Source organism: Muntiacus reevesi, chromosome 9 (genome assembly GCF_963930625.1).
Source record: "Muntiacus reevesi chromosome 9, mMunRee1.1, whole genome shotgun sequence".
NCBI lineage: Eukaryota > Metazoa > Chordata > Mammalia > Artiodactyla > Cervidae > Muntiacus > Muntiacus reevesi.
Window position 1 is genome coordinate 83,861,388 of NC_089257.1, and position 66,793 is coordinate 83,928,180.

Below are 66,793 nucleotides of genomic sequence, written 5' to 3' on the forward strand. Positions count from 1 at the left end.
CTATAATTCCATTTTGTTTTCAAGATTTTGGATCATTTTTGTTATCATTATTCTAAATTCTTTTTCAGGTAGATTCCCTATCTCCTCCTCTTTTGTTTGACTTGGTGGGCATTTTTCATGTTCCTTTACCTGTTGGGTATTTCTCTGCCTTTTCATCTTGTTTAGATTGCTGTGTCTGGAGTGGCCTTTCTGTATTCTGGAGGTCTGTGGTTCCTTTTTATTGTGGAGGTTTTACCCAGTGGGTGGGGTTGGATGATTGGCTTGTCAAGGCTTCCTGGTTAGGGAAGTTTGCGTCGGTGTTCTGGTGCGTGGAACTAAATTTCTTCCCTCTGGAGTGCAATGGAGTGCCCAGTGATGAGTTTTGAGATGGGTCTATGTGTTAGGTATTACTTTGGGCAGCCTGTATGTTGACGCTCAGGGCTATGTTCCTGCATTGCTGAGTATTTGCGTGGTATGTCTTGCTCTGAAACTTATTGGCTCTTGGGTGGTGGCTGGTTTCAGTGTAGGTATGGAGGCTTTTGGACGGTCTCTTATTACTTAATGTTCCGTGTAGTCAGGAGTTTTCTGGTGTTCTCGGGTTTTGGGCTTAAGTCTCCTGCCTCTGGATTTCAGTTTTATTCTTCCAGTAGTCTCAAGACTTCTCCAACTATACAGCACTGATAATGAAACTTCTAGGTTAATGGTGAAAAGATTCTCCCCCATGAGGGACACCCAGAGAGGTCCACAGAATTACATGAAAAAGAGGAGAGTGAGGAGGGAGATAGAGATGAGCAGGAGGAGGAAAAGGGGGACTCAAGAGGAGAGAGACAGATCTACACAGTTCTCTGTTCCCAAAGTGTTCTCCATAGCCCAGACACCCACAAAGATTCACAGAATTGGATTGGGAAGAGAAGGGAAAGGAGGAAATAGAGGTGTTATGAGGTAGAAAACGGAGAGTCAAAAGTGGGAAAGAGTAATCAACACACTCCTGAATAAAAATGGGAACTAAATATTGGATTCTTAAATGTCCAAAATTTATATCACATACTGAAAAACAAAGATTAAACATCTAGAGTAGAGGTTAGACTCTTAAAAATATAATATTAAAAACAAAACCCCAAAAAGTTTAGAAATATATATGAAGTTCGGTTTAAAAATAGGGCTTCTCTCTCTCTCTTTTTTTTTTTTTTGCAATGTTATAGTGAAATGAAAATGAAAATTAAGGAGTAGTAGAAGAGTAATAGAGGACTTTAAAAGGAAATAAGATAAAAAGAAAAAAAAAAGAAAAAAAAACAAGAGAAAAAAATTTTTTGCCTAATTAAAAAAATCATAAAAATCTATGAAAATGAAAGTTAAGGAATAATGGGGGAGTAATAGGGAATTTTAAAAGAAAATAAAAAAGAAAAAATAAAAAATAAAAGGAGAGAAAAACAATTTTTTTAATTAAAAAAAATGTAAAGATATATCTAGGAATTTCTCTGGAGCTGTTGCGGTCAGTGTGGGTTCGGTTCAGTTTCAGATAGCTCCTCGTTCCAACTTAAACTTTTCGATATCTACAGGCCCCTTCCAGTGTAGTCAGTGTTACCTACAGGGATTTTAATGTTTTGTTTTTTTTTTTTTTTCTGAAAATCAGTCTTTTAATCTATTGTATTTTAATCTGTTGCACCGGTCCCTTCTGAAGCGGTTCCCTTTGTTTATTTGGCTTCTGTTTGCTGGTCTCTTCCGTGCCTAATTTCCGTACTGACACAGGCGGGTGGAGGTGGTCTCTTGTTCAGGTTGCTAGTTCTGTCACGCTGCGGGGAGGGACTGGTGCTGTTTTCCCCGTCTATGCTGCTCAGACTCCAGGCTGCTCTATATGGAGCAGGCCCTGCACTGCGCGCGGTTCCAGCCCTCGGGTGTTCCACAAAAGCGCAGACTCGGCTGTGCCTGCGTTTTGTGCCTTCCCCGCCCGAGCGGCTCAGGCAGCCAGGCGCTTGACGGGCGCTCTCTCCCCTCCGTGGTCGCAGCCCCAGTCCCCGTTGGGTGCGTGCGCCCTGTGTCTCGCCGCGACCCTCCCGGTGGATGTCGACCATCCAGAATCTCAGGAAGTCTTTGATTAGAAACTGGAGGCCTGTTTGCAGTGTGGTAGGGGATGCAGTCCTTGGGGCCGAGCCTGCCCCTTTCCCCTCCCCCTTGCCTCCTGCCTCTGGCGGGGCTGGGCTGGTCCGCAGCCTAGCTCCTCTGAATTTGCTCGGTTCCTTTGTTCTGTGAACGGCCGGCAGTGTGTTCGGGCTGGTTAATTTTCTCTCTCTCTTTTACTGTCCCACAGTTTAAGTTGGTAACTCACAAAAGCTCCCTCCGAGTGCCCTCCAGGCACTCAGGCCTGGTCCTTACCCTAAGCAATGCTGCCCGCTCCTCTCCGTTCCGCCCCCACTTGCTGGTGGCGGATGCGGGCGTCTGGGGTACATTTCTGCTGGGAGTTGCTTTTAGGCACATAATCTGTGGGTTTTATTTACTTTTCCCCTCCCAGATAGGTTGCCCTCCGAGATTTAAAAACTTCCCCCAGACCTGCCAGTGTGAGGGTTTCCTGGTGTTTGGAAACTTCCTCTATTAAGACTCCCTTCCCGGGATGGATCTCCGTCCCTAGCTCTTTTGTCTCTCTTTTTATCTTTTATATTTTGTCCTACCTCCTTTCGAAGACAATGGACTGCTTTTCTGGGCGCCTGATGACCTCAGCTAGCGATCAGAAGTTGCTTTGTGAAGTTTGTTCTGCGTTCAATTGTTCTTTCGATGAATTTGTAGGGGAGAAAATGGTCTCCCCGTCCTATTCCTCCGCCATCTTGGCTCCTCCCCCCTCATTTACTCTTGTTTGACATCATATATTACATATTTTTGTTTTATGTATCCCTTAACTACCTACTGCAGATATAGATGACTTTACTATTTTTTTTTTTCTTTTAACCTTCCCACTAGCTTTGTACATGCTTTATTTCCTACCTTTTCTGTAGGCTAGCCTTTACCAATCAAATTTTTCCTTTCATAATTTTCATTGTTTCTAGTTACAACCTTTTCTTTTTCACTTAGAGAAGCCTTGTTAACATTTTTTATAAAGCTGGTTTGGTGGTACTTAACTCTGAACTTTTGCTTGTCTGTAAAGATTTTGATCTCACCATCAAATCTGAATGAAAGCCTTGCTGGGTAGACTATTCTTGGTTGTAGGTTTCTTCTTTCATTATTTTAAGTACATCATGCCACTCCATTCTTGCCTGCAGGGTTTCTGCTGAAACATCAACAGATAGCCTTATGGGAGTTCCTTTTACTTGTTGCTTTCCCCTTGCTGCTTTAATATTCTTTCTTTATCTTTCATTTTTGACATTTTATTATAATATTTTGCTTGTTCTTATTGTTTTAGTCTTGGTCTTCTTTGGGTTAATCCTGTTTATGACTGCCTGTGCTTCTTGGACCTGTGTGCCTGTTTCCTTTCCTAGTGAAAGGTTGTTGCCAAGCCGGGAAAAGACATCGGAATTCTCGGCCTCTGGAGAAGAGGGATTCAATCTGGGGCCAGTGATGAGGCTTGATCGCTCAGAACTTTTGTGTAATAAAGTTTTATTAAAGTAAGAAAAGGGAAAAAAAATAAAGTAAGAAAAGGGACAGAGAAAGGTTCTGACACAGACATCAGGAGGGGGGCAGAGAGTGCCCCCATGTCCTAGCAAGGGAGTTATATACTTTCTAATTGGTTATTACAATAAATCAAAAGAATGTCTCAAGGTTGTAAAGATCTTACTAGACCCATTTAAATATACCTTTTAAGATAACAGGATTAGTCAGAAGGTTTTCAGGAAGGAGAAACATGTCCTCAAGCAGGATACATTCAGTTCAGTTCAGTTCAGTTCAGTCGCTTGGTTGTGTCTGACTCTTTGCGACCCCATGGACCGCAGCACACCAGGCCTCCCTGTCCATCACCAACTCCCAGAGTCCACCCAAACCCATGTCCATCGAGTCAGTGAGGCCATCCAACCATCTTTTCCTCTGTGGTCCCCTTCTCCTCCAGCCTTCAATCTTTCCCAGCATCAGGGTCTTTTCAGATGAGTCAGTTCTTCGCATCAGGTGGCCAAAGTATTGGAGTTTCAGCTTCAACATCAGTCCTTCCAATGAACACCCAGGGCTGATCTCCTTTAGGATGGACTGGTTGGATCTCCTTGCAGTCCAAGGGACTCTCAAGAGTCTACTCCAACACCACAGTTCAAAAGCATCAATTCTTCAGCTATCTGCTTTCTTCACAGTCCAACTCTCACACCCATACATGACACTGGAAAAACCATAGCTTTGACTAGACGGATCTTTGTTGGCAAAGTAATGTCTCTGCTTTTTAATATGCTGTCTAGGTCGGTCATAACTTATCTTCCAAGGTGCAAGCATATTTTAATTTCATGGTTGCAGTCACCATCTGCAGTGATTTTGGAGCCCCCCAAAATTAAATCTGCCACTGTTTCCACTGTTTTCTCATCTATTTGCCATGCAATGATGGGACCAGATGTCATGATCTTAGTTTTCTGAACTCAGTTGAGTTTTAAGCCAACTTGTTCACTCTCCTCTTTCACTTTCTCCAAGAGGCTGTTTAGTTCTTCTTTGCTTTCTGCCAAGAGGTTGGTGTCATCTGAGGTTACTGACATTCCTCCCAGCAATCTTGATTCTGGCTTGTGCTTAATCCAGCCCATCGTTTCTCATGATGTACTCTGCATATAAGTTAAATAAGCAGGTGACAATATACAGCCTTGACGTACTCCTTTCCTAAGTTGGAACAGGTCTATTTTTCCATGTCCAGTTCTAACTCTTACTTCTTGATCTATATATAGATTTCTCAGGAGGCAGGTCAGGTGGTCTGATATTCCCATCTCTTGAAGAATTTTCCACAGTTTGTTGTGATAGCAACAAAAAAGCAGGATACATTATTGTTATATAATCCTTACTAAGGAATTTAGAAAAAAAAATTTGTCCTTTCCTCCTCCTTGAGAATTCCAGACCCCTATCTCCTCCTTGAGAACCCCAGATCCCTTCCTCCTCCTTGGGGACCCTGGACTTTTTATCATCCTGCCTAGGAATTGACTCTGTCACTAGGTTGGGGAATTTTTCAGCTATTATGTCTTCAAATATGTTATCTGCTACTTTCTCTCTCTTTTCCTTCTGGGACCCCTGTAATGTGAATATAAGTGCACTTGGTATTGTCTCAGAGATTGTCTCAGAGAGATCTCTTAAACTGTCCTCGTTTCTTTTTATTCTTTTTTCTTTTTTTCTGTTTAACATCAGTGATTTCCATTATTCTGTCTTCCAGCTCACTGATTTTTTCCTCTACTGCATCTAATCTACTCTTGATTTCTTTTGTTGTATTTTGCATTTCAGTTTTTGTATTCATCTCTGTTTGGTTCTTCTTTATATTTTCTAACTCTCTGTTAAAAACATCTAACATCTCACTCTGTCCATTCCTTCCTCTCCTGAGTTCTTTGATCATCTTTATGTTCCTCTGTCACCTCATTTTGCCCAATTTGCTCTTTTTATTGCTGTGTATTTGATAGGCTGGTTAAATTTCCCAACCTTGGAGAAGTGCCTTTTGTAGGAGATGTCTTATGCATCCAAGCAGCACACTCTTCTCTGGTCACCAGAACTATATGCTCTAGTGATGCCCCAGAGTGGGGTGCATTGGTCATCTGTTGTGGTGGGCTAACTACACTGAGTGATCTGATGGGGGTGACTGGCCCATGAAGTCACTAGTTAGTGGGGTTGGGTCACTGGGCGGGTGGCGGCAGAGCCCCAGTGGGTTCCCAGGGCTCCTGGCCCACTGCTCAGTAAAACCTGGATAAAGGGCTGGGATTCCTAGACACAGTAGCAGCCTGCTGGTGGGTGAGGCCAATCTCTGCTATGGCTCACTACAGGTTCTGAGGTGTCCCATAGTTGGTGCTGGCCCTTCTGTGAGTGGGGCTGGATCCCAGGGTGGCTGGCTGAAGGGTTTCTTAGAGCTGGTGTTGGTATGCTGGTGGTTGGGGCCTGGACACAGGATGTCCTGGGACTTGTGCTGGTCAGTGGTGGTTAGAGCAGTGTCCCAGGTTCTCTGGGTGAAAACCCTGAGGGTCCTGAGACTAGTGTCAGCACCCTGGTAGGTGGGGCCAGACCCTGGGTCAGCTGGCTGAGAGTCTGCTGTGTCTCAGGGCTGGTGTTGGCTCACTGACGGATGGGCTGGGACCTGCCATAGCGGTCTGTGGGGCTGCAATGGTCCTGGGACTCATGCCCACGTACTGACTGGCAGTTAGGGCTTCTTGGGGCTGGTTCAGGCATGGCAGCTGGAGCTACATCCTGGGGTCTCTGGCTGCAGGGCCCTGGGGTTCTGGAGTTGGTGTGTTATCCCACTGATAGTTGGGGCTTGGGTCCTTGGAATCTTGGGGCCAGTGTCTGCTCATTGCTGGATAACTGGTCCCAGTGCTGGTGAAGGCCCACTGGTGCGTAGAGCTGTGTCCCCAGGGGTCTAACTGCAGTGTTCTGGGGGTCCTGGGACTAGTGCTGGCTCACTGGTGCTTGGAGCCAGGTTCGGGGCCCTCTGTTGGACAAGGCCATGTTCTGTGATGGTGGCTAAGGCCTCAGCAGGTCTTAAGGCAGCTTGCCTGCTGGGCAGGGCTTGGTCCTAATATTAATAAGCTAGAGGAGGATTCCAAAATGGCAGTTCCCAGCACCAGTGTCCTAGTGGTAGAATGAACTGCCAAAAGTCATCAGTGTATATGTTACAAGGGTGAACTCCATTTGCTTCCTGCTTCTCCAGCAGGCTCTCCAAGATCAATAGGTGGGTCTCACCGAGGCTCCTTTCGAATGACTGCTTCTGCCCTGGGTCTTGGAACATGTGAGATTTTGTATGTACCCTTTTAGTGTGGAGTCTCTATTTCACACAACTCTTTGGCTCTCCCCAGTGTAAGCCCTACTAGCCTTCAAAGCCAAATATTTTTGGGGTTCATCTTACAGGTATAGGATCCCTTGGATGGGGAGCCCAGTGTGGAGTTCAGACCCCTTGTTCCTCTCATTTGTGGGTCACCCACTTGGAGGTATGGCTCTTGACTATACTGTGTCTTCTCCCCTCCTGCCCATCTCACTGTCTTTGTATCTTTAGTTGTAGACAATCTTCTCTTCTAGATATCAGTCTTTCTTATCAATAGTTGCTCTGTATGTAGTTGTAGTTTTGGTTTGCCTGTGGGAGATAAGCTCAGGGTGTTCCTACTCTGCTATCTTGGCCACTCACCTCCATGATTCTTAAATGAATCAGAGTTAAATAATTTGCTCATAGGCATGTAACTCAAGGAGAAACAACAGAGATTAAAGCAAAATCTCTTTCACTGTAATACCCAAGTTTCATACATTGTGACATATCCCATATACTTCAAAGATTTGAATAATTTTGCACTGTCACTTATAAAATCGTATGTTTTCACTGTTTAATATAGTTTACCTATGTTGTGAAGAGAACTCAACTTTCTAAGTCATCTAAAGTTTTATTTATTGCACTTTTCTAAGGCTTTCAAATAATTCTACTAGATTGAGGTGCTCAATTTCTCTCTCATGATTGCTTTCTGGAAAACCACAGGGAAAAACGTCCCCTAGACCTTCATCAGCTTTTTGGATCCTAGAAGTCTTTAATCTTCTCCTTCCTCGAAAGGAAATATGTATAGAAAGAACAAGGTTCTCTATCCCTTGTGTATGCTAGCGTGACTCCTTACGACAGTCTTTCTCCAGTGGCAGGTCTTTTCCTTTTGTTACTTTTAGAGGATTTGGGGGCTTATTAAAGAAAAAGCCAGCAGGTGGCAGTTGCGCACAAGGAGCTTTCCGCTGGTGTGCTTGGCAGGTTTCGGGCAAGGGGAAGTTCCCACAGAGGGTGGGTGACCTTCCAGTCAGAGGCGCGGGGCCACCCCGGAGGGGAAGAGGGCAAGGGAACTCCCAGGCAGGAGGTTTAGGCGTCTAAGTGCTACTACAGACAGCTTAGTCATGGATCTCAGAAGGCCAGCAGGGACTTGGTTTCTTAGACTGGGGATTTGTCTTGTGGATTCTGGGTATGCAAAACAGGCAGAATCTAAATGGCTTAAAATATGGTTATTTAGGATATAGTTAATCAGATGTGTAAAATTTGAATTTGGCACAGGCAAGATTTTGAGCTAGTAGTCGGAGTCTGCTGTGAAAAAGTTAGGTGAAGTCAATAGGCATGGGGCATCTCTTTCTTTTAATTGGAGGGTAACTGCTCTACAACAATGTGAATCAGCTGCAAGTATACATACATCCCCTCTTTAGTGGGCCTCCCTCCCACTACCCACCCATGCCACCCCTCTGGGTCATCACAGAGCACCAGCAAGTTCACAGAGTACATCTTTAATCCATTTATATAAACCTTTATCCTCCTTTTGTTTTCTCATTTATCCATTTTTGGTTTCACTGGGTCTTTGTTGCTGCACATGGGCTTCTTCATCGCGGTGAGGGCTTCTCTGGCTATGGAGCACAGAATCTAGGCCTGCAGGCTGCAGTAGTTACAGCAAGCGGGCTCAATAGTTGCAACGCGAGACGCTAGGGAACGCAGGCTTCAGCAGTTGTGGCTCACAGGCTCTAGACTGCAGACTCAGAAGTTGTGGCACATGGGCTTAGCTGCTCCGTGGCATGTGGAATCTTCCCGGACCAAGGATCGAACCTATGTCCCTGCATTGGCAGGCCAGTTCTTATCTGCTGCATCACCAGGGAAGTCCCATCCTAACTTTTAACTCATTTTCAGACTTTAAACTTTTTGTTTTGTAGTGGGGTGTAGCCAACTAACAACGCTGTGATAGTTTCAGGTGAATGGTGAAGGGACCCAGCCACACACATTCATGTGTCCATTCTCCCCAAAGTCCCCCTCCCGTCCAGGCTGGCACATAACGTCGAGTAGAGTTTCATGTGCTATACAATAGCTCCTTGTTGGTTATCCATTTTGAATAAGCAGTGTGTATATGATCTTCCCAAACTCCCTAATGATCCCCTTCCTCGGGCAACCATAAGTTTGTTTTCTAAGTCAGTGAGTCTCTTTCTGTTTTGTAAGTTCATTTGTATCATTTCCTTTTAGATCCCACATATAAGGGATGTCATATGATACTTTTCCTTCTCTGTCTGACTGACTTCACTCAGTATGACACCCTCTAGGTTCATCCATGTTGCTGCAAATAGAATTATTTCATCATTTTTAATGGCTGTTAACTCATTGATTTTTGAAATTAGAGCTGCTGATATTCTAACTTACATCAATTAAAGTTCACTAATTAAGCTTTTAAATAATATTTCTGATATTAAAATTTTGACTTTTGCTACAGACAACAAAATTTTAAAGCTGTCATGAACTTAATACAGATAGTAATTTTTTTTCCCCAACAGATGGAAAGGTAATACTTGGGATGTAGTAAGTAACTAGAAGTTGGGGAAGAAAATTATGACATGGTCAAAATTTCCAAATTTTTAATGTGTTGGGTTTTATTTTTTAAATACAATACTTCAAAAATTCAGGAAAGTATACATTTCATTCTTGTATTAAGGGGTGCCATAATATGCCACCCCAAAGTGTACTTTTGGAAAATGGATTATTTTGTTTTGCTCTTTAGTATCTTAAAGATGACTCTTAAAACTCTTATCAAAGGAGAAGACAAGGACTCAAATCTGCAAAACAAACCTTACTGAACAATTGTTAACCATGCTTTTCCTGATTACCTTCCTATATCTTGATTCTCACCCAGAAACCTCAAACCTCTTTTCCTATGCTGGTATTAAAACCCAAGTTCTAATCCCATCTTTAATGTTATTCATCACTGAGGATTCTTATTCATGCATGTGTAATGCACATGTTAATAAACTTGTTTTTCTCTTGCCAATCTATCTTTGGCCAGTCTAGTTTCCAGCATCCCAGCTGGAGAACCTAAGATGGGCAGAGGAAGAATTTTTCCTTCCTTATGGTATATACTGATGTAAGGGAGAAAAAAAATAATTTCCCCTCTGCCCTTCTGAGTTCTTGGCTGAGACCCCTGCAACAAAAGACTATTAACAAGAAAAACATCAGAAGTTTCACACATCTACCTCATGTATACATGGGAGATACCCTGGGGAAACTGAGTAACTCCCTGACATGGACTAAGCCATAGGCTTAAATACCACTTTCACCTCAAAACAAAAAGAAGGGTGTGAGGAGGCCAGTTATGGGGAAGTTTCCAGGAAAAGCACAGTAAACCAGGATAAAGTTTGCTATATAGATTTAAATCAGTGCCTTCTCCATTTGTCACTCCCCAATGCATCTTTGGCCTGTCTAGCTCAGTCTTAGCAAGAATCTTGCTAAATCATGTTAGTGAGAATGTGCCCAACCTTAATATCCGATTAAATTCTTTATCCTCCACCTTTGATATATATAAGCCCTCAGCCAATCTTCAGCAAGGATCCACCTGCCCTTGATGTCTCCACTAAGTAATTTTACATCCATTGACCCCTTCATTCTACTGGTTGGCTACAAATTTTCAGCTATCTTTGCGGTATTCAGAGTTGAGCCTGATCTCTCTCCCCATTGCATTGCTTTACTGCAACAGTCTTGAGTTAAGTCTTCCTTTCTGTTGTTCATTATTTGTTAATGTTTTGACAAGTATCAGAACAATTTTTTTCTTTAATAATATCACATAATAAATACTAATATTCTTTTATACTTCCTAAAAAATTAAATAACCATTACATATGCAAATGATGCACTGAAAAGATTATCAATCTCATTCATCCTAAAGCAATGAAATTAAAACTGCACTGAAATACTATTTCACAGACTAGCAAAAATTCAAAAGTTTGACAACATATCTCCTTGACGAAAGTGAAGTGAAAGTTGTTCAGCTGTGTCCAACTCTTTGTGACCCCATGGACTATACAGTTCATGCAATTCTCTAGGCCAGAATACTGGAGTGGGTAGCCATTCCCTTCTCCAGAGGATCTTCCCAACCCAGGACTTGAACCCAGGTCTCCCACATTGCAGGTGGATTCTTTACCAGCTGAGCCACCAGGGAAGCCCATCTCCTGGATGAAGCAATGTAGGAAAAAGGAAATTACATACATTGCTGACTGGATTGCAAAATGCTAATACTTCCCTGAAAGGGAAGGGGTATTTGATCATGTCTAGCAAAATTACATACGAATTTACCATTTGACCTAAGAATCCAACTTCTGGGAATATATCCTAAAACAAAATGTTCATGACTATTCATTATAGTATTATTTGTAATAGCAAAAGATTGGAAACCACCCAGATGTCCATGAATAGGGAAGTAGTAGAATACATTATAGTATATGAAGTAAAATTACATTTTATAACAAGACAAGAAAAAAATCAAACATAAAAATTTTCTTCAGCCCTTTGGCCTCCTCTCTCCCGACACTGTGCATTATGTATCTGCATTAAACATCGACCAGACCTCTCCATTTGCAGAAATACCTGCTCAACTATACAGAGCAACATTCTCCCAGCACCAACAAGACAGTTCCTTAAAAGATAACAGTCCTTCTTAATCTAGGAAGGAGGCACAATGACCCATAACCCATTACTTACTTGATTGTATAAACTGTCAATAATATATCATTTAATTCACAGCCCTCTGTCTCAAAAACTTATATTGATATAACTGTGCTTTGACCTCTCAGGGGCAGAACTATTCTTAAGAGCTTTCTGAGAATCTATTACTGGGTTATAACACTCAATTTGGCTCAAACAAATTTTCCATTTCTTTCTTAGATTGACTGATTAATTTTTTCACCAACAGGGACTAGTTGACTATATAATGCTACATCTATACAATGGAGTACTGTGCAGAAATGAGAACTCTATCTATACTAGTATTGAGTGATCTCCAGAATTAGTAAGTGGAAAAAGTGGGGAAAAGTATGCTACCATTTATCTAATAAAAATAAGTATATGAATAAATATACATAATTAAATTTTTAGAATAAAGAAAAAACCATACAAATGTTTAAATCATTGCCTACAGGGCAGGAAGAAAATGGAGGTGAGAATAAGGATTTTTCAGTGTGAAGGAAGGGAGTTACAGATGTACAATCAAGGGTTATCCAGCTTTGTCCACAGAACAGGTTATAACAAAAATACAACTGATGGGAACAGAGTAAAGGGACAAAGTAGGTGATTAAATAATTAATCTCACTAGGACATTATAAGTAGAAAAAACATGGGCGACCCTTGTTTAAGTTAATGATTACTCAAGAAAGCAGGTTTGCTTAACCACAAAACCAAGTAGGCTTGCTTAGCAACAAAACCATGCATCAGAAGCATGAGACATGCCCCCAAACAATAAAACAGTGCTGGCATAAAACCCATATATCTCAGTGAGTTCAAGTTAACGATTCTTAGGACATGCTATCTGCACACATTAAAAACAATAACTTGTGGACTTAAATTGACCATGCAGGGAACAAGAAAACTTTCCTGCTCAGCCTGGAGGAGGAACTGATGATGGAAGCATGATGTCTACTCCAGTTAAGTTCAGTTCAGTCGCTCAGTTGTGTCCGACTCTTTGTGACCCCACGGACTGCAGCACGCCAGGCCTCCCTGTCCATCACCAATTCCTGGAGTTTACGCAAACTCATGTGCATTGAGTTGGTGATGCCATCAAACCATCTCACCCTCTGTCGTCCCCTTCCCCTCCCGCCTTCAATCTTTCCCAGCATCAGGGTCTTTTTCTAATGAGTCAGTTCTTCACATTAGGTGACCAAAGTATTGCAGCTTCAGCATCAGTCCTTCCAATGAATATTCCGAACTGATTTCCTTTAGGATGGACTGGTTGGATCTCCTTGCTGTCCAAGGGACTCTCAAGAGCCTTCTCCAACACCACAGTTCAAAAGCAACAATTCTTTGGCGCTCAGCTTTCTTCATAGTCCAACTCTCACATCCATACATGACTACTGAAGAAACCATAGCTTTAACTAGACGGACCCTTGTTGGCAAAGTAACATCTCTGCTTTTTAATATGCTGTCTATGTTGGTCATAACTTTTCTTCCAAGGAGCAGTGTCTTTTAATTCCATGGCTGCAATCACCATCTGCAGTGATTTTGGAGCCCCCACAAAATAAAGTCTACTCAGTGGAAAGTACTCTGAGAGCTACTCAAGAAAGACAAACAAGTTCTTCTCCCTCTTTCATTTTTCCTTTGATTGTAAAACTCTAGCCCAGTAAGATCCTGGGGCATGGCACCCCCTTGCTGCCTGCTTGTAAGCCTCACAAGCATCTTATTCTAATAAATCACTTCTTATCTATCACTTTGCTTCTCACTGAATTCTGCACTGAGACACAGAGGACTAGCAGCTCTTCAGAGCCTCTGATATGACACCAAATGGCTTCAAAACTGAATAACAGTACCACAGACAGTCAGATTACGGTCTTAAATACCATTTCCCACTGGAGGAAACAGAGCACTTTGAATAAATGGCTTGTTATAATTACCGGGTAAGAGATGTACAAAGTCAGTATGGAAAGCAATCAAAGACTACCAGGGCCATTTCTAAAGGACTCAGGAGTGACTTCCCTGGTGGTCTAGTGGCTAAGACTCTATGCTCTCAATGCAGGGGCCTGGGTTCACTACAACTAAAGGTCCTGCATGCTGCAACAAATATTGAAGATTCTATGAGCCAAAACTAAGACTCAGTACAGTCAAATAAATAAGTATTTAAAATATACACATAAATTTTTTAAAAAGGACTCAGAAGCCAACATAAATAAGCTCCCATTGGTCTATTGAGAATAACTGCAAAAGATTATAACTCACAAAGTGTTAAAATCCCTAGATTCGTACAGATAGCTGTTCACTTTAGGGTTTTTATCCATTAGAACTTTTTTTAACAGTCTAGGTTACCTTTATTTTTCATTAGAGTAACCACTCATTATTGTTTATTGACCAGTTAAATCCTTTTCTCACTGATATGTAATATAATACCAATGTCAGGTTCATATATATATTTCTAGGCACCATATCTTTTTCCTTTATTTGTCCATCCTTGCGCTAATTCAGTACTATCTTAATTACTATGACTTTACTATATAACTCATTACCTCATGGATAAGTCCCTTCAATCTTATATTCTTCTTCAAAATTGTCTTGGATCCTGTAAATATTTTGTCGACATAAATGTGAAAAATATTAGGATAGCAACCTCAGTAAAAATACACACCTTATTTTAAAAAATCACCAGCAATTCTACACTATAAATATTAAAAAGATTAACTTAGTCAGTGGGCAACAATAAATTTAACATTCAACTACAAGGTTATACTGGAGAAGGCAATGGCAACCCACTCCAGTATTCTTGCCTGGAGAATCCTGTGGACAGAGGAACCTGGTGGGCTGCTGTCCATAGGGTCGCACAGAGTCGGACACGACTGAAGCGACTTAGCATGCATGCATGCACTGGAGAAGGAAATGGCAACCCACTCCAGTATTCTTGCCTAGAGAATCCCAGGGACAGGGGAGCCTGGTGGGCTGCCGTCTATGGGGTCGCACATAGTCCGACATGACTGAAGTGACTTAGCAGCAGTAGCACAAGGTTATACAGGGTTAAAGTTACATTTATTATACCTGAATGCTATTACACAGTTTTTTTGGGAAATATCTAAGGACTTTCAGTTTTTGAAATACGAATTTTCCCTTATACTGTTCTTTCTTTTTTTGGTCAGGACAAGAATTGAAAATGAGAAATAGTCTTGAATCCAGAATGAACGGTTCTTGCTATATTTATTTTCCCACACATAAAAAGAAAGTTGGGTAACTTTCGGAGAAATTGTAACTTGGACTAAATACTGAACTACTATCAAACCTCATGTGCATATTTGGAAGTTTTTAGTCATTGGGAGTCACGGCATTTCTTTTCTCTGTATCACAACCTGTTATGAATACTTTCTTTTTACTATTAACACTCGAACAGAAGCCCTCCTGTTCTGTGACTGACTGGCAGGCAGAAATGACAGGGACAGGAAATGGGAAATGGTTCAGGGTCTTGGAATTCCCCCGGCTGCCTAATTAAGTAGCTTATTTGGAAGTTTTTGAAATATTTGCCCCCCTGGGGTTCCCCTGAGAGAAGAAATCATCTGATATCATTCACAAAGAGAGTCTTCACAAAACATAAACTAAAAATTTCCCTTGCTGCAATATAGCAAATATTTACTGTATGCCACTGTGTTCACACACTGCTAGAGAGGGGAGCAAACCAAGATTTTGTATTTACGATTTTTGTATCACTTAACTGTACAAATATGTCACAACTATATAAACGTCACTGATAAGGGCTCCTCTGTGGTTCCTTCATGATTAACATATACACGTGTATGAATGTACCCACTTAGAGGAAAAGACCCTGATCTTGGGATTGAGGCCAGAAGGAGAAAGGGGCCACAAAGGATGAGACGGTTGGTCAGCATCACCAATTCAATGGACATGAATTTGGACAAACTCTGCGGAGATGGTGACAGGCTGGCCTGGTGTGTTACAGTCCATGGGGCTGGGAAAAATCAGACACGACTTGGCGACCGAACAACAACGCATGAATGTATACATTCCAGTCACATTCAGATTAAAAAATGGAGTGAAGCCTGGCCTGAAACACGGTTCCTGTTGCTCATAATGACTTTCTGAAATTAGAACACTTTCGTCAATGCATCCGCCTCCAGAACAGAAAAACAAAAGCTTAAAAGATACAGTGTCTGATTATAAAATTATCTGATGCTGTCTGCTGTCCAACACTTTTTTTTTCCATTTCCACGGCCAGCTGTCGAAGGTTGACGTTACGCAGCCGCTGAGGCTGCTACAACTATTCATTTAATGGAAGCCCAAACGCCGGCAGGTTGCCTCCACCCCGCGACGTGGTCACCCGCGCTGAGGACCCCGAACGCGCGGCCCCGGGGAGAGGCGCTTCGCCTCTATAGGGGCGTTTCTGCAGGGCTTCCCGCGGCTCGCGCTTTGTCACGTCCCCCTCAGGAGAAGGTCAGGGACGGCGAGCGAAGGAAACGTCAGAAGTGCCCACGCCGCGAGATGAAAGGTCAGAATACCAAGTTGAGGCCCAGCTCCGCCGCCCTCGCCAGCTGACCCCACAGCCTGGCCCTCTGCCCGCGCGCGTTCCCGGGCCGCGCCAGACCCGCACTTCCGCCCGCAGACGCCCGGGCGCCCTCGGGCTGTGTGACGTGATCCCGGCCGGCGCGCTGACGTCAGCGGGCGTCGGCGTGGGCCTCGCGCGGGCGGGGAGCCTGTGGAGCGCTGGAGCCCAGCCACCCGGCCGCCCCTTCTGCCTGCGTCGCAGTTCAAGGGGCTGAGGAGGCTCCGGGCGACCGAACCGTTTCCGCGTTTGCTGCGCCGGCCCCGCGGTGAGTGCAGCTCCTTCCGGGCCCCGCGGTGCGAGGCGGCTTGGGGCGCGCGGGCCTGTGGCGCTCGCTTCCCTGCGGCTGCGGTTGGGAGGACTGGGACGACAGGGCCGGGGCCCTTCGGCCGGGAGGTGGGGGGTCGCGGCGAGCTCTCCGCTCTCCTCACTCTCGCCGACGCTGTTTCATTCGGAAGCCCCAACTCCAAAAGTTGTAGTCGAAAGTAAATTTTTTAAATTGACCTGTTGGCAAGCCTCCTCCGGCCGCCGCCCACTTTTGTGACCATTGGACTCAGCCCAAGATTTTGGTCTAGCTTCTGCAGAGTTTTAAACTTAGCCCTCGGTGCTGTTTTGTTTAGATTGTGTTGGAAGGAGGACAGTTCTGTGGGAGCGGTGTCTTCTGTTTGAGAACGCCTCAACCGCTGCCACTTTCGTGGTCCCCTGTGTGTTGTGAGAAATAGCGCTGGGAATTTAAAATTCCCTTCTTTCTCCTTGCAGCCTGTCTCTTGGCCTCAACCCCCAAAGCTACAGATTTGCTTTAAGAGGGCAAACCACTGTAGGGTGCTTGTGGACAAAAGTCTGTCAGTACAGAACGCCAAGTTCTGTTGTAACGGAAGCTTTCTTGCAAGGGGTAGCATTCCCAAGGCCAGAGTTTCACAGAGCCCTTGTGGGGTGTGTTGTTTTTGAGCTGCTTTCTGTGGCTGTTGCTTTGGAATGTAAGGGCATTGTAGAGTTAAAGGGTTATCATTTATTAATGAGTTCCTGACGCATTTTACTCTCACTGGTGAGTTTTCCGAGTTCTGGAGAGACTTGATATTAAAGAATAAAGAACATTGTGAGCGCGCAGTCGTGTCCGATTCTTTGCAACCCCAGAGGCTGTAGCCCGCCAGGCTCCTCTGTCCTTGGAATTTTCCATGCAATACCGGAGTGGGTTGCCATCTATTATATCGTCTAAATAACTGCTGCACTGTTGCTGATGGGTGCAGTCTCTTTCTGCACTAGTGCGCCTTTACCTCTAGCAAACTGCCAGAGATATTACCCTTAAAGTATGTATTAAAGTTGTCACCAGAGGAGGAGAGGAAACCAAGAACAAAATAGGCTTCTATGTCCATCTTTCTTTAAAGTTGTACGTTAAAAGAAATGCATATTTAATGCTATGGGCAATATATTGCATTTATTTTAATAAAGCGCTTTTCTAATTAGTTTCGGTGACATTGCTGAAATTTAAGATGTATTACCTAAAGTGTAAATCACTTAGAACTTATTGAATAAGTTGAAAAGAATTTATAAATTGTATTCACTGTGAAAATGTAGTTTTCTAAAATAGCTTTTGTTTTTCCTTTTCAGATTTACAGTCCTGGAGAATCTACTTTTTTCCCCTCATTTTTTACCCTACAGTAATAAATCCCATTATGGACACCCAAAAACTTTATAAAGGGATATAGTTTGAATTCTGTGGAGTGTAATTTTGTGTATGACTTAGACTTTTAAAATATGAAAGGTTTTCAGAAACAGGGCTAGTAGAGTTAATTACTGGCATATTATGCATGAGCAGTGTTGGTGATAGAGTAACTTGTAATAGAGTAATTTGTAATAATACTGGAACAGTCAAGCTGTATCTTGATAAACTTGATTTACCTTTAAAAACAAAATGAGTGATATTATAGATGCATGATTCTTAAATGAAAGACAAGTTACGTAAAAAGGTTCTGCTGTAGAAACTATGGTTAATTAGTTTATGGAGACAATACCTTCAGCTGACCAAGTGTAATTAAGTGGTATGCAAAGTTAGGAAGAAAGACAACATAATATTGATGCTGCAGGAAATGAAAACAAATATAGACAGTATTAACAAAGATGAGTTAGCAGCTTGTGAGTTTTAACATCGTGCATAGTATAACAGATTTAGGTTCAATAATGCTTGTAGGTGTTGACATCCTCCAAAAGTGTTAATTGAAGCTACTTTAACCTTCTTAAGTAAATACTATGATGATAAGCTATGTGAAATTAGCCTTTATATAATGTGACCATATGAAGACTTATTGTTTGCTAGAATAAAAGAAGATTTTTTTTAATAAAAAAGATACTACAGTGCTTGGAGGGAAAGAAGTCTGCATATAGTTTTTTTTCTCTTGTAGGATGGCCATTAATTGGCTTGATACCCAGGCTTTGTAGTTTGTAACCAGAAGCAAATTAAAGGCATAAGTATTGTGTCTTTGTTTAGAATTTGGGGAATATAAACTTGCTTGAAAAATCAAGGAGTGTTAACATATTTTCAAAAGTGCCTCAACTTCTTTCAGACTGTTAGGTTAGTATTATACCAATTAGTGAACAGATAGCACTTGAGTTAATATAGTCCTAAAGAGTATTAAATGGTATTTTGATAATATAGGAGAGAAAGTCATCCTACCTGAGTATAAATTCAGATGTAAATCCAGTAAAGAAGGTGTAGTGAATTTTACGTGAGTAGGAGCCTATCATTTGATTCTTTTTTATGGTAAAAAAGAAAAATCTAATGTGAAGAGAAGAAAAATTTCATGCAAAGGATTTTTGCTGTCAAAAAGTAAAAATCACTCATGCACAAAACTACCTCCCAAAGACTTGTCCTGGATCCCTCGTATCAAAAAATTAAGAGTGTGATGGAAGATAGTACAGTCTTGTCAAATTGGACAATTGGCAACAAACAAAAAATGACATATGACTTTTCATGTGAACTCTACCGAATGTCTACATATTCAGCTTTCCCCACCGGTGTTCCTGTCTCAGAAAGGAGTCTTGCTCGTGCTGGTTTTTATTACACTGGTGTGAATGACAAGGTCAAATGCTTCTGTTGTGGCCTGATGCTGGATAACTGGAAACAAGGAGACAATCCTATTGAGAAGCATAAACAACTGTATCCAAGCTGTAGCTTTATTCAGAATCTAGTTTCTGTTACTAGTCTGGAATCCACTTCTAAGAATGCTTCTTCTCCAATGAGAAACAGTTTTACTCACTCATTATCACCCACTTTGGAACATGGTAGATCATTCAGTGGTTCTTATTCCAACCTTTCACCAAACCCTATTAATTCTCGAGCAGTCGAAGACTTTTCCCCATTGAGGACTAACCCCTACAGTTATGCCATGAGTACTGAAGAAGCGAGATTTCTTACTTATCAAATGTGGCCATTAACTTTTCTGTCACCATCAGTATTGGCAAGAGCTGGCTTTTATTATATAGGACCTGGAGACAGGGTAGCCTGCTTTGCCTGTGGTGGGACACTAAATAACTGGGAACCAAAGGATGATGCTATGTTAGAACACCAGAGACACTTTCCCAACTGTCCATTTTTGGAAAATTCTCTGGAAACGCTAAGGTTCAGCATTTCAAATTTGAGTATGCAGACACATGCAGCTCGCCTGAGAACATTTATGTACTGGCCACCTACTGTACCAGTTCAGCCTGAGCAGCTTGCAAGTGCCGGTTTCTATTATGTAGGTAAGAAAATGTGTAGCTATACGTTTATCTAGTTCGTTTTGATTATAACATTAGAACACATGTATTCAGTTATTCTTGTGTTTTCTTTAGGTCGCAATGATGATGTCAAGTGCTTTTGTTGTGATGGTGGCTTAAGGTGTTGGGAATCTGGAGATGACCCATGGGTAGAACATGCCAAATGGTTTCCAAGGTAATTGTTTTGAAAGGTATTTGTATACACAATTCTGTGCATAAAAGATGTAGGCATGTTTACGTGTTTTAAGTTTACATTTCAGTATAGCAAAGCTTCTTTATACCATTAGAGAATTAGCCATTTAAGACACCAAATTGTAGCATTAGTTATTTTGGTAGAAAAATGTTGTAGAATATTCTGTGATTTTTTTTCTTTTAAAACCATGTATTCAGGATATAATTTAACTTATTCTTGATGCCTCATTCACAGTTATGGCCATACAATACATTTATGTATTTTCCATTTTGGTTTAAAGTATTATAAAAATATGTAAAGTAGAGCAAAAAGGGGATACGTTAGGAAAAGATAAGAAGGACAAAGAAAAACAAGAAGGGACATTAAATGAATCTGGGAATAGGACAAATATAAAAATGCATATAATAAAAACTTTTTGTATAGTCAATTTTAAGTGATTATAATTGTAAATTATTTTTTTCTGTACAATTTTATCTTTTTGTGATATGTCACATATCTCTCTTTAGTCACTCTGTTTCTACCAGTATGTCCTAATTTTTTTTTACTATAGCCTGGAAAGAATTTAGAGGCAGTGCTGTTGGTGGAATGTTATTGAGTAGTTGTATGAAATTGGACAAGTCATGTGACCCCTTTGAGCCTTTCCCCATCTGTAAAATGAGGAAGTTGGAATAGGTAATACTGTCTTTTTAAAAAATTATAAAATGTACATAACATAAAATTTGCCATTTTATCCATTTTTAAGTTCACAGTTTTGTGGCATTAAGTACATTCACCTTATTCCTCATTCATTACTACTGTCGATTTCCAAACTTTTTTTATCTTCCCAAACTGAACCTTATATTCATTTCATTAATTCCTTATATTCCTAGCCCCTAGCAACCACCATTCTACTTTCTGTCTTTGTGAATTCAACTATTTTAGGTGCTTTATAAGAGTGAAATCATATCATATAGATAATGTTTCTACTGGTGAGAGTCTTTCCTAATAATGAGGAATCTCTATTTTTGCAGGAAAAAATCATGTTTTATTGTCATAATTGTATTTATTTTTGGTCTCTCCGAGTGGCTTCTGGGATCTCAGTCCCCATTCAGGGATTGAACCTGGGCAACAGCAGTGAAAACACCAAGTCCTAACTACTGGACCACCAGTTAATTCCCAGTTGTCAGAATTTTAAATGACTTGATTGTCCTTGGCCCTATGAGATTGGTTTATTCTGTAATTTGGAATTTAATAGTATTAAAAAGACAAAAAACAGCTTTCTGATTAACAGTGTTTCATTTGCTATAATTTTTCCTTTATAAAGCAAGACCAAACAAAATCTTGGTTTATATCTGTAATTACTGTTTTGCTTGAAATGGTTACATAAGGGGAAAGGCCAGTACTTTTTGTAAACACTTCTGAAAACAACAAATTTCAATTGTGTATAGTCTTTCAGTTCAGAAGATGAAAATCCAAAGTGGATAATCGTTATCACTGTGTTTTAACACAGTTTATTTATTCACTTATTAAATATTTGCATGCCTACTAGATACTATTTTACTTTTGTTTTTTCTCTCTCAACATTTTTAGTCATAATCATTCAAAAGAATTTCCTTTTTCATAAATATTAATATTTACACGACAGCATGGAATCAAATGAAAAGTCAATCCAAAGCAAAATGAAGAATCAAATTAAAGAAAAAGGCAAAAATTGTGGTACTATTACATATGAGGTTGAAAATGAAACCGGCAGATAAATGCTGATTTTGCAGCAGACCAGTAAGAATACTGGGATTCATCTTGGCTGAGCATGATAATTCATGACAGTAACAGCATTATCTGTTAGCAAGAGTCATAGGAATCAGTAGTTAGAAGTAACAGTGGAAAATTATGGTGATCTTTTTTTTCCTAATATCATTTTTAAAAAATTGAAATATAGTTAACATAATATGTTTCAGGTGTGCTGTGTCCTGATTTGCACACATAATGAAGTTGTTACCATGATAAGCCTAGTAACCATCTGCCCCTATACATCTATTGCTATATTATTGACCATATTAAAATAATTTTTTTCTTTGAAGTATTATTGCTTTTGGGGCTTCCCTGGTGACTCAAACAATAACGAATTTGCCTGTAATGCAGGAGACCTGGGTTTGATCTCTGGGTGGGGAAGATCCCCTGGAGAAGGGAATGTCTGCCCACTCCAGGATTCTTGCCTGGAGAATTCTATGGACAGAGGAGCCTGGCGGGCTACAGTCCATGGGGTTCACAAAGACTTGGCCACGACTGAGTGACTAGCACTTCAACAACAACATCATAATTGCTTTTGACCACATTTTTTTTTGCTGTATGTATATTACATCCCTATGGCTTAATTATTTTATCATTGAATTTTATATCTCTAAATCCCTTTCACCTATTTCTGTATATCCTTCTGAATACTTTAGATGCTGGAGATGTAACAGTGAATGAGACAAGACAAAAATCTTAATCCTCTTAGGATTTATTGGAAAGAGAAAATGTAGAGCAGCCAATATACTTCCTATCTTTAGTCATTAATCAGTAAACTTCCTATCTTTAGTCATTATGATTATAAGTTAATCAGTCCTAGAATAAAAATAATTTAGAACGATATTAAGATCAGGAACAATGACAAGCTGTGTTCTCGGCATGATGAACTTGAGTCATGAGCATGCTTACATGTTCCCTACTAAATCACCCCAGTCACCACTTGAAGGACATTTGGGTTGTTTCCAGTTTGTAGCAATAATGAATAAAGCCACTCTAAAAATTAGTAAACCTTTGTGAACTTGTTTTCATTTTGTTTAGGTAAATACTTTAAATACTTAGAATTAGGGTTAGTGGGCTGGATGGCAAGTTTTGTTTACCATTGTAACTTCGGAAGAAACTGCCAAATTGTTTTCTGAAGTGGCTGTATCATTTTACATTCACACCAGGAATGTATGAGACCTCCAAGTATTCCAGATTCTTAATGACATGTGGTAATGTCTTTTTGATTTCAGCCATTCTCATAGATGTGTAGTGGTATTTCAGTATGATTTTAATTAGCATTTCCTTAGTGATTAATGATATTTATTTGCTATCTAGATGTTTATTTGCTGTCTGTATAAGTTGTCCCTCAGTGTCAGCAAGGAATTGGTTCCAGGACACTCACAGGGTTTCCCCTCAAGAAACCAAAATCCATGTGTGGTTATGTGGTTCCTCATATGACATAGTAGAGTCAGCCCTTTGTATCTGTGGGTTCTTCGTTCTTGGAACTGTATTTTCTTTGATGAAGTGTCTCTTCTAAAGAAGTTTTTTTTTAATTGCTAGGTCTTGAGAGTTCTTAATGTATTCTAGATACAAGTTCTGCATCAGATGTGTTTTGCAGCATTTCAGTCTATGACTTGTTTTTTTATTTTTTTAACAGTGTATTTGATGAGCAGAAGTTTTTAATTTTGATGATGTCAGTTTATCAATTTTATCTTTTATGGATTATGCTGTTGGTTTATTAGCTAAGAAATCTTGGCTTAACCTAAGGACAAAAAGATTGTCTCCTATGTTTTCTTCTAGAAGTTATATTTTTAGGTTTGTATTTAAGCATGTGGTCCATTTTTAGTTTGTTTCTTTGTATCGTATGGACATAGATCAAGGCTAATATTTATGAATATTGAGTTGTCTGTGTCCATTTGTTGAACAAACAAAAGGGAAGAAACAGAAATAGATGTTATATGAATTTCCTGGAATAACCATTGAGAAATTCTAGTAATTTGAAAGAAAGTATTTGGGAAACACTGTCACAGTGTATATAGATGAAAATACTTGATACTCTTAATTTTTTATGGGGTTTGTGCTTCCTGTACAATGGAAGAGTGGACAGTGGAGAAAGATTAGCAGTCATTTTGTGAAAGATCATATTTTAGGCATACCACATTACAGTTTCTGAAACTTATGTTAAACTCCCAAAGTAAATTATCTAGAACAGCATTTTTCATCTTTTTTCTCCTTTGAGGTCCAGACTCATTTATTGTTGTTATTGTATTAATGGAATCAAATGAAAATATCAGAATATATCAATACATAGTAAAAATTTGTGATGTTTTATGAGAATTTTGTTCCTGTTAGGTGTATATGTGTACTAGGTTGTGATGTAAAATGTTTGTACTATGGGATATAGTCCAAGAGTTTGAAAACCACTTTTCTAGAATGATCAGAGTATATTTTTGACATAAAAGAGTTAAAAAATTTTTCCTCTTATGTTTTAGGTGTGAGTTCTTGATACACATGAAAGGGCAGGAGTTTATTGGTGAGATTCAAGCTAGATATCCTCATCTTCTTGAACAGGTAAATATGTTTTTATAATTGGCAACATTGGATTCTCCTAAATAATAATTACAAAATATGATTAGAAGTGATCTTTATATCTTTTTAAAGTTAATTATAGTTATATGTTTTATGTCCATCTTAATGACACTTTTAAGTTTTATTTTCAGGCTACCATGTTTGTTCATGGCTTTTAAAAAATTATTTTTTAGTGTTTTGAAAAGTCACAGAATTTGGCCCTGTACAAATTTGTGGTAGGGTTGGAGAAGAGTCTTTAGTATCTCCTTTGTCGTTTTGAGAAAAATAAACAAAAATAACTTTTTAGGACTTTGGAACCTCAGAGAGTGGTTAAGCTGAAATATAACTTTTTCTAAGTGGAATGAGAAACCATTAATACTTTTTCCTGCTTTCCTGATACTTGAATTCTAATTTGGAATTAGCTGAAGTTTAAGGAAATGTTTTATGGTAATTAAGATAAAACATAACAAAGTGCAGTATGTAAATTATCCAGTTTTCAAAGCATGTGTATAGATAGTACTTAAAATAAACTTGTCTTAATGTTGCTATGCTCAGATTGTTTGAGATTCTGGATTTTACCTTTTTTTTTTTTTTTCCTGTTTCATAGCTGTTGTCAACTGCAAATACTCCTGGAGATGAAAATGCTGACCCACCAAGTATGTATGAAAATATCCCAAATAAAGAATAGGATTTAAGAATAATAAAAATAAAAGTTTGTAAATAAAGGATTTCTGAAGTTATAGAAAAAAGTGCTAAGAAGTTAACTAGTAAATATTATGTATCTTTCTACTCTCTAGAGAAGGAAATGGCAACCCACTCCAGTATTCTTGCCTGGAGAATTCCATGGACAGAGGAGCCTGGCAGGCTGCAGTCCATGGGGTGGCAGAGAGTTGGACATGACTGAGCGACTGAGCACATACACACATATCTACCTTCTAAGATTCATGATATTTTTAGAGGATTCTTGGAAGTATTCTAGTTTTTATTCTTAAAGTGCTCATGTTCTAACTGGGGAGACAAGATAGGAATAACAAATGAGAGGAGCAAATAATAAGCCCTCCAGAGAGGGCAAGTTTGCTGTAAACTATCATGTTTGGAAAGGCCCAGGTTACATGATTTGAGAATTGGGCTAGAAAAGTAGGTATTTACCTGGTATGTAGTATTTTAGTGCAAGGGTAGGAAATACATCTTCTGGTTATAATTTAATTTTAGCTACATCAGGCATTTAGTGTAAAATGTTATTTAGTCTGCTGTTTCCATATTAACTTTCTGTCTGGATGATCTAACCAGTGTTGGAAGTGGGATATTGAAGTTCCCTTCTATTATTGTATTCCTCTGTATTTCTCCCTTTAGTTATGCTAGTATTTTCTTTGGATATTTAGATGCGCCAGTGTTTTGTTGCATATAACTTTACAATTGTCTTATGTATTCTTGATGAATTCACCCGTTCATCACTGTGTATGGTGATTTTCTTTGTCTCTTAGCACTAATTTTGACTGAAAGTTTAGTTTATGTAAGTAGAGCAACTCCTCATCACTTTTGATTACCTTTTGCATAGACCTTTTATATCTTTTCACTTTCAGCCTTTTATATCTTTCCGCTTCCAGTCTTTCTGTGTCCTTAAAACTAAGGTGAATCTTTTGTAGGCCGAATGCTGTTAGATCTTGTGGGTTTTTTTAATCCTTTCAGCCATTCTGTCTTTTGATTGGAGAATTTAGTCTGTTTACATTTAAAAGAGTTACTGATATATAAGGACTTCTTACTGTGTTTTTGTTAATTGTTTCCTGATTGGGTTTTTTTTTGTTTTTTATTTTTTTAGTTCCTTTGTTCATTTCTTCCTCTCTTGCTGTCTTCATCTCTGGCTCAATTTCTGTAGTGAAGTGAAGCCACTCAGTCGTATCTGACTTTGCAACCCCATGGACTGTAGCCCATCAGGCTCCTTGGTCCATGGAATTCTCCAGACAAGAATACTGGAGTGGGTTGCCATTTCCTTGTACTTTAATTTCTCTATTGTATTTTCTGTATCTACTGTAGGTTTTTTCCTTCTGTTTACCATGAAGCTTACATAAAATATCTTACAGATATAATAGTCTGTGTTAAGCTGATCACAACTTACCTTCAGTTGTTTAGAGAAACTACAGTTTACTTATCCTCACCCCATGTTTTACACTATTGATGTCATACTTTATATCTCTTTATATTCTGCATCTAGTAACAAATTATTGAAGTTGTAGTTGTTAGTATTGTTTTTTTATTTTTCTATATGTACTCCTTTTAAATAAAATTGTATTGGAATATAGTGGATTTACAGTGTTGTTAGTTTCAGATATACAGCGTAGCACTTCTGTGATACTATATGTTAATTCTTCATCAGATTCCTTTCCCATATAGTGTGTAGTAGAATATTGAGTAGAGTTCCCTGTGCTATACAATAGGTCTTTGTTGGTTATCTCTTTTATATATGGTAGTGTCTGTATGATTATCCCATGCTCCTAATTTATCCATTTCCTCAGAGTTTCCCCTTTGGCAGTCATAGGTTTATTTCTGAAATCTGTGAGTCTGTTTCTGTTTTGTAAGTTAATTTATATCATTTTTAAAAAACATTTAGATTTCACATATGAGCAATATCATATGATATTTGTCTTTCTCTGTCTGACTTAGTATGTTAATCTCTGGGTCCATCCATGTTGCTTCAAATGGCATTATTTTGTTCATTCTTTGTGGCTGAGTGAATTCCCTTATATGTATGTACCACATCTTCTTTATCCATTCCTGTGTCAGTGGACATTAGTTTTCTTCCATGTCTGGCTGGGCTTTCCAGGTGGCTCAGTGGTAAAGAATCTACCTGCCAAGCAGGAGATGCGGATTTGATCAGTCCCTAGGTTGGGAAGATCCCCTGGAGAAGGATGGCAGCCCACTCCAGCAGAACTTTTGCCTGGGAAGTCTCATGGACAGAGGAACCTGGAGGGCTACAGTCCACGGGGTCACAAAAGTCGGACACAGCTTGGTGACTAAACAACAGCAGCAACATCTTGACTATTGTAAATAGTGCTGCAGTGAACATTGAGGTGCATGTATCTTTTTGAATTACAGTTTTCTGCAGATACATGCCCAGGACTGGGATTGCTGAGCCATACGATAGTTACAGTTTCAGTTTTTTAAGGAATGTCCGTACTGTTCTCCGTTCTCCATAGTGGTTATAACCAATGTACAGTCCCACCAATAGTGAAGGAAGGTTCTCTTTTCTTCACTTCCCCTCCAGCATTTGTTTTTGTAGACTTTGATATTAGCTGTTCTGACCAGTGTGAGGTGATAACCTCATTGTAGTTTTTATTTCTATTTTTGTGATAACTAGTGATGCTCAGCATCTTTTCATGTGCTTTTTGGCCATCTGTATGTCTTTAGAAGATCTTCTGTCTCTTTTTTATTGGGTTTGTTGTTTTTACATAGAGCTGCATGAACTCTCTGTATATTTTGGAGATTAATCCCGTGTCAGTCACTTTGCAAACATTTTCTCCCATTCTATAGGTTGTCTTTTTGTTTTGTTTATGGTTTCCTTTGCTGTGCAAACTGTATTACTGTTTTTTTAACTTATATTAGACATACAGTTACAGTATAGTGTGTTCTGAATTTGACCTGCATACTTAATTTTACCAGTTAAGTTTTATACTTTTTTATGTTTTCAGGTTATTACTTAAGGTCTCTTCATTTTAACTTGAAGAAATTGTTTTAGCATTTCTTATAAAACAGGTTTCATGTTCATGAACTCTGTCAACTTCTGTTTGACTGGAATGTCTTTATTTCTTCTTCGTTTCTGAAGAACAATTTTGCCAGTATTTGTTTTGCTGAAAGTTGTACTTTTATTTTGGTTTCATAGGATTCGTTAATAAAAGAAATGGCTTGTTACACACAAATAAACAGTTTTAATATTTAATATTCAGTAATTAATTTGGCTTACTTTCAGTGTACAGTCATTAAAAGAATAGAAATAGAAACAGCAGAGAGAAGTAACAACATACACATCTCTACATTGGGCCAGCACCCACGTTGATCTAGTATTGAACAGTGCTGGAAGTTCCACGTAACAACAGACTGGAGTCCTGACTGGGAAGGTGTCCTGTCAGTACCTCCACCACACAGGCCAGACTTCAGATTGCAGCTTTGGGAGCTCCTGCTTAGGATCCTAGGCCACACTCTGATAACAGTTTGCATGCAAAAGTGCAGTTCTGGCTTTTCTTTAACTTTTTCAATGCTGTTTGTTTCACCTTGTGAATCATAAAATTCTTTAGACTCTGGGGACCAGGTTAGGTCCCCAGGGGCTTAAGAAATTCTAAGGCTGGATTTCCCTGGTGGTCCAGTAGTTAAGAATCAGCCAACTAATGCAGGGACACCAGTTCAATTCCTGGTCTGGGAAGATTCCACATGCTGCAGAGCAGTTAAGCCCATATGCTGCAACTACTGAGCCCATGCTCTGCAACATGAGAAGCCACCACAATAAGAAACCTGCGCGTTGCAACTAGAGAAAGCCTGTACAGCAAACAGACCCAGGGCTACCAAAAATAAATAATTGAATAAATAATCAAATATAAAGCACTCATTAAAAAAAACATTTCAAGACCCACTCCCTTTCTTATCCAAAGTGCTGCTTGACTTGCTGGTAACAATTGGTGTTCTTGCATGCAGGCAGGCATGTAGTCCAGGCAAGGTCAGAAGTCAGTTAGAGGTATGCTCCCCTACTTCTGAAGCCTGAACAAGGCTACCTTCAGTTTTAATTTCCCAAACAGTGTTCTTGGTTGGCATTTGTTTTTCTTTTAGCACTTTGATATATTAAGTCTTTCTCTCCTAGCCTGCAAGGTTTCTGCAGAGAAATGTGCTGATAGCCTTAGGGGGGTTCCCTTGTATGTAATGATTCGTTTTTTTCTTGCTGCTTTCAAAATGCTTTATTTGTCTTTGTTTTTAATATTTTGACTATGATATGTCTTGGAATTCTCTCTGGCCTTATCTTGCTTGGGGTCTCTGTACTTGCTATTTCTGTATATCTGTATCTCTCCCAAGATTGGGAAACTGAAGTTTTAAGCTATTATTTCTTGAAGTAAGCTTTCTACCCTTTTTTCTGTTTTCTGGGGTTCATGTGATGTAACTGTTCATCTGCTTGATGGTGCCCTATAATTCACATGGTCTTCCTTCACTCTTTATTCTCTTTTTGTTCCTATAACTGGCTAATTTCAAATGATCTCGGTTTGGGTTCTCTCATTCTTTTTTTCTGCATGATCAAGTCTGTTGAAGTTTTCTTTTTTTTTTTTTCCCCACCCCACCTCAAGTCTGTTGAAGTTTTCTATTGATTTTCAGTTCTTTCCTTTTATTCTTCAGCTCCAGGTTTTCTGTTTGATTCTTTTTTCTTTTTCTTGATTAAACTTCTGATTTTGGTTTCTATTTCTTGTTTAAACTTCTGATTTTGTTCATGCATTGTTATTTTCATTTCATTTAGTTGTTTACTGTTGTTCTCTTGAATTCTGTTGAGTTTCTTTAAGGTGACTGTTGAGTTCATTGTCAGACAAATCATAGATCTTCTTTTCTTTGGGGTCAGTCTGGATGTTTATTAGTTTCTTTTGATGGTGTTCTATGTGCCTGATTTATATGCTGTATGAAGCCTGGCCATAGTATTTGTGTATTTGAAGGAGCAAACACCATTTCCAGTTTTTACTGATTGGTCTTGCTAGGTGAGGACTTTCTTCTGTCAATTTTGATGGATACAGAGCTGTTTTGAGATCTATTGCTGGGACCATAGTCAGGGATTCAGGCACCTGGGTACAAGCCAGTCTTCTCAAAATTGCTGTCCTTGGTTTTGGAATACTCTAGGCTTTCAGAATCTTACATCTCAATCACAGAGCCTCTCACAAAGGCACTTTGGTCCTTGGACGGATTCCAAATTGTTGTTGAGTGGGGATACAAATGGGGGGAATCTTACTTGGCAGTCTTGCTATCATTACTCTCTTGTATCCTTCTTAAGGTATTGTCCTCACTTGGCTTCCTGGACACCACATTGTTGATTACCTCTTTCCCTGGTTGATCATGAACAGTTTCCTTTGCTGGTTACTCCTTTTTTCAGACCTGTTAAGTGATGCAGTGCCCCTCAGCATTCAGCCCAAAGATAGTTATCCATTTCCTAAGCTGCAGACTAGCATGTTCAACCACCTGTTTAAATCTCTGCTTGTTTATAATGGGTTTCTCAGAGTTAATAGAACGAGAGCAAACATTTTCTCCCTGCCCTTCGTACCTCAGATGTGCTTCTTCTCTGATGTCCCCTGCACAGTTAATTTTCCCCACTTGCTGAGGTTGACTTAAGTTAGACATCATCCCTGATTCCTCCTTTTACTTTGTATATTTAAGCTATTAAAAGTCTTTTCATCTCTACCTTTATAATATGTCCCAAATCTTACCACTTCTCTTCATCGTCACCATTGTTAATCTGATTCAAGCTTCCATCACCTTTTGTCATAAAATCCTAACAGGTCTCCCTGATTCCATTTTACCTCACTAAAGTTTATCACAGAGCTGCCAGAATCATCTTTTGAAAAAACAAATCAAGTTTTAGCAGTTGTAGAATATTCTAACAGACTTAAAATATAAACTCCTCACAAGGGTCTACGTGATCTAGGCCTCACCCTCCTCTCTTGACTCTGCACTGCCTTACTGTTTCTTGAATATATCAAGCTTTCCTCTTGACTTGAGGCTTTTATACTGGCTGTTCTCTTTGCCTGAAAGACTTCTTTCAGATATTCCCACATTCATTCCCTATCATTCAGGTGTTTGCTCTGCTGTTACACATTCAGACAGGGTTTTCCACATATGTTTGAGTAAGGGCACACTTACACGTTGTATATTTATGTTTATTATAAAGCAGTTTTCCAGCAGATGCAGTAAAGTATCTTGAAGAATGATGTCTTTTTATAATTTTCACAAAAGTGCCGTATTGGCTAGCATTGACCCTGTTATCAGAAAATGCCTCTCTGATCATCCTATCCTGATTGTCCTCCTGCTGCTTCCTAGTTTGTCTTAACCACCTTATTCTGCTTTATTTTCTTCAGAATATGTGTTGCTATCTGAAGTTGTATTACTTTAATTCTTTAATCACATTTTTTTAAAACCACGTTTTTAGATGTATTCAGTGTGACTTAGTCTTCCACTTTACTGTTCTTTCCATCTTTGTTTTTTTCTGCTTCATCTGTCCACCTCTTCAGGTCCTGTCTATCCTTCAGGTTCAAACTCTAGTGTGATCTTTTTCATTAAGTCTTTGTTGATTTCTCCCACTTTCCTAGCTGAATTGAGGTTATTCTCACTTCTGAATTCGTGTAGCATCTCAGTTTCCAAAAATAAGTGTACAACAGAGTCATTTGAGGAATTTTTAGGATATTTTTATGTTTCTTCCCTAAAGAATCTCTAATTAAGTAGGTCTAAGATGTGGGAATTGGTGTTTTTTTAAAGTACAGCCTATTACTGGGCTTCCCTGGTGGCTCAGTGTAAAGAACCTGCCTGCAATTCAGGAGACATGGGTGCGATCCCTGGGTCAGGAATATCCCCTGGAGAAGGAAATGGCAGCCCTTCCAGCATTCTTGCCTGGGAATTCCTATGGGCAGAGGAGCTTGGCGGGCTGCGGTCCATGGGGTCATGAAAGAGTCAGACACAACTTAGCAACTAAAAACAATAACAGCAGCCTGTTGCTGCACTCTCATTTGACCCTTACGAGGTTCAAACTTTGGTTGGAGTTATAGGTAACTTGTGCATATGGCTCGTCTCCATTACCAGGATATAATCACCCCTAGAGTAAAGATTTTATCAGATTCATTATTGTTCCCCATATTTTTATGTTTATGGAATTTACCCAAATATATATCTTTTAAAATAGTTGTTCATTTTGGACCTGGAGAAAGTTCTTCAGACGATGCAGTCATGATGAATACACCTGTGGTTAAAGCTGCCTTGGAAATGGGCTTTAGTAGAAGCCTGGTAAAGCGGACAGTTCAGAGTAAAATCCTAACAACTGGAGAGAATTACAAAACAGTTAATGATATTGTGTCAGCACTTCTCAATGCTGAAGATGAGAAAAGAGAAGAAGAAAAGGAGGAAGAGAAGGAAAGACAGACTGAAGAAACAGCATCAGGTATTTGGGAATGTTAGTCCCTTGCATTATTTTCACTGAGGTCTCATAGGACCGTCTCATGTGTTGCAGGACAGTGAGTATCCGTGTCTCTCCACTGACTGCTGGTGACAGCCACCGGTCGTTCCAAACCTCCATCCCCATCACTGTGAGCAATATATTACACTAGTTGAGTATTACTGACTACAGTTTTTTTTTCTTTTTGGATGTTTTTTTCTCCCCAAGAAGATCCCTCATTTATGCTAATCAGAGGATTTTGTCATAATTTCTTTCTTGAGCTGTATTACCTTTCTGCCTCCTACATTAACAGATTTAAGCTGTTTTGAAAAAGCAAGATTTTAAAGCTGGGAGCCTGTCTTATTTCCACTTATTTTTTTAAAGTTGCTTTCAGTCATATTCTTAATATGGTATTTGGCTGTCTAATCCTAGCTTAGTGATCCTTACAGAAAAAATAGAACCCATGATGAAATTCTAGGATTTGATAAGAAGCACCTCCCCAACCCAAAGATCGTAGAGAATTGATTTTGGTGTTCTTCCAGATTGTGTTAAGCTTCAGACTTCCACAACAAGTCTTTTGAGTAATCATTCCTTTAACAAATACTAACTGAAAATGATCACCTGTACCAAGTACTGTGCTCCTCATGGTGCTTGCTTTCAAGGAGCTTAGAGACTAGCTGTGGAAACTAGTATGCAAAAAGACAGGGTTACAGGGCCAGTAGAGGTGAAGGTTGCATACATAGTATAAATTTGGCTGTTGGGGTTGGAAAACACTTTTTCTGTTAAGCTTGTAAGTAATGATAGGAATAGTTTGAGAACTGTGTCATCTGGCCATGTAGCAAAATGTTTAAGGTCTGATTTGTAGTTGAGACAAATTTGTGTTTAAATCCTGGCTCTGTCAGTTACCAGCTTGGCGATTAATTTAACCAGAACTCTGTTTTCTCATCTGTAAAACAAGGATGATAGTAGTACAGATTGCATGGGGCAGCTATAGGAATTAAATGAGATGTTACAAGTAAAACAGTTTAGTGCCTTTACCTAGCACATCAAAATTTTTTTAAGTAGATTGCCTTGGGAAGTGAGAGGGTCTTCGTGCAAGAAAGGGCCCAGGCATAGTGAGATTGTTAACCAGAGGGCAGGAGGAGAAAGGGACAACAGAAGATGATATGGTTGGATGGCATCACTGACTCAATAGACATGAGTTTGAGCAAATTCCAGGAGATAGTGAAGGACCCCTGGAGTGCTGGAGTTCATGGGGTCTCAAAGAGTCAGACCTGACTGACCATCTGAACAACAACAACAATAAAATACAGATTAAGTGAAATCACTCTAATAAATCTGGGCACCATGGTTTTGTGACTTTCTTGTACTTTGTAAGGTTCAGAGAATAGTCTTTAATTACAGCTTTGAAATTGTGTCATAATAATAAAAAAAAAAGAATAGAGAGGAAGAGTTTAGAATGCTAATAAGAGAAGATCATTAAAACACCTGACTGATACATAGTTTAGAAAGGGACATAAGCAAAGCCAGGAGACATCTCTTGTGTTAGTAGGGTTGGAAATGACATGGAGATACAGCATCAGGTGAAGAACAAATCTGTTAGCAGTAAGGTGAATTATTAAGGTAGAAGGATATAAGTTGTGGTCAGAGAAGGGACTTTGATAATTTTGAGATGAATAGTGTGTTTCACTTCGTGGTTGTTGTTCAGTCATGTCTGACTCTTTGCAACCCCAAGGAAATGGTCTTTTTTTTTTTTAAACAACTTTACAGTAGACTTCTTTATTTTTCATTAAACTTGTAAATATATAGATGTACAAAATGCTTTGACTGTGTGGATCATAGCAAACTGTGAAAAACTTTTAAAGAGAGGGGACTACCAGACCATCTTACCTGCCTACCTAGAAAGCTGTATGCAGGTTAAGAAGCAATAGTTAGAACCCTGTATAGGATGTTTGGTTCAGGATTGAGAAAGGAGTATGACAGGGCTGTGTGTTGTCACCCTATTTGTTTAACCTATACACTGAGCACATCGTGAGAAATGCCGGGTTGGATGAGTTACAAGCTGGAGTCAAGATAGGCGGGAGAAGCATCAACAACCTCAGATATGTGACTGAAACCACTCTAATGGCAGAAAGAAAAGAGGAACTAAAGAACCTCTTGATGATGATGATGGAGAGTGAAAAAGTTGGCTTAAGACTGAATATTAAAAAAACTCAGATCATGGCATCTGGCCCCATTACTTCATGGCAAATAGAAAAGGAAAAGGTGAAAATAGTGACAGATTTCCTCTTCTTGGGCTCTGAAATCATTGTGAGTGGTAACTGTAGCCATGAAATCAGAGGACGATTGCTTCCTGTCAGGAAAGCTATGACAAACCTAGACAGTGTGTTGAAAACAGAGACAGCAGTCTGCTGACAAAGGTCCGTATAGTCAAAGCTATGGTGGTCATGTTCGGTTGTGAGAGCTGGACTGTAAAGAAGGCAGAGCACCAAAGAATTGATGCCTTTGAACTGTGGTGCTGGAGAAGACTCCTGAGAGTCCCTTGGACAGCAGGGAGATCAAAGCATTTAGTTCGAAGAGAAATCAACCCTGAATACTTAATGGAAGGACTAAACAACAACTTTTTTTTTTTAAGGCTGAAAGCAGGCATTGGTGACTGGGGCATCAAAAGAGGAAGATTTTGAAAAATATTTCAGGAATTTATGCCCATAGTCTATTTAACAATGGATTTTGTGTGGTTTAAGGTTAAAGGGTAAAACATTACTTTAAAAAAAAGACTAGGCTTGATTCATATGCAGTCTTTTAAAATTGCTATAAACCTAGACATTTATAAGATATTGGTAGCCAACTATGTGCCAGATACTGTGATAAATACTTCACATATGTCTAATTTAATCCTTACAACTCTTTGAGAAAGGTACTGTTATTGTCTACATTTTACAGATGAGGAAACTGAGGTGTGTGAAGGTTCTGGCACATAGCTACTAAGTGGCTGTGCCTGTGTGGGCAGCTAGCCCCTCCCCCCCGCACCCCCCAGGTCTTTGTTGCTGAGTGCCGGCGTTCTCTAGTTGCAGCAAGTGGGAGCTGCTCCCTCTTGCAGAGTGCGGGGTTCTCACTGCGTTGTCTTCTCTTGCCGCAGAACACTGGCTCTAGGCCCATGGGCTTCAGTTGTGCTGCATGGGCTCAGTAGTTGCAGGGCTGTAGGGTGCAGGCTCAGCAGCTGGGGAGCACAAGCTTAGTTGCCCTGCAACATGTGGAGCCTTCTTGGACCAGGGATCAAACCCATGTCCTCTGCATTGGCAGGCAGATTCTTAACCAGTGGACCACCAGGGAAATCCTGCTTACTACTTCTTAAACATGAAGTTGAAGATACTAATCTCGGAGACTTGATTCTACAACACATTCTTCCTGTGACATTGGACAGGTCACTCATTCCTCCTGAGTCTTTCTTACCCTATATGAAAATAAGAAACAGTCATAACCGACTTGTTTAATTGATAGGATCTTTTTATCTAATGAGACAATTCATATGAAAATGCTTGTAAATGTAATGTGATATAGTGCAAAGAGAAGTCAGTATTTCATTGGGGCAAAGTATAGAGGTGGCACATTTATACTATCCTCTAAAATTCTCTTCCTACTTTCTGCAGGATAAAGCAGGATTCTAAGATAGGTAAATATTGGGTTGACCAAAAAGTTTATTCAGGTTTTTCTGTAGCATTTTACAGAAAAACCCAAACAAACTTTTTGGCCAACCCAATATATAGACTTAAGTAGGTTACAAAAGCAGAGGCCATGTGTGTGCTACATACTGTGCCTTAGCTAAATCTTCTGAAAGTTTTCCAAATGACAGACATTAAGATGCTGACAAGTAATTTTTTTCTTTTTTTCTGGCTCCTATTTAGTGTCTGAATTGTTCATAGGGTTGGTTGTTAGTGACTGAGTGTGGTTGGAACAGTTTATAATCTAATACATTTTTTCTTTTTTTTAACATTGAAGATGATTTGTCATTACTTCGGAGGAACAGAATGGCTCTCTTTCAACAGTTGACGTGTGTGCTTCCTATCCTGGATAATCTTTTAAAGGCCAATGTAATTAATAAACAGGAACATGATATTATTAAGCAAAAAACACAGATACCTTTACAAGCAAGAGAACTGATTGATACCGTTTTAGTTAAAGGAAATAGTGCCGCCAACATCTTCAAAAACTGTCTTAAGGAAATTGACCCTACATTATATAAGAACTTGTTTGGTGAGTTTGTTGTACAGTTATTTTTAGAATTGTGTTCATCTTTGTGTTTGATAAACAGATTGAATCCAGTTAGCAAACTGTGTACATTTAACTTGTTCTAAAAAAGTGAAGTCTTTCAATGCCCAAGTAGCTTGGCTAAATAATATCCGATGATATATAGCTAAAATCTATGTGTTCAATACATAGTAGGGGAAAAATAATATGTAGTAGGCAAAGCAGTCTTGTATTTGGTAGAGTAATGCTTTAAAAAGTTTTTTTAATTGAGGTGTAGGTGGTTCACTGTATTGTGTTAGTTCCAGGGGTACGACAGTTATTTAAAATTTTCAAAGATTATATTCCATTTATAGTTATAAAACATTGGCTATTTTCTCTGTACTGTAGAACAGACCTTGTAGCTTTTTTATTTTATACATAGTAGTTTGTACCTCTTAATCTTCCTATCCCTGTTTTGCCCACCCCCACTCCCACTGGGTGGCCACTAGTTTGTTCTCTGTGTCAGTATCTTTTATGTCATATTCGCTAGTTTTATTTTTTAGATTCCACATATACCTGATAACATAGTGTTTCTCTGACTTATTTCACTAAGCACTATATACTCCTAGTCCATCTGTGTTGTTGCATGTGACAGAATTTTGTTTTTATGGCTGAGTGTTAGAATGATGTTTTTTGTATGTTTTTCTTTCCTCAGTGGAAAAGAATATGAAGTATATTCCAGCAGATGTCTCAGGTAAAACAAAATTAAGGCTTGGGACCAACATAAAATATTACCCTTTAAAAAAAATTATTTATTTATTATTTTTGGCTGTGCTGGGTCTTTGTTCCTGCGCAGGCTTTCTCTAGTTGCGGCGCGTGGAGGCTGCTCCTGATTGCAGTCCACAGGCTTTTCATTGTGGTGGCTTCTGTTGCAGCGCACAGGTTCTAGGGCACACAGGCTCAGCAGCTGCGGTGCACGGGTTTAGTTGCTTCACAGCGTGTGGGATCTTCCTGGATCAGGGGTTGAACTTGTGTCCTCCTGCATTGGCAGGCAGATTCTTCACCACTGAGCCACCAGGGAAGCCCCTACCCTTTTAATTTTTAAATGGAAGATAAAGTAGAAACTGAATTTCACTGAGGTTTTTGTTGTTGTAGGTCTGTCCCTGGAAGAACAGTTGAGAAGGCTGCAAGAAGAAAGAACTTGTAAAGTGTGTATGGACAAAGAAGTTTCTATTGTATTCATTCCTTGTGGTCATCTGGTAGTATGCCAAGAATGTGCCCCTTCTCTAAGAAGATGCCCTATTTGCAGAGGTATAATTAAGGGTACTGTTCGTACATTTCTCTCATAAAAGAAAAATAGGCTGTATGTTAGCTTATGTATAAAAATCTTTAAAATATTGTCTGAAGTTGTTTCAAGTAAAAAAATGAATTAGTGACTCCTTAATTAGTAACATTTATATTCTCTGCTTTCTTTGGTACTAGTACTCGTGTTTCTAAAAAGTGGTATTATACAGAATATTTAATATTAATCTCTGTTTATATGAAAAGTAAGGTTTATGTTTGAGCTGTGTTAGTGTACATATGTGCACACAGGAGAAGTTAAAGGAGCAGTGTTAATGCTGTTATGTATCATTTTAGGAGTGACTGGATCTGGTATTCTTTTGAAAGCATTGACATTGAGTACTGCTTTAGATTATTGTTGAAAAGAACTGGAAACCAGCAACTTTGGAGTTCATCACAGTTATATTGCCAAATTCTCATTGGTTCTTTTTCATTTGTGTTCTTTTTCAAGTAGTGGTACAGCATTGAGACAGGATCCTGGTTCCTACTCAAAAAAAAATATGCATAACAATGTCTTTGAGTTCCACAGAACTGGGGCCCCCACCCAGGTGGAGGGTGGTAACTTCAGGCTGAATACAAGATTCCTGGAGCACTGCTCTGTTGCCTCACCAGCAACCAATCAGAAAAAAGTCACACATCCTGAAACCCTCATCCCAAATATTACCTTCTGTTTCTGGGGACCAGTGATGACCATCCTGTTAGGTCACCTGTTTGGCCCCTGTCTTATTTCATCTCTGAGAGGAGCCAACAGTTTCAAGCTAAATTGCTGTTATCACAAGGGTGAATGCTGGTTTCAGGCACATAATACCTCCACTTAGATCATTTAGAGAGAGACTTCTGCTCTGCTAGGCAGGCCTACGCCCATGCACAGCAGGAAGAAGTTTCAGAAGAAAGAGACCTTCGCCCCAATTCCCAAGAAGTATCTTGAGTATGAAGTCTCAGCGGGGAGTTGTTAGGGGAAGCACGCTGATTGAAACCGCCCACCCTGGCCAGGCACCACAGTAACCATTTGCCTGAGTTGTTTCAGGACAGGAGGTCCTGGTAAGGAACATGGAACTAATAAGCCACCACCAACCGGAAGAGTTCAGGAAAGGTTAAAAGGAGACACCACATGTCTGACCACCTCTCAGTATCCTCACCTCTAGCATCCATCTTGGCTGAACAAGGCATGCACCACCAGGAAGGGCTCTGAGTCAGAATGATTGACTAAAGATAACCCAGAAACTAATCCCATCACCATAAAACCCGAGACTGCCAGACCTCTTCTCCTGGGTTCCATTACCCAATTCCTCTCCACCTGGGCACCCATTCCTGATAAAATCTGCTTTGTCAGCAAAAAAAAAAAAATGGTGTCATATAATATTTAATCTTAATCTCTGTTTATATGAAAAGTAAGATTTATGTTTGAGCTGTGTTAGTGTACATGTGTGTACACGGGAGAAGTTAAAGAAGCAGTGTTAATGCTGTTATGAATCATTTTAGGAGTGACTGGATCTGGTATTCTTTCTGAAAGCATTGAGTACTGCTTTAGAGTATTGTTAAAAAGAATTGGAAACCAGGAACTCTGGAGTTTATCGCAGTTATATTGCCAAATTCTCATTGGTTCTTTTTCCAGTTGTGTTGTAAGATAAGGATTTTTCTCTTAGTGGTATAAAAGTTTTTCCCCAGTTTGTGAGAAACATCTTAATAAAAGGTCTTTAAAAAGACTACATCAATTCACACCAGTTTTTTTTTTTGTTGTTCTGCCTTATAATAAACTTTCATAGGGTTATTATAAGAATGAGATAATTTACATAAACATAATACTTGTCACATTGTAAGCAGTTCAAATGCTAATTATTAACAAATTGAATTCATAAAACAAATTACCAAAAATTGGTTTTTAAAATAATAATGGAATTTATGAGAATTTCTTTTAGATGACACTATCTGTCTAGTTGCTTTGTATACTGTAGATACTGTTTGAATTAAAAATCCATATCAAACATTCTTAACAAAATTATGTAAATCTTCATTGGGATTTAAGAACATAGTGTCATCATTTTGTTGTAGAGGTGTTGGTGGGGGGTTGAATACAGGCAGTGGTAAGTATCTTCTTTGGGGCTCAGTGATATTTGACCTTTCCCAGATCTGGGTCTTTTGACAGACTTCTGAGGCCAGGTATAAAGGAGGTGTAGTATTCAAAATGCTTATCCCCAAACTCCATTAGATTCTTTCAAGTAAAGAGTATAGTAGGAAGAAAGAAAGTTTCTGTCCTTTTTTTTTTTTCAGTCAGACTTTATAGGTGCTGTTTAATGATGGCTAAGTGAAATGGGCAGGCATTCTATAGAAAGCAGTGTCTGCAGGCCCTGGCATGCACTGTAAGGGCCGTGGAGGCAGGTCCTATTCCAGGGTGCCCGCGGCACAGCCCCTCTCTTCTGTGAGTTGTGGGACACTCACCACTTGGCCTAGGTCTTGGTCTCCAGAAAGCCCGAGTCCTCTGCTGGGCAGAGAGCAGCCCTGCAGGCTCCCTGATATTTCTGTGGGCCCAGGTCTGGCTCTGTGAGGAATCTGAGGCTCCGTGTATTGCAGGGCTCTGCAGCAAGTGTTCCATCAGGTAGGAGAGGGCGTGGCTGGTGGGAATGCGTGTGGCAAGGCCAGGAGCGGGGGGGTGTGAGAGTGCGGGCCACCAGCTGGCTCTGGCCTTCATTCATCGTGATGTGCTGATGCATTGGTGTAAGTCTGAATGCATACTTTTAGGTGCAAGACCTAGTTAGTAAGAGGAAGATTCTCCCTGCCATTACAGAAGGAATTGAAAGAGGGAATTAGATCATTTTTGAAGCTGTACTATAGTGAAACATAGTATCCACCGTGTACCAGGCACAGTGCTACTAGATTCTTTTAATGATTAAGATTTGTTGTGAGCTGAGTTGTGTCCCCCAAATATGAACGATAAAGTCTTAATCCCCAGTATCCCAAAATATGACTGTATTTCAAGATTGGGCCTTTAAAGGGGACTTCCCTGGTGATTCAGATGGTAAAGAATCCACCTGTAACGAGGGAGACCTGGGTTCGACTCCTGAGTTGGGAAGTTATCCTGGAGGAGGACAACCCACTCCTCTCTTCTTGCCTGGAGGATCCGCATGGACGGGAGAGCTTGCCGGGCTGCAGTCCATGGGTTTGCAAAGAGCTGCACACGACTGAGCAACTATGCACCAAGTACATAAGGTAAAATGAGATGATATGGACCCTAATCCAGGCCTGTATGACTGGTCTTCTAAGAGATTAAGACACAGACACCCAGGCAGTAGACCATGTGAAGATACTCGAGGAAGATGGTTGTCAACAAGCCAAGGTAAAAAAGCTTCAAAAGCAACCACATCTTCCAGCATCTTGATCTCGGGCTTCCAGACACCAGGACTGTGAAAAAATAAATTTCTGTGGTTTAAGCCACCCAGTCTCGATACTTTGTTGTGGCAGCCCTAGCAAACTAATTCAGGGTGCTAAATACCTTAAAGCACGTTAGCTCTCTTGTTTGGCTGTACCCTGCAGGCCTACAAGCCTTGTAATTGCCCCTCCTGGAGACCAAGACTGAACAAAGAGCCCTAGTCAGTGACAGAGGGGACTTTCCTGGTGGCTCAGAGGGCAAAGAATCTGCCTGCAGTGCAGGAGACCTGAGTTCGGGAAGATCCCCTGGAGAAGGGAATGGCTACTCCAGTATTCTGGCTTGGAGAATTCCAAGGACTATAGTCCATGTGGCTGCAAAGAGTCGGACACGACTGAGCGACTTTCACTTCACTTCAGTGACAGACATCAGTGGTTTAATAGATAGGGGGATATTACATGTCTGAAGAAAGGACCTGGAGTGACACCCCACGTGTTTGGCAGAAGGGGGAAAGACACGGCAGCAGTTACCAGTTATAGGGGGAATTGAAGTCTGGTTAGCTCTCTGGTTACCAGGGAAACCAAGAGAGGGACATGCCCGTCACTGCCGCTTGATAGCTGATAAGCTATCTTAGTGGAGATGTCCTATGTATAAAGTTGGAACAGTCATTAGCTGGGGCATAGTGCAAGTATGTAAGGTTAGGTGAAAAGGGTGGAGGTGAAGCAGGCCCTGGTCAAACTGGGCATGTATAGAGAGCAAGAAAGCAGCCATCTTGAGGGCCAGACCATATACCTTTCAATGACTGTAAAGTAAAATTTGAATATGGGTCTGTCTGACTCCTTAGCTTATGCTTTTTAGGCAATTGTCCTATTAAGCTGTATCAGTATTCTTGAAAATTTCAGGTGCTGCTGTCCGGCATGAAAATTAACTTTCTGAGTTCTCTTTAAGAGTTTATCTTATTTGGCATTCAGTCAGTCCATTTTAACATAGAAAAACTTGCATGTTTTCTTGTTTAGTAAAAATACTGCGTAAAGTATAAGTGGTAATTAATTACTATATTATCACTTGGCTGAATCCTCACAGGTACCTAGACCAGAGAGTAGGCTTTACCCTGTCTGGATAAGTCCCTCGTTCCCTTCTAATGATAAATCAGTATCATTATAGGACTCGTTATGTTGAGCAAACAGATAAGATATCAGATGCTTTTTTAGCTTTATTTATTGCCTTGTTTAACATCTTAAGACACTTGTTATCCCTTTATTGTAAATGTGGAAATTTAGGTTTAGTGAAATGCAAGTGCCATAGATACGTGTCTTGACACATTCGCCCTTGGGTTTATTTTGTATGGCAGTGTTTGTATGCCAAAGAGGTTTGGCACCAGCAACTGGTTTCATGGGAGACAATTTTTCCGTGGCCTGGGGGGTGGGGGGTGATTTCCAGGTGATTCAAGCACATTACATTTATTGTGCACCTTATTTCTATTAATACCACATCAGTTCTGCCTCAAATCATCAGGCGTTAGATCCCCGAGGTTGGGGACCCCCACTGTGTAGAACCTCTGTGCTTCCTGGACTTGGGTGATTGTTTTCTTTCCCCTGTTAGGAAAGGTTTCAACTATAGTCTCTTCAAGTGTTTTCTCAGGCCCTTTCTCTTCTTCTGGGACCCCCTATAATGTGAATGTTGGTATGTGTAATGCTATCCCAGAGGTCTCTGAGATTTTCCTCATTTCATTTTTTCTTTGTTCTGTTCTATGGCAGTGATTTTTACCACTCTGTCTTCTAGCTCACTCATTTGTTCTTCTGCTTCAGTTATTCTGCTATTGATTCCTTCTACTGTATTTTTTTCATTGCAATTATTGTGTTGTTCATCTCTGTTTTTTAAATCTTTTATCTCTTTCTTAAACATTTCTTTTATCTTTTTGGTCTGCCTCCATTCCTTTTCCAAGATTTTGAATCACCTTTACTATCATTACTCTAATTCTATTTTAGGTAGATTGCCTGTCTCCTCTTCATTTAGGTGTTATTACATGATTTTATCTTGCACCTTCATCTGCAACAGATTTTCTAGTCCTCTCATTTTGTCTTAGGATATTTGTGGTCTCCTTTCTGTAGACTGCAGGATTGTAGTTCCTCTTGCTTCTAGTGTCTGTCCCCTGGTGGTTGAGGTTGATCCAGAGGCTGTGCAAACTTCCTGATGGAAGGGACTGGTGCCTGCCCTCTGGTGGGTGGAGTTGCGTCTTGTCCCTCAGGTGGCCAGGGCTGTGTCAGGGGGTGTGTTTTGGGGTGATTATGAGCTTGGTACAACTTTAGGCAGCCTGTCTGCTGATGGGTGGGGCTGTGTTTCTCTCTTGATGTGTGGCCTGAATTGTTCTAGCACCAGAGCCTGCGGGCTGTTGGATGGGGCTGGGTCTTGGTGTTGCCAAGCTCATACAAATTAATATTCCCTGAGGCCTCTGCTCCCAGTGTTCTTGCTCCCATGTGGCGCTACAGTCAACTCCTCCTCCCCAGGAAACCCAAGACCCGTCAGTAGGTCTAGACGAGGTTCCTATGGAGGTATTGTTTTGTGCTGGGTCCCAGTGCATGGAGACTTTGTTTGCCCTTGAAGAGTGGAGTCCTTCTCCCAGCCCTGTGGAGTTCTGCACTCAAGCCACACTGACCTTCAAGGCTAAATACCCTGAGGGTTCTTCCTTCCAATGTCTGACCCTCAGGCTATATTGGGGGCCTGTTTTTAAGAGGAAATATCCCTGTGTAGCCTGTGCGGGCTTAATTTTATTTGTTTTTACTTTTTGGTGTGAGGGCTGGTTTTAGTATGCATGACTGCTACTTCTTTGTTCAGTGTCCTCGGGTCATTATCCCCTTGATGGAGGGTGTACCTGCTGTGACCAGAGCCTGCACTAGATGCTGAGCGTGGCCTCCCTCCCCTTTGCTCTGTGGTTGTCAGTGCCTGTCAGAGATGGGGTCTACCGCCTAGTTTTTGGAGCAGAGTCCCCGGGTGATTATCCCCTTGATGGAGGGTGTAACTGCTGTGACCAGAGCCTGCACTAGATGCTGAGCGTGGCCTCCCCTTTGCTCTTTGGTCATCAGTGCCTGTCAGGGGTGGGGTCTGCCGCCTAATTTTTGGAGCAGAGTCCCCGGGTCTCATTATCCCCTTGATGGAGGGTGTACCTGCTGTGACCAGAGCCTGCACTAGATGCTGAGCGTGGCCTCCCCTTTGCTCTGTGGTCATCAGTACCTGTCAGGGGTGGGATCTGCCGCCTAGTTTTTGGAGCAGAGTCCCGGGCCTCTTTCTTAGCTGAGATTCTGATCTGCAGTGTGAGGTAGCTGGGACTGGCACACTCACACTGGGAAAGAAGCCACAGAGTGCTCTGGCTTCTGTGTTGTGTCGCCCTTCGCCCGTTGTCTGGGCTCTGAAACTGCGCTGCTCTCAGTCCCATCTTCACTTGTGGGCATGCCGTCAGTCGGCCCTGGTGCCTCTCAGGCGTTGTTTTCAGCAGGCCGCGGGTGCAGATCCACAGAGGTCAGTCCCCAGGATCGCCTCATTCACGCAGCTCTCCCAGCTGTGAGAGCAGCTCAGACTCTGGCCTGGCCCAAACCCTGCATGTACGTGTCCCAAAAACTCACAGCTGCCCAAGAGAGACCCGTCTCAGCTGCAGGAGCAGCTGTCCAGATGTTCCACAGGTGCTGAATTTAGGAAGCCTTCAGTAGAGGTCTCACTCCATGGTTTGCATAGCTGTGGAAAGAGTTCAGCTCTTCTTCTTCAGTCACATGGTCCTGGGAGCTCAACTGTGGTCTTAGCCCCTCCTCCATGGGCCACCCGCTGGCATCTGCTCCCAGGACTGCTGGACCGTGAGAGCCGGTCAGGTGGGAGGGGCTGAGCAGGGATCAGGATGGCCAGGCTGCCGGGGCCGGGGTGAGGTCATAGGAGGTGATGGCTGGGGGTGCGAGCCCACGTCGGTGCCCATGGAGGCAGGGGCCAGGGTGTGGGGGGCGCTGCCACAGCAGCCGGCCCTTTGTGCATCGCTGACAATGTGCGTCATTGCGATGGAGGCTGCTCTTCCTCCACGGCCACCCCTGGTTGCAGACCCCCTGACTCCCATCCCCTCAGGCTGCCTCCTCATGGCCAACAGCAGTTCCCGTCCCGAGTCTGCGCTTCAAGTCCCCTGCTCCATTCTGGAGACTCCGTCTGCACCAGCGACACATGCTCAGGCTGGGGTGTGCAGGGCCGTGGTACAGACCGTCCGTGTGGCTCTCACTCTGCTGGCCGGTGGCCGCGCTCACGGAACCCTCTTTGTCTCCTGTCCCAGCTGATCTTCCCGAGTGGGCGGGCTTCCTCGGACGCCGGCACACCTGCTTGTCTTCAGCCCCGCACCCCCCCCCCTTTCCCCTTTCTTTCACCCTCTCCGGTTATGATTGCACGGGGATCCTTCTTATCGTAGGTGTCCGAGGTCCTCGGCTAGTGTTCAGCAGTGCTCTGCGAGGATTGTTCCATTTGCCGATGTATTCTTTTTTTATTTTTAAAATTTTTAAATTTATTTTTTTTCATTTATTTTTATTAGTTGGAGGCTAATTACTTTACAATATTGAAGTGGTTTTTGCCATACATTGACATGAATCAGCCATGGATCTACATGTGTTCCCCATCCCAATCCTCCCTCCCGCCTCCCTCCCCATCCCATCCCTCTGGGTCTTCCCAGTGCACCAGCCCTGAGCACCTGTCTCATGCATCCAACCTGGACTGGCGATCTGTTTCACACTTGATAATATATATGTTTCAATGCTATTCTCTCAGATCATCCCACCCTCGCTTTCTCCCATAGAGTCCAAAAGTCTGTTCTATATGTCTGTGTCTCTTTTGCTGTCTTGCATATAGGGTACACTGTAATGGTCTTTATCTTTCTGGCTTACTTCACTCTGTATAATGGGCTCCAGTTTCATCCATCTCATTAGAACTGATTCAAGTGAATTCTTTTTAATGGCTGAGTAATAGTCCATTGTGTATATGTATCACAGCTTCCTTATTTATTCGTCTGCTGATGGGCATCTAGGTTGCTTCCATGTCCTGGCTATTATAAACAGTGCTGCGATAACATTGGGGTGCACGTTTCTCTTTCAGATCTGGTTTCCTCAGTGTGTATGCCCAGGAGTGGGATTGTTGGGTCATATGGCAGTTCTATTTCCAATTTTTTAAGGAATCTCCACACTGTTCTCCATAGTGGCTGTAGTAGTTTGCATTCCCATCAACAGTGTAAGAGGGTTCCGTTTTCTCCACACCTTCTCTAGCATTTATTGCTTGTAGACTTTTGGATAGCAGCCATCCTGACTGGCGTGTAATGGTACCTCAAAACCACAATGAAGTGCTGATGTATTCTTGATGTGTTTTTGGCGAGAAATGAGGTGCCCATCCTCCTCCGCTGCCGCCATTCTGAGTCTCCAGATTGCCAAAGCAAATACGTGGTGGACAGCGGTGGTCTATGGTTCAGGTGGGAGAGACTGTAATACATTTATTTACCTTTAAAATTTTTCATCTTTTGTTAAACCATACTTCATTTTTTAGAGTAGAAATAACGGGTTCGATCTCTTTACTTTTCAACATAAATGGGGAGAATTGTGTGGCGTCTGAACCACCTGGGAAGCTAGGCCTCTTGCTTCTGCCTGGTATCTTCCCACATTCTCTCTGAAGAGAGCAGAAGTCCTGCAGCCAAGGAAGTTCTCTCTTCTGCTCCACACTTGCAACTCAGGACATCTTTTACTTAATGACTGCCATTCTGTAAGTCAAAGGACATCTGGCTGTCAGCACTTATATTCTATACGAGTGTAACATTTCAACCAGTATCCCTTACTATGTATAAAATAAACCTATTAGTGCATAGTTCAGTTCAGTTCGGTCGCGCAGTCGTGTCCAGCTCTTTGTGACCCCATGGACTACAGCACGCCAGGCTTCCCTGTCCATCACCAACTCCCGGAGCTTGCTCAGACTCAAGTCCATTGAGTTGGTGATGCCGTCCAACCATCTCATTCTCTGTCGTCCCCTTCTCCTCCTGCCTTCAATCTTTCCCAGCATCAGGGTCTTTTCCAAGGAGTCAGCTCTTCACATCAGGTGGCCACAGTATTGGAGCTTCAGCTTCAGCATCAGTCCTTCCAATAAATGTTCAGGACTGATTTCCCTTAGGATTGACTGGTTTGATCTTCTTTCAGTCCAGGGGACTCTCAAGAGTCTTCTCCAATACCACAGTTCAAAAGCATCAATTCTTCAGCACTCAGCTTTCTTTACAGTCCAACTCTCACATCCATATGTGGCTACTGAAAAACCATAGCTTTGACTAGATGGACCTTTGTTGGCAAAGTAATGCCTCTGCTTTTTAATATGCTATCTAGGTTGGTCACAGCTTTCCTTCCAAGGAGCAAGCATCTTTTAATTTCATGGCTGCAGTCACCATCTGCAGTGATTTTGGAGCCCCCCAAAATAAAGTCTGTCACTGTTGGTATTGTTCCCCATCTATTTGCCATGAAGCAATGGGATCAGATGCCATGATCTTAGTTTTCTGAATGTTGAGTTTTAAGCCAGCTTTTTCACTCTCCTTTTTCACTTTCATCAAGAGGCTCTTTAGTTCTTCTTCACTTTCTGCCATAATGGTGGTGTCATCTGCATATCTGAGGTTACTGGCATTTCTTCCAGCAATCTTGATTTCAGCTTGTGCTTCATCCATTCTGGCATTTCACATGATGTACTCTGCATATAAGTTAAATAAGCAGGGTGACAGTATACTGTCACTAATATATATTAGTATATATGTCACTAATATATATTAGTGCATAATAGCAGTTCTTAAACACTTTGGTCTCAGAGCCCCTTTTACAATCCTAAAACTTGAGGACCTCAAAGAGTTTGTGTATTTGTGGATTGTAGAAACAAAAACAAAATTTTAAAGTAGCTAATTCATTTGAAAATAAACACATTGAATTTTTTAGGAATGAAGCAATCCACATTACATATCAATGTAGCACTTGTGAAAAATTACTATTTTAAAAATTTAGTAAGAAGAAGAGCATTGTTTTACATTTTAGCAAAATTCTTTGATGTCTGGCTTTACAGAAGGCAGTTGGATTCTTGTATCTGTTCTGCATCTACTCTTGTAAGAAGTTGTCTTGATTAAAAGATGTGAAGAAAATTCAGCTTCTGAGAGTGTATGGGAAAGCAAGAATTTTTCAGGTAATTTTGAATTTTATTTCATGCCACACCAAAATTTGGAAACTGGTAGTTTCTTAAAGATAGCTAGAGTATAGAATCTAAAATCATATTAATAATCTTTTAAATTTAAAAAAAATTTAGGTAAATTTACTTAAAAATGTATTTGTGCATTTTATATTTTAGAACAATTTTAGTTTCACAGCAAAATTGAGCAGAAAATGCAGAGGCTTCCCATATACTCCGTCCCTACATGTACGTGAACAGTCTCCCTCACTAATCAGTGCCCCTCACTAGAAGAGCACATTTGTTACAGTTGATGAACCTACATTGACACAGCATTATCTCCTAAAGACCATGGTTTACCTTAGAGGTCACTTGTGGTGCTACACATTCTGTGGTTTGGACAGATGAACAATGACATGTGTCCAGCACTGTAGTATCATTCAGAATAGCTTCACTGTCCTAAAGTCTCTCTGCTCCATCTCTTCAACTATCCATCTGAGCTAACCCCTGGCAACCACTAATCTTTTTAATGTCCAGTGGGCTTTTTGTTTTCTCTCATATAAGGTCCATTGATGACTCTTGCACTTTGAATGGATCTTTTACCATCATGTACCATCTTGCCTTGGTTGTTTGGAAAATGTTTGTTTACTCAATTATGTAGATCTCACAAATGTTGACACATTTCATTTATGCAGTCTTCAAATCATGTTTGTTAATCTCACCAGTACCACGACATTTGTGGTCAGTGTCAGGGCAAGTCTAAGTATTGGGAAGCTTTCAAGCTCATAGAGATAGTTACAAGTTTTCCAAGCTTTTAATTTTTGCTTAAAAGCTAGATTCTTATCATTTAGCTACAACACTATCAGTTGTTTTCTCAGACTCAGTTCAAGAGAATGACTGCCAAATACTTACACTGTCAATGTTGTTTTCCAGTCATTCTTGTAAGTAAAAATGCTATCCCATGGAAAAAACCAGCTAGTTCAGCTTGCTGTTCAATCGCACAGGTGCTTTCCTTGAGACACATATTGTACTTTTGTATGCAGCGTGACCAGTGGTCATGTATGGATGTGAGAGTTGGACTGTGAAGAAAGTTGAACGCTGAAAAATTGATGCTTTTGAACTGTGGTGTTGTAGAAGACACTTGAGAGTCCCTTGGAGTGCAAGGAGATCCAACCAGTCTATCCTAAAGGAGATCAGTCCTTGGTGTTCACTGGAAGGACTGATGTTGAAGCTGAAACTCCAATACTTTGGCCACCTCATGCGAAGAGTTGACTCATTGGAAAAGACCCTGATGCTGGGAGGGATTAGGGGCAGGAGGAGAAGGGGCCAACAGAGGATGAGATGGCTGGATGGCATCACCAACTCAATGGACATGAGTTTGAATAAACTCCGGGAGTTGGTGATGGACAGGGAGGCCTGGCATGCTGCGATTCATGGGGTCGCAAAGAGTTGGACACGACTGAGTGACCGAACTGACTGACTGATGCAGCGTGAGGACTTTGTGTTTTCCCATTGTGTCAGTACTGAAATGATGTCTGCTCAAGAATCAGACCTAACAATTATACTACTTCATCAAAAGCATTCTTGGACTTCTCTGGTGGTCCAGTGGTTAAGAATCTTCTGCCAATGCAGGGGACACTGGTTCGATCCCTAGTCTGGGAAGATCCTACATGCCACAAGGCAGTTTAGCCCGTGAGCCACAACTACTGAATCTCTGCTCTAGAGCCACAAACCTCAACTACTGAGGCCAGCGGAAATCTACAGCCTGTGTTCCACACAAGAGAAGTCACTGCAATGAGAAGTCTATTGTACTGAAACTAGAGAGTAGCCCTCACTTGTGGCAACAAAAGAAAGTTCTTGATCAGCAACAGAGACCTAGCACAGCCAAAAATAAAAAGTAAATAAAATTAAAAAAAAAAAAAACTAATGTGCAAGTGGCAATTTTTTATACTGTGAGTCTGTGGCAATAATGGACATGGCTGGTACAACCCTAATTCATGCTAAGGTCAACTGTACCATCAGTGAGAGTGGTAAATAACATCTTAGTGCCATTTTTAATTTCCAGAACCCCCAAAGGGTCTCGGGAACACTGAGAGATCCAATGGACTGTGATTTAAAAATCACTGGTGTATGGTAACTATGAAGTCTTATTCTCCACAACAATTAATCCTTGAAAGAGTTGTATTAAGACAGAGTATTTAGTCTTCTCTTTTGAAGTTTCTTTGGTATGCAAGGAGTTCTTTTTCCAACTGCACCTTTTTTCTTGGTGCCTTTGGGAGAGAAAAGTGGGGCTGCCTAGCAGCTCTGTCTCATCTTCCCACTTCTTTTTGGGAGCCAGTCAGATTTTGTAACTTTGGCATCAAGGAGCCTGCCTTGGCTTTTCAGCATTTCCAGTGACTAAGTAGAAGTTTTATTCTGGGATTCAGCATGAGGAAATCTACACCTAAATGTCATGAAACCCTTTATGAGTAATAAAGATGTCACTTTAATTTACGTGCCATTTTAATTGGACCGGTAATGGTGGAGAGTTCTAACAAAATGTGGTCCACTGGAGAAGGAAATGGCAAACCACTTCAGGATTCTTGCCTTGAGAACCCCAGGAACTGTTTGAAAAGGCAAAAGGATATGACACTGAAAGATGAACTCCCCAGGTCGGTAGGTGCCTGATATGCTACTGGATATCAGTGGAGAAATAACTCCAGGAAGAATGAAGAGACAGAGCCAAAGAGAAAACAGACCCAGTTGTAGATGTGACTGTTGCTGAAAATAAAGTCTGATGCTGTAAACAATATTGCGTAGGAAGATGGAATAAAGGTAATTTGAATCTGGTCAAACATGAGATGGCAAAAGTGAACAAAGAGTTTTAGGAATCAGTGAACTAAAATGGACTGGAATGGGTGAATTTCATTCAGATGACTGTTATACTTACCACTGTGAGCAAGAATCAGAAGAAATGGAGTAGCCATCCTAGTCAACAAAAGTGCAGTACTTGGGTGCAATCTCAACAACGACAGAATGATCTCTCTTCGTTTCCAAGGCAAACCATTCAGTATCACAGTAATCCAAGTCTATGCCCCATCCAGTAATGCTGAAGAAGCTGAAGTTGAACAGTTCTAGGAAGACCTATAAGATCTAGAACAAACACCCAAAAAAAGATGTCCTTTTCATCGTAGGGGACTGGAATGCAAAAGTAGGAAGTCAAGAGATGCCCTGAGTAACACGCAAATGTGGCCTTGGAGTACAAAATGAAGAAGGTCAAAGGCTAACAGAGTTGTGCCAAGAGAACACACTGGCCATTGCAAAAACCTCTTCCAACAACACAAAAGACAACTCTACACAGGGACATCACCTGTGGTCAATACCGAAATCAGATTGATTATATTCTTTGCAGTTGAAGATGGAGAAGCTCTATACAGTCAGCAAAAACAAGACCTAGAGCTGACTGTGGCTCAGATCATGAACTCCTTATACCAATTCAGACTTAAATTGAAGAAAGTTGGGAAAACTACTAGGCCATTCAGGTATGACCTAAGTCAAATCTCTTAAGATTATATAGTTGAAGTGACAAATAGATTCAAGGGATTAGATCTGATAGACAGAGTACCTGAAGAACTATGGACGGAGGTTCGTAACATTGTACAGGAGGTAGTGATCAAGAGCATCCCCAAGAAAAAGAAATGAAGAAAGGCAAAATGGTTGTCTGAGGAGGCCTTACAAATAGCTGTGAAAAGAAGAGATGCTAAAGGCAAAGGAGAAAAGGAAAGATATACCCATCTGCTTTCAGCGTTCCAAAGAATAGCAAGGAGAGATGAGAAAACTTTCCTCAGTTATCAATACAAAGAAATAGAGAAAAACAACAGAATGGAAAAAACTAGAGAACTCTTCAAGAGAATTAGAGATACTTGAATCAGTTCAGTTCAGATCAGTCGCTCAGTTGTGTCCGACTCTTTGTGACTGCATGAATCACAGCACGCCAGGCCTCCCTGTCCATCACCAACTCCCGGAGCTTACTCAAACCCATGTCCATTGAGTCGGTGAGGCCATCCAACCATCTCATCCTCTGTGGTCCCCTTCCCCTCTTGCCCCCAATCCCTCCCAGCATCAGGGTCTTTACCAATGAGTCAGCTCTTCACATCACGTGGCCAAAGTACTGGAGTTTTAGCTTCAGCGTCAGTCCTTCCAATGAGCACCCAGGACTGATCTCCTTTAGGATAGACTGGTTGGATCTCCTTGCAGTCCAAGAGACTCTCAAGAGTCTTCTCCAACACCATAGTTCAAACGCATCAATACTTGAATGGGTACTTCTAAAAAATTGAAAGTATATAAAGTAAAATGTGCAAGTCCTCCTTAATTTCTCCCTACTGCTACTTTCAACCTTTTTCACAGGGCTGCTGCTAAGGCACTTCAGTTGTGTCCGACTCTGTGCTACCCCATAGATGGCAGCCCACCAGGATCCCCCGTCCCTGGGATTCTCCAGACAAGAACACTGGAGTGGGCTGCCATTTTCTTCTCCAATGCATGAAAGTGAAAAGTGAAAGTGAAGTTGCTCAGTCATGTTCGACTCTTCGCGACCCCATGGACTGCAGCCCACCAGGCTCCTCCATCCATTAGATTTGCCAGGCAAGAGTACTGGAGTGGGGTGCCATTCTTCACAGGGTTAATCACCTTTAAATTTGTATTTAATGTGTGTGCTTGTGCATTTATGCATGTCCATAAGTATATACTCCATGATTTTTCTATGAAAACAGAAATCATAATCTTGGTTTCAAAGTTACAAGGAAACTAAAGATTTTCTCTGTCCTTATCTGGTATTTGGGACTTCCCTGGTGGCTCAGACTGTGAAGAGTCTCCCTGCAATGCCAGAGACCCAGGTTCGGTCCCTGGGTTGGGACGATCCCCTGGACAAGGAAATGGCTACCCACTCCAGTATTCTTGCCTGGAGAATTCCATGGACAGAGGAGCCTGGTGGGCTACAGTTCATGTGGTTGCAAAGAGTCAAACACAGCTGAGCGCCTAAAGACTTTCACTTTCAGTATCTGTTATATGTAATCTCTATAGTATTTCAGGTGATTACATGTACAGTCTCTTTCCACCAGAACTCACTGTCTCTTGAGGAAGCTTATTCATTTTGAAGCTATTGTGATTGTGAAGGTAATTTGTAGAGCAATGTAATTTGGAATAATTAGGATATATGCAGATGCCAAAGGCGAAGAAGCCTGGGAACAGGCATGGAGACTGGTGACAGGTTCAGTATATGTAAAGCACAGAAGTACAAAGGAACAAGACAGGGGCCCTGAGGCCCTGAGAAATACCTTTTAATTCAAAGTAGAAAATAATTGCTATAAGAGAGGTTCAGATAAAGTGCTCTGGGGATTTTTAAAAAGAATCTTAACTAGGGTAGTAATCAATTGGGTGTTGAGCATTAGATGGGATTAAAATATATAAAATTGGACAACAGAGGTGTTGGGAAGTATTTTCCAGGCAGAGGGAAAAATCTGAAGAAAGATAAAAATGCATGAAGTGTTTTTTGGGAAAAAGTCAGTAGTTATAGGGTCAGTGAAAATAAATAACGAGAAAGAAGATTAAGAAGTTAGGATGGGTACCCGATTTGAGCTTTCCTGTCTAGAGATCATTCTAAAGGTGATGAAGAGCTATTGGTTTTTCAGCAGAGGAGTTATATAATTATAGCTTTATAAAGACTAACGTCTGTTTCCAAGGCAAACCATTCAATATCACGGTAATCCAAGTCTATGCCCCAGCCAGTAATGCTGAAGAAGCTGAAGTTGAACGGTTCTATGAAAATCTACAAGACCTTTTAGAACTAATATCCAAAAAAGATGTCCTTTTCATCATAGAGGACTGGAATGCAAAAGCAGGAAGTCAAGAAACACTTGGAGTAACAGGTAAATTGGGCCTTGGAGTACAGAATGAAGCAGGGCAAAGGCCAAGAGAACACACTGGTCATAGCAAACAACCTCTTCCAAGAGGAGAACTCTACACATGGACATCATCAGATGGTCAACACCAAAATCAGATTGATTTTATTCTTTGTAGCCAAAGATGGAGAAGCTCTATACAGTCAGCGAAAGCAAGACCAGGAGCTGACTGAGGTTCATATCATGAACTCCTTATTGCCAAATTAAGACTTCAATTGAATAAAGTGGGGGAAACCACTAGACCAATCAGGTATGACCTAAATCAAATCCATTATGATTATACAGTGGAAGTGAGAAGGAGGTTTAAGGGAGTAGATCTGACGGACAGAGAGCCTGATGAACTATGGATGGAGATTCGTGACATTGTACAGGAGACAGGGATCAAGACCATCCCAAAGAAAAAGAAATGCAAAAAGGCAAAATGGCTCTCTGAGGAGGCCTTACACATAGCTGTGAAAAGAAGAGAAGCAAAAAGCAAAGGAGAAAAGGAAAGATATTCCCATTTGAATGCAGAGTTCCAAAGAATAGCCAGGAGAGATAAGAAAGCCTTCCTCAGTGACCAATGTGAAGAAATAGAGGAAAACAATAGATTAGGAAAAACTAGTGATCTCTTCAAGAAAATTAGAGATACCAAGGGAACATTTCATACAAAGATGGGCACAATAAAGGACAGAAATGGTATGGACCTAACAGAAGCAGAAGATATCAAGAAGAAGTGGCAAGAATACACAGAACTGTACAAAAAAAATCTTCACAACCCAGATAATCACGATGGTGTGATTACTCACCTAGAGCCAGACATCCTGGAATGTGAAGTCAAGTGGGCCTTAGGAACTATCACTACGAACAAAGTTATTGGAGGCAATGGAATTCCAGTTGTGCTCTTTCAAATCCTAAAAGATGATGCTGTAAATGTGCTGCACTCAATATGTCAGCAAATTTGGAAAACTCAGCAGTGGCCACAGGACTGGAAAAGGACAGTTTTCATACCAATCCCAAAGAAAGGCAATGGCAAAGAATGACCAAACTACTGCACAATTGCACTCTTCTCACACACTAGTAAAGTAATGCTCAATATTCTCCAAGCCAGGCTTCAGCAATATGTGAACTGAGAATTTCCAGATGTTCAAGCTGGTTTTAGAAATGGTAGAGGAACCAGAGATCAAATTGCCAACATTCGCTGGATCATCAAAAAAGCAAGAGAGTGCCATCCTAAAGGAGATCAGTCCTGGGTGTTCATTGGAAGGACAAATGTTGAAGCTGAAACTCCAATACTTTGGCCACCTCATGCAAAGAGCCGACTCATTTGAAAAGACCCTGATGCTGGGAAAGATTGAGGGCAGGAGGAGAAGGGGACGACAGAGGATGAGATGGCTGGATGGCATCACCCACTCACTTTACATGGGTTTGGGTGGACTCTGTGAGTTGGTGATGGACAGGGAGGCCTGGTGTGCTGTGGAGTCGGAAAGAGTCCATGGGGTCACAAAGAGTTGGACATAACTGAGTGACTGAACTGAACTGAACTGAAAGAATAATGTAGAGGCAGAATTGAATTTAAAGAAGTTTGGGAAGGCTGGTTGATTGGACTTGAAGTCAATTCATAAACACCATAAATAATAAAAAAAAATAGTATTTGTGCCAAAAAATGGAGAAGGGGGTTGCCACTTATGCAGATGACTAAAGCCAAAAGAGACTCTTGTCCTCTTGAAGCGGTCAGTCTCCATACCCTCTTCCCCATTGTCCTGGCAAACAATTTGCTTTTTGTCTCTGGGTTTATCTATTTTGGATATCTCATATAAATAGAGTCAATATGTGGCTTTTTGTGCCTGGCTTCCTTCACTTAGCATAGTGTTTTTGAGGTTCATCACATTATAGCGTGTATCAGTACTTCATTCCTTTTAATGGATGAGTAATACTACATTGAACATATTATCCATACAGCTAATGGTGTACTTGGGGTACTTTCTACTTTTTGGTTACTGTGAGTAGTACTGCTATGAATGTTCTTTTACAAGTATTTGTTTGGATACCGGTTTTCAGGTCTTTTGGTTATGTACCTGGAATAGGTTTAACTTATTTAGGAATTGCCAGACTATTTTTAACAGCAGCTGCACCATTCATTTTATATTCCTACAAGCAAGCAATACACGAGAGATCCCATTTCTCTACATTCCCTGCAACACTTGGTATTTTCTGTTTTCTTTCTCTCTCTTTTTTATAGCTGTCCTCATGGATGTGGAATTGGTTCGTATTATGATTTTCATTTGCATTTTCCTAATGGCTAATGTATATTTTTGGAGAAATGCCTATTCAAGCTCTTTGTCCACTTTGCAGTTGGGTTGCTTGTCTTTTCGTTGAGGAGTTCTTTATATAATATATTCTGTATACTAGACACTTTTTAGAACTATGACTGCAAATATTTTCTTGTTTTCTGTAGGTTTTTTTACTTTCTTGCTTATGTCCTTTGTGCAAAAGTTTGGTTTTTATTTTTTGATGTTTTATATTTAATTCAGTGATATATTTTGAATTGATTTTTATTTATTTGACTGCCCTGGGTCTTCATTGCAATGTGAGGGCTCTTTGTTGTGGTATGCAGGTTTCTCTTGTGGAGCATGGGCTCAATAGCTGTGGTGTGTGGGCTTAGCTGCCCTTCAGCATGTGGGTCTTATTTCCCAGATGAGGGATCAAACTGGCATCCTCTGCATTGGAAGGCGGATTCTTAACCACTGGACCACCAGGGAACTCCCCTGGTTTTTAATTTTGATGAAGTTTAATTTCTCTGGTTTTTCTTTGGTTGCTCATGATTTTGGTCTTAAAAGAATCCATTGCCAAATTCAGGGTCATAAGATATATTCCTGTTTTAAGAGTTTTATTGTTTGGCTTTTATATTTAAATTGTTAATCCATTTTGAATTAATGTTTCTATATGATATGAGATGAGGGTCCAACTCCATTCTTTTGCATTTTTGAACAGGGACAACTGGATATTTGTTGAAGAGACTATTCTTTCCCTGTTGATGACCTTGGAACCCTTGTCTAAGATCAGTTGATCATTGAAGGAAAAAAAAAATAAATGAAAATATACTTGTGTACATGAATTGGAAGAATTAATATTGTTAAAATGTTCATACCACCCAAAGGCACATATAGATTCAATGCAATCTCTATCAAAATTCCTGTGGCATTTTTCATAGAAATAGAAAAAAATTCTAAAATTTGTATGGAACCAGAAAAACAAAATAAAAGAAAATGAAACCCAAACCCTTAATTTGCTAAAGCCATCTTGAGAATGAAGATGAGAATTGGGGGCATCGCATCCTGATTTCAAGTTATATTGCAAGCCTACAGTAATCAAAAGAGTATGATACTGGCATAAAAACAAACCCATAGACCAGTAAAACAGAGTAGGGAGCCTAGAAATAAAGCCAAGCTTGGAGCTAATGGTAAAGAACATGCCTTTCAATGCAGGAGATTTAAGAGATGCAGGTTCAATCCCTAGGTTGGGAAGATCCCCTGTAGGAGGTCATGGTAACCCACTCCAGTATTCTTGCCTGGAGAATACCCATGAACAGAGGAGACTGGCAAGCTATAGTCTATAGGGTCACAGAGTTGGACATGACTGAAACGACTTAGCATACACAAACACAGTCAACTAGTTTTTGACAAGGATGTGAAGAATACACAATGGGAAAAGGACAGTCTCTTCAATAAAAGGTATAGGGAAAATGACATCAACATACAAAAGAACAAAATTGGATCCATATCATACCCCTTAACAAAAATAACTCAAAATGTATCAAAGACTTAAACATAATATCTGAAACTGTAAAACTTCTGAATGAATAAAAAGGAGGGAAAAAGCTTCTTGACATTATTCTTGGCTATAATGTTTTGTGTATGACATCTAAAATTCATACAAAAAAAGCAAAAATAAACAAGTGGGACAATATCAAACTAAAATGCTACCACACAGCAAAAGAAACAATTGACAAAATGAAGAGGGAAAAATATTTGTAAACCATATATCTGATAGTGTCCAAAATATATAAGGAATTTGTACAACTCAATATCAAAAAACAAACATATCAATTAAAAATGGGCAGAGGAACTGAACAGACTTTTTCCAGAGAAGACATACAAATACCCAACAGGTAAATGAACAGGTACTCAACATGACTAATCATCAGAGAAATGCAAATCAAAGCCACAAAGAGATGGCAACACACACCTGTTAGGATGGCTGCTATCAAAAAGACAATACAAGTGTTGGTGAGAGTGTGAAAGGAAACTTGTACACTCTTGGTGGGACTGTAAATTGTATAGTCACTGTGGAAAACAGTATGAAGTTTCCTCAAAAAACCAGAAGAAAAATTATCATGATCCTGCAATCCCACTTCTGGGTGTATCAACAATGGAAATGAAATCGGTACCTTGAAGTACTGCCCCCCATTTATTATGGTTTTATACATAATAGGCAAGATGTGGAAACAATCCAAGTGTCCATTCAACAAAGAATGGATTTAAAAAGTGTGAGATTTTATATACATAGTATATTTCAGTCTTCAAAAAGAAAGAGATCCTGCCATTTGCAACAATATGGATGAACCTGGGTAACAATGAAAGTGAAGTCGCTCAGTCGCTCAGTCGTGTCTGACTCTTTGTGACCCCATGGACTGCAGCCTCCCAGGCTTCTCCGTCCGTGGGGTTATCCGGGCGAGAATCCTGGAGTGGGTTTGCCACTTCCTTCTCCTGGGGATCATCCCGACTCAGGGATTGAACCCAGGTCTCCCACATTGCAGGCAGATGCTTTACCCTCTAAGCCACCAGGGAAGCCCTGCCATTTGCAACAACATTAATGAACCTGGGTAACATTGAAAGTGAAAGTAAAGTCGCTCAGTCGTGTCTGACTCTTTGTGACCTCATGGACTGCAGCCTCCCAGGCTTCTCCATCCGTGGGGTTTTCCGGGCAAGAATAGTGGAGTCAGTTGCCATTTCCTTTTCCAGGGGATCATCCTGACTCAGGGATTGAACCCAGGTCTCCCTCATTGCAGGCGGACGCTTTACCTTCTAAGCCACCAGGGAAGCCCTGCCATTTGCAACAACATGAATGAACCTGGGTAGCATTAGGCTGAGTGAAATAAGCCAGACACAGAGAAAACATAACATGATCTTGCTTGTATGTGGAATCTTTTTTTTTTTTTTTTTTTTTTTAAATATTATTTTATTAGTTGGAGGCCAATCACTTTACAACATTTCAGTGGGTTTTGTCATACATTGACATGAATCAGCCATATAGTTACACGTATTCCCCATCCCGATCCCCCCTCCCACCTCCCTCCCCACCCGACTCCTCAGGGTCCTCCCAGTGCACCAGGCAAGAGCACCTGACTCATGCATCCCACCTGGGCTGGTGGTCCGTTTCACGATAGATAGTATACATGCTGTTCTTTCAAAACATCCCACTCTCACGTTCTCCCCCAGAGTTCAAAAGTCTGTTCTGTACTTCTGTGTCTCTTTTTCTGTTTTGCATATAGGGTTATCGCCACCATCTATCTAAATTCCGTATATATGTGTTAGTATACTGTAATGTTCTTTATCTTTCTGGCTTACTTCACTCTGTATAATGGGCTCCAGTTTCATCCATCTCATTAGAACTGATTCAAATGAATTCTTTTTAACGGCTGAGTAATATTCCATGGTGTATATGTACCACAGCTTCCTTATCCATTCATCTGTTGATGGGCATCTGGGTTGCTTCCATGTCCTGGCTATTATAAACAGTGCTGCGATGAACATTGGGGTGCACGTGTCTCTTTCAGATCTGGATTCCTCAGTGTGTATGCCTAGAAGTGGTATTGCTGGGTCATATGGCAGTTCTATTTCCAGTTTTTTAAGAAATCTCCACACTGTTTTCCATAGTGGCTGTACTAGTTTGCATTCCCACCAACAGTGTAAGAGGGTTCCCTTTTCTCCACACCCTCTCCAGCATTTATTGCTTGTAGACTTTTGGATAGCAGCCATCCTGACTGGCGTGTAATGGTACCTCATTGTGGTTTTGATTTGCATTTCTCTGATGATGAGTGATGTTGAGCATCTTTTCATGTGTTTGTTAGCCATCTGTATGTCTTCTTTGGAGAAATGTCTGTTTAGTTCTTTGGCCCATTTTTTGATTGGGTCGTTTATTTTTCTGGAATTGAGCTGCAGGAGTTGCTTGTATATTTTTGAGATTAATCCTTTGTCTGTTTCCTCATTTGTTATTATTTTCTCCCAATCTGAGGGCTGTCTTTTCACCTTACTTATAGTTTCCTTTGTTGTGCAAAAGCTTTTAATTTTCATTAGGTCCCATTTGTTTATTTTTGCTTTTATTTCCAATATTCTGGGAGGTGGGTCATAGAAGATCTTGCTGTGATTTATGTCGGAGAGTGTTTTGCCTATGTTCTCCTCTAGGAGTTTTATAGTTTCTGGTCTTACATTTAGATCTTTAATCCATTTTGAGTTTATTTTTGTGTATGGTGTTAGAAAGTGTTCTAGTTTCATTCTTTTACAAGTGGTTGACCAGTTTTCCCAGCACCACTTGTTAAAGAGATTGTCTTTTTTCCATTGTATATCCTTGCCTCCTTTGTCAAAGATGAGGTGTCCATAGGTTCGTGGATTTATCTCTGGGCTTTCTATTCTGTTCCATTGATCTATATTTCTGTCTTTGTGCCAGTACCATACTGTCTTGATGACTGTGGCTTTGTAGTAGAGTCTGAAGTCAGGCAGGTTGATTCCTCCAGTTCCTTTCTTCTTTCTCAAGATTACTTTGGCTATTCGAGGTTTTTTGTATTTCCATACAAATTGTGAAATTATTTGTTCTAGTTCTGTGAAAAATACCGTTGGTAGCTTGATAGGGATTGCATTGAATCTATAGATTGCTTTGGGTAGAATAGCCATTTTGACAATATTGATTCTTCCAATCCATGAACACGGTATGTTTCTCCATCTGTTTGTGTCCTCTTTGATTTCTTTCATCAGTGTTTTATAGTTTTCTATGTATAGGTCTTTTTTTTCTTTAGGTAGATATACTCCTAAGTATTTTATTCTTTTTGTTGCAATGGTGAATGGTATTGTTTCCTTAATTTCTCTTTCTGTTTTTTCATTGTTAGTGTATAGGAATGCAAGGGATTTCTGTGTGTTAATTTTATATCCTGCAACTTTACTATATTCATTGATTAGCTCTAGTAATTTTCTGGAAGAGTCTTTAGGGTTTTCTATGTAGAGGATCATGTCATCTGCAAACAGCGAGAGTTTCACTTCTTCTTTTCCTATCTGGATTCCTTTTATGTCTTTTTCTGCTCTGATTGCTGTGGCCAAAACTTCCAACACTATGTTGAATAGTAGTGGTGAGAGTGGGCATCCTTGTCTTGTTCCTGATTTCAGAGGAAATGCTTTCAATTTTTCACCATTGAGGGTGATGCTTGCTGTGGGTTTGTCATATATAGCTTTTATTATGTTGAGGTATGTTCCTTCTATTCCTGCTTTCTGGAGAGTTTTAATCATAAATGAGTGTTGAATTTTGTCAAAGGCTTTCTCTGCATCTATTGAGATAATCATATGTTTTTTATCTTTCAATTTGTTAATGTGGTGTATTACGTTGATTGATTTGCGGATATTAAAGAATCCTTGCATTCCTGGGATAAAGCCCACTTGGTCATGGTGTATGATTTTTTTAATATGTTGTTGGATTCTGTTTGCTAGAATTTTGTTAAGGATTTTTGCATCTATGTTCATCAATGATATTGGCCTGTAGTTTTCTTTTTTTGTGGCATCTTTGTCTGGTTTTGGAATTAGGGTGATGGTGGCCTCATAGAATGAGTTTGGAAGTTTACCTTCTTCTGCAATTTTCTGGAAGAGTTTGAGTAAGATAGGTGTTAGCTCTTCTCTAAATTTTTGGTAGAATTCAGCTGTGAAGCCATCTGGTCCTGGGCTTTTGTTTGCTGGAAGATTTCTGATTACAGTTTCGATTTCCTTGCTTGTGATGACTCTGTTAAGATCTTCTATTTCTTCCTGGTTCAGTTTTGGAAAGTTATACTTTTCTAAGAATTTGTCCATTTCATCCAAGTTGTCCATTTTATTGGCATAGAGCTGCTGGTAGTAGTCTCTTATGATCCTTTGTATTTCAGTGTTGTCTGTTGTGATCTCACCCTTTTCATTTCTTATTTTGTTAATTTGGTTCTTCTCTCTTTGTTTCTTAATGAGTCTTGCTAATGGTTTGTCAATTTTGTTTATTTTTTCAAAAAACCAGCTTTTAGCTTTGTTGATTTTTGCTATGGTCTCTTTAGTTTCTTTCGCATTTATTTCTGCCCTAATTTTTAAGATTTCTTTCCTTCTGCTAACCCTGGGGTTCTTCATTTCTTCCTTCTCTAATTGCTTTAGGTGTAGAGTTAGGTTATTTATTTGGCTTTTTTCTTGTTTCTTGATGTGTGCCTGTAATGCTATGAACCTTCCCCTTAGCACTGCTTTTACAGTGTCCCATAGGTTTTGGGTTGTTGTGTTTTCATTTTCATTTATTTCTATACATACTTTGATTTCTTTTTTGATTTCTTCTATGATTTGTTGGTTATTCAGAAGCGTGTTATTTAGCCTCCATATGTTAGAATTTTTAACAATTTTTTTTCCTGTAATTGAGATCTAATCTTACTGCACTGTGGTCAGAAAAGATGACTGGAATGATTTCAATTTTTTTGAATTTTCCAAGACCAGATTTATGGCCCAGGATGTGATCTATTCTGGAGAAGGTTCCGTGTGCACTTGAGAAAAAGGTGAAGTTGATTGTTTTGGGGTGAAATGTCCTATAGATATCAATTAGGTCTAGCTGGTCCATTGCATCATTTAAGGTTTGTGTTTCCTTGTTGATTTTCTGTTTAGTTGATCTATCCATGGTTGTGAGTGGGGTATTAAAGTCTCCCACTATTATTGTGTTACTATTAATTTCCTTTTCATACTCGTTAGTGTTTGCCGTACATATTGCGGTGCTCCTATGTTGGGTGCATATATATTTATAATTGTTATATCTTCTTCTTGGATTGATCCTTTGATCATTATGTAGTGTCCTTCTTTGTCTCTTTTCACATCCTTTATTTGGAGGTCTATTTTATCTGATATGAGTATTGCGACTCCTGCTTTCTTTTGGTCTCCGTTTGCGTGAAATATTTTTTTCCAGCCCTTCACTTTCAGTCTGTATGTGTCCCTTGTTTTGAGGTGGGTCTCTTGTAGACAGCATATATAGGGGTCTTGTTTTTGTATCCATTCAGCCAATCTTTGTCTTTTGGTTGGGGCATTCAACCCATTTACATTTAAGGTAATTATTGATAGGTGTGGTCCCGTTGTCATTTACTTTGTTGTTTTGGGTTCACTTTTATACAACCTTTCTGCATTTCCTGTCTAGAGAAGATCCTTTAGCATTTGTTGAAGAGCTGGTTTGGTGGTGCTGAATTCTCTCAGCTTTTGCTTGTCTGTAAAGCTTTTGAATTCTCCTTCATATCTTAATGAGATCCTTGCTGGGTACAGTAATCTAGGTTGTAGGTTATTCTCTTTCATTACTTTCAGTATGTCCTGCCATTCCCTTCTGGCCTGGAGGGTTTCTATTGATAGATCAGCTGTTATCCTTATAGGAATCCCTTTGTGTGTTATTTGTTGTTTCTCCCTTGCTGCTTTTAGTATTTGTTCTTTGTGTTTGATCTTTGTTAATTTGATTAATATGTGTCTTGGTGTGTTTCGCCTTGGGTTTATCCTGTTTGGGACTCTCTGGGTTTCTTGGACTTGGGTGGCTATTTCCTTCCCCATTTTAGGGAAGTTCTCAGCTATTATCTCCTCGAGTATTTTCTCATGGCCTTTCTTTTTGTCTTCTTCTTCTGGGACTCCTATGATTCGAATGTTGGGGCGTTTCACATTGTCCCAGAGGTCCCTGAGGTTGTCCTCATTTCTTTTGATCCTTTTTTCTTTTTTCCTCTCTGCTTCATTTATTTCCACCATTTTATCTTCTACCTCACTTATCCTATCTTCTGTCTCCGTTATTCTACTCTTGGTTCCCTCCAGAGTGTTTTTGATCTCATTCATTGCATTATTCATTTTTAATTGACTCTTTTTTATTTCTTCTAGATCTTTATTAAACATTTCTTGCATCTTTTCAATCTTTGTCTCCAGGCTATTTATCTGTACCTCCATTTTGCTTTCAAGATTTTGGATCATTTTTATTATCATTATTCTAAATTCTTTTTCAGGTAGATTCCCTATCTCCTCCTCTTTTGTTTGACTTGGTGGGCTTTTTTCATGTTCCTTTACCTGTTGGGTATTTCTCTGCCTTTTCATCTTGTTTAGATTGCTGTGTCTGGAGTGGGCTTTCTGTATTCTGCAGGTCTGTGGTTCCTTTTATTGTGGAGGTTTTACCCAGTGGGTGGGGTTAGACGATTGGCTTGTCAAGGTTTCCTGATTAGCGAAGCTTGCGTCAGTGTTCTGGTGTGCGGATCTTGATTTCTTCTCTTTGGATAGCAATGGAGTGCCCAGTAATGAGGTTTGAGATGGGTCTATGTGTTAGGTGTGACCTTGGGCTGTCTGTATGTTGACATTCAGGGCAATGTTCCTGCGTTGCTGGAGAATTTGCGTGGTATGTCGTGCTCTAAAACTTATTGGCTCTTGGGTGGTGGTTGGTTTCAGTGCAGGTATGGAGGCTTTTGTACGGTCACTTATTACTTAAAGATCCATGTAGTCAGGAGTTTTCTGGTGTTCTCAGGTTTTGGGCTTAAGTCTCCTGCTTCTGGATTTCAGTTTTATTCTTCCTGTAGTCTCAGGACTTCTCCAACTATACAGCACTGATAATAAAACTTCTATGTTAATGGTGGAAAGTTTCTCCCCCGTTAGGGATACCCAGAGAGGTTCACCGAGTTACATGGAGAAGAGGAGAGGGAGGAGGGAGATAGAGATGGGCAGGAGGAGAAAGAGGGGGACTCAAGAGGAGAGAGACAGATCTATGAAGTTGTCTGATCCCAGAGTGTTCTCCGTAGCCCAGACACCCACAAAGATTCACAGAATTGGATTGGGAAGAGAAGGGGAAAGGAGGAAATAGAGGTGTTCTGAGGTAGAAAACAGAGTCAAGATTGGGAGAGAATAATCAACACATTCGTGAATAAAAATGGGAGCTGAATATTGGATTCTTAAATGTTCACAATTTATATCATATGCTGAAAAACAAAAATTAAAAATCTAGAGTAGAGGTTAGACTCTTAAAAATACTATATTAAAAACAAAAACCAAAACACACAAAAGAAATTTTAGAAATATATATGAAGTTTGGTATAAAAATAGGGCTTCTCTTCTTTTTTTTTTTTCCCCTTCTTCTGTAAGGTTATAGTGGATTGAAAATGAAAATTAAGGTGCAGTAAAAGGAGTGCTAGAGGGCTTTAAAAGAAATAAGAGAAAAAGAAAAAGAAAATATAAGAGAAGAAGAAAAAAGAACAGAAAAAAAGAAGAAAAAGAAGAAAAAGAAAAAAAAAAGAAAGAGAAAAAAAAATTGTTTTGCCTAATTAAAAAAAAATCGTAAAAATCTATGAAAGTTAAGGAGTAATGGGGGAGTAATAAGGAATTTTTAAAGGAAAATAAAAGAGAACCAAGAAAAAAGAAAAAAAAAATTTTTTTTTTTTTCCTTACTTAAAAAAAAAAAAAAGAAAGAAAAGAAAAGAAAAAGAAAAAATATATCTAGGAATTTCTCTGGAGTTGTTGCGGTCAGTGTGGGTTCGGCTCAGCTTCAGATAGCTCCTCGTTCCAGCTTACACTTCTTGATATCTACAGGCCCTTCCGGTGTAGTCAGTCGGTGGTTTCTTCAGGGATTTTAATCTGTTGCACCGGTCCCTTCTGAAGCGGTTCCCTTTATTTGGGTTCTGTTGCCGGTCTCTCTTCCGCGCCTAATTTCCGCCCTGACACAGGGGGCGGAGGTGGATTCTTATTCAGGTAGCTAGTTCCGTCGCGCTGCGGGGAGGGGCTGTGCGGGGAGGGGCTGTGCGGGGAGGGGCCGGCGCTCCCGGGAGAGGCTTGCGCTCTTTTCTCGGTCTGCGCTGTTCAGGCTCCAGGCTCTTCTGTCTGAAGCGCGCGCCACGCTGCGCGCGGCTCCAGCCCTCGGGCGATTCACAAAAGCGCAGCACACAAAGCTGGGCCCGCGCTCCGG

General features: G+C 40.4%; 1 protein-coding gene across 3 annotated transcripts; it reads left to right on the top strand.

Annotated features, from left to right (window-relative positions):
- The first annotated feature begins 15,823 nt into the window (after nucleotides 1–15,823).
- Nucleotides 15,824–57,705, top strand: BIRC2 (baculoviral IAP repeat containing 2). Of its 3 annotated transcripts, none has more exons than XM_065944464.1 (10): nucleotides 15,824–16,383; nucleotides 17,724–19,853; nucleotides 19,944–20,043; nucleotides 24,306–24,384; nucleotides 24,989–25,037; nucleotides 32,288–32,542; nucleotides 36,536–36,790; nucleotides 37,479–37,517; nucleotides 37,919–38,074; nucleotides 57,569–57,705. In XM_065944464.1, the coding sequence occupies exons 2-10, from the start codon at nucleotides 18,953–18,955 to the stop codon at nucleotides 57,610–57,612; spliced, it is 1,878 nt and encodes a 625-aa protein (XP_065800536.1). In that variant the 5' UTR covers nucleotides 15,824–16,383; nucleotides 17,724–18,952; the 3' UTR covers nucleotides 57,613–57,705. The 3 variants fall into 3 exon arrangements, with proteins under 3 accessions (XP_065800536.1, XP_065800537.1, XP_065800538.1); XM_065944465.1 differs by lacking the exon at nucleotides 57,569–57,705 and adding an exon at nucleotides 48,561–48,619; XM_065944466.1 differs by lacking the exon at nucleotides 57,569–57,705 and having other exon boundaries at nucleotides 15,952–16,383; nucleotides 37,919–40,091.
- The last annotated feature ends 9,088 nt before the right edge of the window (nucleotides 57,706–66,793 follow it).

What these genes read in the sequence shown, in the direction of transcription:
- BIRC2 (XM_065944464.1), top strand. Translation starts at nt 18,953, where the DNA reads ATGCACAAAACTACCTCCCAAAGACTTGTCCTGGATCCCTCGTATCAA. An exon ending in CATGCCAAATGGTTTCCAAG is followed by an intron (nt 20,044 to 24,305) that starts GTAATTGTTTTG and finishes CTTATGTTTTAG; the next exon opens with GTGTGAGTTCTTGATACACA. An exon ending in ATCCTCATCTTCTTGAACAG is followed by an intron (nt 24,385 to 24,988) that starts GTAAATATGTTT and finishes CCTGTTTCATAG; the next exon opens with CTGTTGTCAACTGCAAATAC.